Here is a 60,948-nt window from a genome sequence, read left to right on the forward strand (position 1 = left end):
AAACGCTTATAAATCTTATAAAAGTTTTTTTGAAAAAGTAAAAATGCACAAAGTTTCCTGTGAGGGTTAGGGTTAGGTGTAGGGTTGGTGTATGGCCATAGAATATACAGTTTCTACAGTATAAAAACCATTACGCCAATGGGATGTCCCCACTTTTCACAAAAACCAACGTTTGTGTGTGTGTGCTGGTGATGGTGATGGTGATGGTCTCAGTAGTTTGAGTGGAGTTCATTCTACCAGAGAGGAACTGAGAGTTTTTTTGGAGAGTGACTTTTTTCTTGTAGTGAAGGAACAAAAAGGCATCACTCATTCCGTGACCTGAGCTGGCGAGGGAGAGGGTGTGTTTACTTGAAGGATGTGACTTCAGGTAGAGAGGTGCTTTTCCAGAGGCAGTCCTGCAAATCCAGCATCACAGCCCTCAATTTGATTCTGGCCTTAACTGGGAGCCAGTGAAGTGAGATCAGGATGAGTGTGACGTGGTGTTAGGGTTGCTGGGAGAAAAAGGGACCCAAGAGCAGATTCGCAGTTTGCCAAATTTATTGAACAAAAGCAAAGGCAAAAGTCCAAAACAATCAGCAACCAGGTAAGGAATCCAAAACTGAACTGCGTACAGGAACTGGGTATATCAAAGAGGAAATAAACAAACAGGGCATGAAAACTAGGCACGACTAGAGCAAAAGATTTTTAAAGGCAGTAGTGAAACGGATGGTAGCCAAGGCACACTGACAGAGAAGCAGAGAAAGAGAGAAGCATAAGTATTGAAGAAAATCAATGCAAAATTGAGAGACAGGTGTGTGTGTTGAGAGCTGGATCACTAATTAGAATAAGGTGCAGCTATGAAGGCAGAGTGAGTGGATTTAACCACTTAAGACAACACAACAGAAGGGCTGATGGTCAAACCAGCGTCCTGACAGGACCCCCCGCCCCAGGAATGCCACCAGGCTTTCCAGGGTGAAGGGCAGATCGATGGTAATCCTCAATAAGAGAGCCGTCCAGAATGTCCCGAGTCGGGACCCAACATCTCTCCACCAGACCATACCCCTCCCAATCAACCAGATACTGGTCGCCTGGAATCAAGAATCCTCCTAATGGTAAAAGCGGAAGCACCCTCAACCATCATGGGGGGAGGGGGCAGGGGTATAGGGGAGAAGATGAAGAGAGAGAACGAATAAAAGGCTTGACACAAGACACGTGAAACACTGGGTGCACTCGACGAAGAGGATGCGGAAGCCAAAGCCGAACCTCCTCCGGACTGAGCACCTTAACAATAGGGTATGGCCAAATGAACCACGGTGCCGACTTCTTGGAGGGCACCTTAAGAGGCAGGTTCTTGTTGGAGAGCCATAACTTTTGCCCACAGATGTATCTGGGTGCCTCAGCCGTTCCCTAGTTCTCAGAAGTGCTTCCATGGCCCTCCTCCAGGTCCGCCGACATCGATTGATAAATGCCTGAACTGAGGGAACCACAGCTTCGGAACTCTGTGAAGGAAACAGAGGGGGTTGACATCCGAGACAGCAAAAAAAAAAGGAGATTAGACGACACCGGCAATGTATTGTGCGCATACTCAACTCATGTAAGCTTCTGGCACCAGGATGAGGGATTATGCGAAGCCAGACAATGAAGGGTCCTCCCAAGGTCCTGGTTTGCATGCTCGGTCTGGCCGTTGGTCTGTGGGTGGTATCCTGACGACAGGCTAGGGGTAGCACCAATTTGTCGACAGAACTCCCTCCAGAAGTGGGAGATGGTCCCCGGTCAGAAACCACATCCTCCGGAAGACCATGGATCCGAAAAATGTGGTCCATGACCGCCCGAGCAGTCTCCCTGGCAGAGGGAAGTTTAGGGAGAGGGATAAAGTGAAGCGCCTTGGAAAAGCGAAAGTGGGGACAACCGTATAGTGACCCCACTCCAGAACCTCTGACCGAACCGACTCACCGGGCCCCCCTCCGGCACCTCTGCCTCCGACGGAGCCAGCCTGACATGCTCCTTGATACCCCAGGTGATCACCACACCACACAACCAGGTGAAATAATGTCTGCAGGTGGAGTTGTTTCTTCAGTGGCCATGAATTGACAGGAGAGTACGTCAGGCTAAATGTTTTTGGAGCCTGGTCGGTAAGACATGGTAAAATTAAAGCGACCAAAGAAGAGTGCCCAGCGAGCCTGCCTGGAATTCAGTCGTTTGGCTGTTTGGATATATTCCAAGTTCCGGTGGTCGGTCCAGACCAGAAACGACTCTGCCGATTACTTCAACCAGTGATGCCACTCCCCCAAACCCAGCCGAACAGCCAGCAACTCCCGGTTGCCGATGTCATAGTTCCGTTCTGTGGGGGACAATCGGTGTGAAAAATAAGCGCAAGGATGTAATTTATTGTCAAGAGGGGATCATTGAGATTCCTTTTTTAAGATTTTTTTAAGACTCAACAAATTGCTTTTACAGAGTGTGTGTACACACACACACGCACTCTGTAAAAACAATTTGTTATATATTTGAATATATATATTTGAGCTGTCAATCGCTGAAAAAATTTAAGTAATCGCACATGTTTTCTGAAATTAATCACAATGATTCGTCATTAATCCCACCTAATATTCAAGTTTTTAAACATTCTTTTATATTGCAATAATTTCACATTCAGTCTTCAAATTAATGTAGAAACAACATAAAGATAGTTTTAATACTAGTTTAATATCATCTTTTTTTATGGCTGAAGGCCAGTATCACAAAAAGTATGATAGCTGACAGCACAGGATTGTTTTTTTTTTTAACTGACATACGGCCTGACAACATCTCATCTGACCAGAGTTCACTGTTGTTCTACTGAAGCTCCTCATCACCTGTACCTTTTCCATGCTTGTTTGATTAGCGCATGGCACTGAGGTGCAGTTGGAGTCTGTGTCTGAAAAGTGTCATTGAAATTGAAGCAAAGATTAAAATAATTGACCCCCCTGGTAGAACAGTGAGAGAGCGTAAGGTTGGAAAGGGGACTGGAATCTGCAGTTACCAAGGCAACAGAGAGTAATTTCTGTCGCCACAAACTGATGAACAAGTTTGTTGAAGACTCACGTCCACCCATATCAGTAGCATCTCTCTCAACATCGGAAAACTGATAATTGAGCACAGGCGTTATGGCACAATGTACAACCAGCTGTCAACTGAGCATATAACAAAAGCAGACATTTTTAAACAACAACATTCCATTCAAACAAGTCCACACAGTGTGTTTTTTTAAAGACAGTCTTTTAGCATCAAATCCCTCAGGCAACAGCGGCTCAGTACCAACAGTTACACATTGTATCTTTAATAGCGTCAAAACAGCATGACTGATGCAGCAACTGACAAACTCAGAGCACAGAGAGAAAAACACTTGGCACATGTGCGGTGGGTGAGTCTCCAGGGACCACCTGACACATCGCTCCATAACAGCAGGTGAGGTAGGAGGGGTGCGGACTGCGGAGACATCCTCAACTTCACCTCTCTCACCTTTCTCAGCAAAAGATTTATGAACCTCCGTCAGAGCCACACAACTAATGAGGGAGAAGATGGGCGACAGAGGTAGGGAGAGAGGGATGAATGGATTGAGAAAGGCTATAGGGAATATGATAAGAATAGTTAATAAAGGGATATGGCTTTGGAGAGAGGTCGACACTAAAGGCTTAATTTGAGGCCTTTGGTAAGGGCAATTTTAAGAATTGAGGTGCAAGTGAGATGTCTGTTTTTCCAAATATTGCTTTTTTTAGCATCCATTTGAAACCACTTGATAACCTGCGCAGGGCCCTGTTTTAGTTTTTCCCAAATTCCATTTTATATTTGGACACATACACATACATAGTTATGTATACAGCATACAACCTGCACTGAAATGTAGATGTGGAATGCATAAAATATTTGAAGGATAAACATAATAATGAAAACGTAAACCTGAAATACTCCAAAGACTGAATACAAAAGCACTAATGCAACAAAAATAATAACTAGTAAAATATACAGGTAATGTACAGAATGAAAGAATGTTAAAACAGTAATAGTAACAGTATAATCGTTTATAGTTAACAGTAATAGTGCTATGTTTTATTTATTTATTTATTTTTTCCAAGATTCTTTTATCGGTTCAAACTTTTGGCAAACAAAAAAGTGCTGCACAAAAGTTTTGCCTTTTTAACTAAGGCACTGAAAAACAATTGTGGTATTCATTACAAATAGTATTTTAATAAACTGTATTATCATTATTGTTACTATTATTTTGAAAAGTACACTCTTATGTACAGTAGTGACATGGAGAAGCTAACTCACAACGTTTACACAACAGTTACGTAATTTCTGACTTCATTTCTTCAAATTGAATTTCTTCAATTTTAATGATAATTAGTTTTATCAAATGAAATGGTATTATCCTAATGAAATGAGTCTCGGAGCAGCTCTTGACATTAAGTTCATGAAGATTGTCCTTATAGGCTATAGTGATAAGGCAAACACTGAAAACACCAAGATTGTATACATGTGTAGATTGAACCCATGTGTAGACAAAACTGTGCCATTTCACACAATGTAGTGCGAAACATACAGACTTCATATTTCAAGCAGTCTTTTTGCAGTCTAATACCCACAGACACTAGTCCATATTGCGGTTAGATTAAGTGTACAGCCCTATTTTTGATTAACTTATCCAAATCTTGCCCAATTCTGTTAGACAGTGAATTCCATTTTAATTAATAGATTCGGTGAGTCCATCTCTGTATTCCACATTGTGTAAATCGTAGGGCTCTATTTTTGTCACCAAAATTCACAGGGCAATGAAGTGAATGATACATTCTGATATTATAAGAATGGTTTAAATCCACAAATTACTTTCTGAAAAGTTCCCTCAGTCAACTGCAAATCTCCAATATAAAATGTTCCAGGATGTCATTTCAACTTAGTTCCAGTGAGTTCACAGGCAAAGCCCTGAAGAAGTTCTTCTCCAAAAGCTGAGGATAATTTTAGCCTCAGGGGCGTATCAACCTCAGCACTGCAAGAAAAAATCAGAGGCCCCACTCCACCAAAAATAAACAGGTAAATATGAACTAGCCTGCGGCATGGTGGGAAATTATGCAAATTCTATTTCCACTGAGGTGAATCTTGACTTGAGCTATACCGATCGAGGAAATAAAAATACCACAATAGCGACTGGCTTTAAACAGAGGTACATCCAAACAGCTGAGAAGAGTATTACACTGCAACAGAAATGTAAGTATTGACTAAAATTTGATGATGGAAATGGGTTGTAATGGAAAACAAACAGGCATCAAACATTAATTTTATTGACGCAGGTTCACCACTACTTACGAGGAGCTGCGCACCTTTGGTAACCATTTGCTGCTTTGCACAACAAGTTTGTGACAGATCAACAGTTTTTGCAAGGATGCACATATTTTGCATGTTTTAAGAGAGCTTCTAAAGTATTTTCCAAAGAAGCAGTTGTGCAAGGTGAAACATCTCTGATTAAATCATTCTCACAACTGCTGAATGTGTGTGCGTGTTCACAATTGTGCCACTATGTCAAACAGATGACTAGATTTTATATATTTGTCCAAAACATCAACTTTAAAATGGAATAATTTTAGTCTAATAGAGGTGAATGCCAGTAAAAATATATTTAAGACCCTTAAGACAAAATATTAAGACTTATATTCAGTAGGCCTATATCTTGTTTGTTTGAAATATTTATTTGAAGGTGGAATGTGTTAAAAACAAACTTCAGTAAAGATACATTTAAGATTATTTTTATTAAAGAAAAAAAAGTAGGTTTATTGCTTAAAGTATAAATCTTAAAACAAGAACAAATGCTTAAAACAAGAAGAATAAACTGCATTTTAACATAACTACTAATAAAAATTTCTCTTTTTAAAGAATTATTAGATTAATCCCAGGCATGCAAGAAAGAGAGCATCCAAAGTTGTATGAGGCCAACTACTGTGTGACATAATTAAAAAAATATGAAGCAGTGCAGTATCGATTCCCATCCAGTAAAGATAGATGAGCTGTAGAGGTTATGTAAGCTCACAGAAGGGAACATATCAACATGAGTTTGCCTGACCCCATCTTCCAACTTTAACATATTCCCATAAACATATATTCCATAGCCTACAGGGATTATTATAGAACATCTCTAAGATTGCATGAAATTAAAACTTGTTCATATGAAACATATGTACATCACCCTTGGCAAAGAAATATATTGTTTAATTTATTTAAAGCATGACGCATTTGAAACAGGCACCCTGAAGCCAAAATCTTCACTGCCCAAACGATTGTCTGAATAGTGCATTTTAAAGACAACTCAACTGATTTCAAATCATCACTAATAGAACATTTTTAAAGAAGTGGATTTATCAGTCAATTAATATTTGAATCTAATATCAATATATACCTGAGCTAGCACAACACTTCACTGATGGCCCTTGAAATGTAACTGTACCATTTAACACACACACACACACACACACACACACACACACACATATATATATATATATATATATATATATATATATATATATATATATATTGTTATTACATTTGTAATAAATATTTAGGCTTATATTAAAGTATGTAAATAAAAGAATAGTTCTAGATCATCAGTTGGTTTCTGACTAAATATAAGCAAATATGGCATAGACTATTTTGCCCATAAGTAATCTAATCTCATAGTATTTGTAGTGTTATAGTGTTTATATAAATATATATATAGTCTATATATAAACAGGAGAGTGCCTGACACAGATCCTTGCAGCACTCCATATTTTACAGCTGTAAGGTTAGATGCTTCCTCATTTACAGAGACACAATGGTAACCGTCAGATGGGTAGGATCTAAACAACCTAATTCCTGGAGGGCCAAGCCCTGCAAAGTTTAGTTCAAACCCTGCTCCAACACATATACCAAGTAATTTTCAAAAAAGCCTGAAGGACTTGATTAGCTGAAAATAAACTCTGCAGGGCTGTTGCCCTCCAGAAACTGTTTTGCACCCCGACCTAATCAATCTTAATGACTGTTCCTGAATACCAATGACATTCTGTAATCTAGGTAATAGTATTTCATGATCTATTATGTCAAACACTGCTCTAAAATCGATCTAAGCATCTAAATGCAGTCTTAGTCAAATGCTAGAAGCAAGTCATTTGTAACTTTAACTGAGTGCAGTTTTAGACATTTTAGACAATGATAATTATTTTAAGCATAACTCATATATCACATACGGTACTTCCAGGGGGCCCTGCACCAGCTGAACAGCTACAATTGCGTTGAATAGGAATGTTAATGGATGGTTGAAGTATTACAGACCTCAAACTGTGAGCTGCCAAATTCAGAGCACTTTCCTTTTGAAAAAGTTAAATTCTCACTACACGACCAAATCTAACATTAAAAATGCTTCAAGGGACTTACTTTGCAATAGAAGTGCATGTTCTACATTTCAAAAATAGACAGTGGCAGAGTCTGTGAGTAGCATCAATCATCTTCCTCTGAGACACTTCAATATTTTTATTGTTTTCTGCAGCCACTGCACTGGTGGCTCCATGTCAGACTGAGAGAACACCAATAACACACATATTCCCTGTGAGTGCTTGTGCGTTTACTTAAAAGGGAAATGGTGCATTTCTCTTCAGGAGAACAGAAAAGACATCCTGCAGCAACACTCCCTCCCGCCAGAAAAGAGAAGGAGAGGAGGGAGTGATGAAGAACGATGGGGTGGGAATTTCTTTTAATGATACTGTGTGTGTGTATACATATATGGCAAAAGATAGGACCAGTGTGTCCGAGACATTCTTTACCCAAAGAGTCAGATCTCCGAACATTTCAACAGTATAAATACAGTCCCACATAAATACATCCTCCACTTAAGCAATCAAAAAAAATTATAACATTGACGAAAAAACAACAGTAGGCAGTACCACTGACCCGATCTAAACCAATAGAACCAAAAAAATCCAACAATATGTTAGTGGACTGGTTTGATGGGCTCTGCACTCTGGTGAGGTTGATTTGCATGAAATGAAATTGGTACCATGCAGACACACGTGTCCTTTAACAATCTGAAAGCACTGATGAGACAGAAGGAACAGGGAACCACAGAGAGACAGAAACGAGAGCTGACAGGAGCTTGACCAGGACACGGGGTTGTAGAGAACTCTACTGGAGGTCTGAGACTAGACAAGCACAAGTGCTGGGCTTAGATTTAGTTCATGTAAGATGGTGTGAATAGTGATGTGGCTTGTAGGTTTGCTTTGTTAGATGGGCAGCTGGAACTTGACATCAACTTGGGCCTCTTTAGCCAATGATACAATTTCAGAAAGCTTCACAACCTAGAGGAAAAGAGAGAGAAAGGTATGGTTTAACATTATGATCCATTTAATTATAACACAGTGTACTAAATTTGAATAGTAAAAATCAAAAAGTAATGATGGTTACATAACATTGTTACAAAAGTCTTTATTTAAAAAAAGTAATATGTTCTGTTTGGCTGTCGTGATTATCCAGCGGTTCAGCTGTATGATCACTTACACCAATCAAGCACCTCCATTGCTTGTATCTGGAAATCAGGTTTGTATAGTCACTGTATAGTAATAATGAGATTTGCTTTGATTCTGTTCGATGCAAAGATTTATGGCCTGCAACATATTCTTTGATTTCTCCTTTTGTACACTTTCCCCTTTTAAATGACACGGGGGTATTTTGTTACCCTTAGTTATTGTATTAGGTAGCATGAATAAACAAAGAATTTCTTTGTTTCTTTTTTACACAGCATTAATTAATCTAGATGATTTATTCATAATTTGTTTGTATTTTATTCACTCACAAAACATTAAAGCCATTTATAATTTATAGTTGAGAGACGTATTATGCATTTATGTTTTATTTATAACTTGAAATATTAAAATAATACAAGTAGAAATTGATATTATCCAAGATTATTAAAAGCTGTAAAAGTATATTTCATTGTTAGTTCATGAAACTTAAAGAATTGACTACTATTAATGAACTGATTCTTGTTTGAAATGTGTATGCATGATGTGAATTTTGATTCTATATTTCCCCTTCAAATAAAGTGTAAATGTTGCTATTTTAATCATTAATGGCAGGTGATGTTGTGGGAAATTTTCTCCTGTCTCTCAAAAGTAAGTGATATGGGTTTGGAACAACGACTAAATGATGACAGATTTTTTATTTTTGGGTGAACAACTCCTTTAAAATCTCATATTTCTTTGCACTATCAATTGGATTCCCAAACCATGATGGGTAGATTCTTCTTCATGTCATTTTGGATTTGCTAACATGCACGCATAAATAAGAGCAACGCACCATTTTGGCCGCCTCGTCCAGATCATCACAGGCCAGGATCTTCAGAGGGCTGGAGGCGATCAGAGCCTTAGCATCGTCTACTCTTGTTCCTGGAGATCAGACAAGCGCAATGAGAGTGAGATGAAGGGCCTGAAAACATGAGACACTTTTTTCTTTTTGTCACCATTCTGACCAATCGGTGAACTGGTTAACTGTTCTCTGAAAAAAAGAAACTGAAGCAACGTCAACTTCTTAAGTGTTACTTTATACAAAAGCAACATCTAACAAGTGACATAAATGATAAAGTATTGTGTAACTAGAAAAATCTATATTTACTATAGTAATTTGCATTTGCCATTTCCTTTTTCCCAGGCCTTGAAAACTATTTGAAAATATCCCCAAATATTACCAGGTTTTCCCATGACCACAAGAACCTCTGATATGCCTGATAAGTCCTATTCATGTGATTTTCTAAGGAAACCTTAAGTGTTTGTTCTTGCAGGCATAACTGATAATATGATCCAGTTTTTAAGATCAGCAACCTTTTAAATGAAGTATGGGAACTGAAAATACTTTGATGGGTTTCAAATCATCCCTCTGCCTCTCAATTAATCAAAGTCACCCACACCATCAATCATAATCATAGAACTGAGTTTGGTCTCTCTCACCTTGTAACCGCACTACGATGGGGATTTTCAGTTCTAAGTCAGTGACAGCAATAATAATGCCCTGTGCGATGACATCACACCGCATGATGCCACCAAAGATGTTTACCAAAATAGCTTGGACCTGTTAGGGACAAACATTTTTCTGACATGAGCGGTGCAATAAAAATAGCCGCAATAAACACAGAAGCCAATGTAATTCAATTTATCATGACAATACCTTTTTATCAGACGTGATGAGCTTGAAGGCCTCTGTCACCTGCTGTGCAGTGGCTCCGCCTCCAACATCCAGGAAGTTAGCAGGTGTTCCACCATGCAGTTTAATGATGTCCATAGTTGCCATAGCGAGTCCAGCCCCATTGACTAAACACAGATGACATCGCATGTATAGATTCACACATATTCAATATTCAAACTAATTATAATGGTACAAATCATATCTAGCTTACTAAAAGTGCAAAATACAATATATAGAGGTCTTTAATTCTAATATTACACATATTATATATATATATATATATATATATATATATATATATATATATATATATATATATATATATATATATATATATATATATCAAGAATGCTGATATGTGAGTTTGGTTTTTGAATCGTCTACTCAATGCTGTGATATCAATGCTGTGATAATGTTTCACTAATGGATGGTCATGGCTTTTTGTACTGACCCAGACAGCCGATAGTGCCATCTAGGCCGATGTAGTTGAGGTCTGCTTTGGCTGCCTCTCTGTCTCTGGCGTCCTCCTGGGTCCAGTCTCGCATGTCAAACACTTTCTTTTGTCTATAGGCAGCATTTGAGTCAAAGTTGATCTTAGCGTCCATACACATCACTGCAAAGCACATAAGAAGTCATCTATGAATGCAGAATCTATGAACCTGTTATAGAGTATTACAGTGTCGGGTAGAGCTGCACAACACTGGAATAAACTGACATTGAATTTGTTTTTCTGCTATATTTACTGGACCTGAAAAAGCACAGAAATTGTTTTGAAATTGAATCTTGAATAGCTCTATTTGATACTATTATCCAATATAAAAATGATTGGGGGGATTTTGTTGAGGAGCACAGAAAAAAAAGATTACAGCTGAAAAATTACTATTAGTTAGCATGAACTTCAGTGATACGGGAAAACATTTGCTGTTCACACTTCAGTATACCCTTTTCTTAACTCAAATCTATTTCCATGACCATTAGGTGAAAATGTTTTTTTTTTTTTACAAAATTCTTTCAACTTAAGTTTTCATAGGTCACATTCCCACTGTTTTTGACATATTCAATATGACTATAAAACAATCTTTTTTTTTAAGTAATAATTTTTTTGTGATAATTGTTATATACAAAACAAATATTTTGTAATAATACTATTGTACTCTTTAAAAAAAAAAAAGAAAAAAAAAAAAAGTATTTAATTAAATGACTAAGACAGAAATTCTTAAACTTAATTTCTTTATGTAATTTTCTTCAAATCATCACATTTTTATTTTGGTTGTTTTTTGGCAAATTAATACAGCCTGGAGAGTCTTCAGAGTGAAGACTGGCACTGTGCAGGATATATTAGATTATAACAGTGGTTCATCATCTCAGAGTGGCTCGATTCACAGTAAACAAACCAATCTCCTCTGATATGCTCTGATATACATGTAAATGAACACAGTGTCAAGTTTAACTCTAAAACCCACAGTGACAATAATTATTCATCCAAAAAGCCATTTCCCGATACTGATATTATTTTGTGCAGCCCTAGGACTGGGTTCTTAAATGTATACATAACGATCTAAAGTGCAAGGTGTCTGCTTCTGTGTACCAATGCCAGATGAATCCTCCACCATTGGGTTGATCTCTACCATAGATGCATCATACTTCATGAACACATCATAAAGTTTCAACATGTTTTCTGCAGCTTCATTGATCAATGCAGGGGGGAAACCCATCTTCTCTGCCACCTAAAAGAGAGAGAGAGAAAAAAAGAAGAATAAAAGCATTTTTCAAGCAGGGGCCAGTGTGGGAACTGTCTTACAGAGCTATATAACACTCTGCACCTCACCTTAATAGCCTGATCCATCTTTATTCCCTCTATGATATCAATAGGCTCTTTCACAATGGCATCAGGATTCTCTGCAGCCACATCCTCAATATTCACGCCTCCCTGAGAACTGCCAATCAGCACAGGGCCCTGTAGGGGGTGAAGCAGAACCTGTGATCATTTCAAGGCCAGGTGAAACCAGTAAAGTGATAGCATTTCAGGACACAACACAATAAAAGTTGCCCTCTATTGGCCATTCTGCTTACTGCAGCATGTAGATTGGTGATGTCAGTTTTGAATGCTTGCAAAAAGACTTATGTACTTGGATGCACACATATGCAAGGCAGTTTCATAGATAAACCACACAGTACTGTCCTCTCACCTGGAAGGACCTCTCCATGGTGATGGCAAAATAATACTCTCTGCGTGGGTATCTGCGCTCGCAGATAAACACCTGGTTACAGATCCGCCCTGCCTCTCCGGTCTGCTTAGTGAACAGCTTCTTGCCAATCATCTTAGAGGAGATATCTCTCGCTTCCTCTGGCCTGCAGACACAATGAAAGTGAGTAGACAAAAGGGAAATTGGAAAAGTAATAAGGTGATGAACAATAAAGCAGGTCCAAACACTCACGAGTAAACAATTCGAACTCCGCCTTTCAATCCTCCCTCAAAAGAGCCTTTGCCTCGACCACCCGCCAACACTTGGGCTTTAACCACCAGGTCTTTAGAGCCTGAAAAAAAGCGAAAGAATAAACAAGAATGAAAAAAAGCCTTGAATAATGCCAACCAAACAGACAGAGAAGTACACAAAACACATGGCCACGCTCAAAGGCCGTTAGCAAACAAACAAATAGCACTTAAATTGACAGATGAAAAATACACTACAGAGCTGCCGCATCCTCAACCAGTGAGTCACACTGTAATTAGCTACAGTCTCTAAACCTGCACAGACCTGGTGTGCAGACGCACAGAACAGGCTTATGAAAGTCTGGAACTGATTGTTATGATAAATGTAATGCCACATAACAGACCGGGAAGGATTAAATAGTTTTGATTCACTAGGATTTAAACTGCATAACCAGTTGTAAACAACAGACATGTGACGCCAATAAGAATGATTCAGGAAAGCCTCAATTCCGTCTGCTTGGTAAAAACAATAAGGTGGAGTTAATACAATTTTGACTGGGAGTTGGAACTTTACAAGCCAACTTTTCAATAAACAGACATAACTACACTTTTTACTAGTGGTATTGGTTGAGATGGTATTAATAAAAAACATTTTATTTACCTAATTTTGTTCCAACCCCAAAAGATCTATGTAGACAAGGAGATATTGAGCAAAATGATCGTGCTGCCTTTTTCCTGCCTAATGGCTTGAATTTGACTGTTCTTAACTACAATTCAAGTTTAAGGCAGTTTTTTTTTTTTTTGGTAAATTAATATTCAGCATGAATGCATTACATTTATAAAATGATACATTGAAGACATAATGTTACAAAATATTTCTATTTGAAATAAATGCTGTTCTTTTGAACGTTCTATTCAGCAACAAATCCTTAAAACATATATCACAGTTTCCACAAAAATATTAAGTAGCACAACGGTTTTCAACATTGGTAATAATAACTAGAAATGTTTCCTGAGCTCCAAATCATCATAACAGAATCATTTTCAAGAGATCATGTGGCACTGAAGATTGGAGCTATGATTGCAAAGAAATTCAGCTTTGACATCACAGATATAAATTATATAAATTTAAACATTTATTTCACAATATTACTGTTATCTTTTTTTCTGGAATTAAGTCTTTCCATGATTGCTTTCAATGTATGGAAAACAGCAGCATGAATATTCTGATGAACCTCGTTTTGTGCTCCACAATCTGTTATAGGATTTAGACTTTAGGATTTAGAAGAGGGTGAGTATATACTGAAAGAATTTTCAGCTTTGGGTGAACGACCTTTTAAAGTTGTACCATGTTGGAGCTCTGCAAAAGGGAAGTACCCCACATTAAACTGCTGATTTTCCATTTTGAAACCATGCATATTTCCAACTTTGTCCATGTTGCAATTCTGCAAACAAAACACTTCCACTTTTTGCAACCCTTAATGTACATTTTAGGGCATTTACCAGAAATGAAATCCACAGCAAATGATTATTGATTTGGAAACAGCAAGTTAAGGAGTGAATTCCAATATTATGCTGATCTGAGACACACCAAGATTCAAACTAATTGGTCACGTAAACCCAACCTCTATAGTTACATGTTTCTCAGTCTTATACTACTTCCTCCATGTTTGTGACACCCTACCCTCCTGTATTCCAGCGAACAGCACTGCCTGTCCATCATGGGTCTGTGCAGGTGCTGTCTATATTCTGACAGTTAGATTAAAGGTTAGGGTAGCCACATTCTCCAGAGGTGGCACGAATCTATGTTTAGACTGCAGCGTGTTTGAAAACAGCACAACAGCTGAAACACAGCAATTTTAAGACCCTAACATAGGGTGATGTGGCTGTCCTGTTCAAAACTCTGTAATCTGACCCATGTAAAAATATGCTGTGTTGAAATACTACTCAAGATCAGTCACTCCAATGTGTAAAATATGTAAACAGTGGAAAATACAAATGTGCATATGTTATGGAACAATTATGCAGCCTGCATCCCTTTGAGAATAAGTATCGAGAACTTTCCTCAATTAATGCCCAGCATATGTTCATGATTTCTTACCGATCTGCTTGGCAACAGCATAAGCCTCATCAGGCGTGCTGGCCACCAAACCCGCAGGCACAGAGATGCCCGCTTCCTTCAGCAGCCCGATGCTCATGTATTCATGCAGGGAGAGGTTCCTCTGCTGCTGCACTGACAGCGTTGGAGACCACTGGTTCCCATGATTACCAAATAGACCCGATGTCCCACCGAGCACCTGGCAATTTAAAGTAAAGACAGAAAATGGACATGAAATCCAACACAAATAAATTCTGTTCACCCTGCCAAATAAGATTGAAAAAGGGATTCTGTGGCTACAAAGCCATGGTCATATTTACACTGCAAACACTAACTTTTGTAGATTGCTTATGCAAACCACAAACGGAAACAAGAACAAGAAAAGTCTCAGCTTTACAATAATAAGGATTTTCCCTTTCCCTTGCTCAATAGATGAACACTTAACAGAATTTAGTAGAAGCCAAGCAAAGTCAAGAGTCTTACAGTAATATATGGGATTTCAGAATATGTGGAATTACAACACCTATTGAAACAGACTGTCTGTGCCAGCAATACAGAGATGATTAACTGACTAATTAATTACGGTATAATCATTTGCCATGATCCACAGTGACATACTGTACACTCAATACAGGAATAGTGCTTTATGGAGGAACCTGGGTGTTTTACTCAAGGGTACAACCCTCTACTGACCAAACATTTCGACATTTATTATATGAAATGTATATGATTCAGGAAGGATTCTCGTTAAAGACACTATCACTTTGTTTATTACAACAAGCATATATGTAGATCTGAGTGGTTTAAGGGTTAACTTAGACTTTCAACAGAAACACTGAAGTGAAACAAAACAGTCTGGCCCTCTGTCCATGTAGGTCAACGTTAACTCGAAAAGGCAGATGACAGGTACAGTGTGAATGATAACCATATAAACAAGCTACAAACTGTAATTAACCACATACACTTCACACTAAACTACCAGATATTTCAACTTGGATCTGTCTTACTACAAAAGAGCATCCGCTCAGTAGATAATGAATAGGTTTGCTAATCTAAGCATTACTAATAATGATTTCAGTTAGCCTGAAGGCTAATGTCAAAGGAGAATCGCCCATTTAGGGTCAATAAAAGTGAACAAAAAAACCAAGCAGCTTCACAAATGACAGTCGGATAAAGCTATCTAATGTGTGTACGCAAGCTGACCTTAGCTGCCGAGCTTAAAGTCGTCCTGGAGCCGGAATTCCTCAGTCCAGCGGACAACCGGCCACAGATCAGGGACGTCGCCATGTTTCTCTGTGCTCAAGCAGCGCAGCAGAAAAACAAATGACTGGGCGCGCCTGCGTCAGGACGTACGTCAACTGCGCAACTCGGCATCGAGAATCGCAGCTGGCTATTTCCTTCCCCATGAACCAAAGCTAACTATTAAAATCAGTTCACGTGTTTACTGTGATAAAGATTTGCTTTACTTTGGGAATTAAGATGATTTACTACCATTTGTACATCTCACATTGCACAATCTTCAACAAGATCGTGAAACGTATGCTTTCTGTCAGGAGAGTCATCTACCAAGTAAGATATAGATACGTTTAGACAGAAACAGTTGCTTAATTATGTTCATGAGGATTAGTTCCCAGCGTGATTGCACATGTCCCTCCCTCTCACTAACTGAAAAGGGTTTGGTTCATTCCAGTGACTCGAATCTTTTTACTGCGGCCGCTCACCTAAAATATTGATTAAGTGACTGTTTACATCCGTACGACAGTAGATGGCAGCAAGTGAGTGTCTTTTTGTGCGTTGTGACAAGTTATTGAATCATGCACATATCGTTCAAAAAATGGATTCATTCACAAATGAATGTTTTACCCACAAATTATATTTAAGCAGATCTATTAATGTTTCATCCAACTTGTCAAGATCTAGGTATGACTTTTGAGATGCTATAACATAAATACAGCATTAATGGAAATAAGAGTGTCTACAGTGTACATCATTTTAATTGTAATTAAAATGTACAGTAATTTATACACATGAATTATTATTCCTCCCTTTTCTCAAGATATTTCAATTTCTAAATTTAAAACTGTAAAAATGCAGTATTTTACTTTGTAGAATACAATAAATATTGTTTTTTGTTTGTTTGTTTATTACCGTTTGTAATTTTATTTTTGTATTATTGAAAGGTTAGATCTTGGCTTAAGTCTCAGATGGTACTCCAAGTAAATAATTAAGGTCATATAAAGTTTGGATTACCACTATATAACTGTTTGTTTCAACACAGTTTAAATACAATGTCCGAGACTATTCAAAATGGAAAATCCATCCTCAAACGTCCTGGAATGGGAGTTTTGTGGAATTTGGTTTTTGTGAGACTACTCCAATCAAGGATGTGTCTTGTTAGGAAAAAGAAAAAACAAAGTTGGGAAAGGCACCTACCAGAGGTCACATAGAATTTGGGTGAGTTCACTGTCACAAAAGTGCATCCGTGTTGCCTTTTACTGATGTTAACATCACTGTATCAAATTAGAAAGACATTTATGTTCCTAATTCCTGCTTTATTCATGTTAACTTTTCTTATATGCTAGTGCATTTAAACACACAGGTTGCATGTAAATTAATTTGAATTACCAGAGAAACCTGGGAGGAATGTGCCCAGAGAGGTGATGGAGGAAGCTGGCATCCGACTGAAGAACATTTGCTTTGCATTCATCATCAACTACCATTATTATGTCACAGTCATCATGCAGGGAGAACTGGACAGGTCTCTCTCTGCTGAACCAGTTAATTCAGAGCCAGAGAAGAATGAAGTTAAACCATTTCTTTGAATGTGTTGTTGCCTGTGTAGTCTCAGGCCCAGATGGCCCACCCACAGATCATTCGTGATAGTGATAAAAATCTGTCATGTGAGACTATTCCATGTCTCACGCCAACTTGGCAGTCACCATTACAACAGGTTTTAACAGTTTTGAGTAAATATTCAAATGTTTAAGATAACGATGGCATGGGTTTTTATAAAGCTCTAAATGCTTAATTGCCAAGTTTTTGTTGTTGTAAAAATAGGTAATACTGAAACATTAGTGATTTATTTTTAAGTATTTAACTGTATTTGCCCAAACAGCAAGCTGCAGTATTTCACTGAAATATTCAGATTTCTTTCTCAGGTTGGACATGTAGGCAGTGGGAAGATTTCCCCCCTGAAGATGCAGCTATTCTTGCCCTTAGTCAGCTTGAGGCAGCAGGACTTTCAGTCATTCAGAAAGAGTTAAAGTCTTTTCTGTAATTAAGAAATCAATCTTATCACTCCCTGACTCTCCTTAGGCCTTTTCACACTCATTTTGAAGAGAGCTTTGACCTGGTGAAAGGACACACGCCCTGTTGTGAGACTGACGTACTGTACTTTCAGATTGACTGTAATGCATAATTAATTCATTATTTATGAATTGTTATGTTATTCCAGCTTTTTAGTAGCATAATGATTTCATTGAACACACATGTATTAAACTATATCTAAGTCTATTAAACTGACTATTATCAGTCAGATATTTATTTTGTACATGCCATTAAAGTCTGCATTGAACATGTTATAGGTGATGTTATGTTAAAATATTTAGGTAACAGTTTACAATAAGGTCAGATTTGTTAACATTACTGAATGCATTAGGTATACCACGAGCCATACATTTAAAGTATTACATTTTGCCTAAAGCTAATTTCTACATATACATTTTAATATTTCAAGTAATAAAATAACATTTACCTATAATTAATTGGATTATTTTATTGGATTTAATATTATATGAATATTATCCATTATATAAATTTAATTATATTAATAATGAATTGTATTTTTATTGTAAAGTGTTAGCAATATTGCGTCATAAATTCTTACTGTATCCATTCCACACCCTTTGCATTTTGCAATACTACTGCAAGGATTTCGTAACATATGTTTTTTTTCCCACATAAATCTTACCTGCACTCACATAAACCTGGTAGGTTGGACAGTCTTTCTTTTCTTTTTGAAACCACGCCCCTTCATATTATATTATATTATATTATATTATATTATATTATATTATATTATATTATATTATATTATATTATATTATATTATATTATATTATATTGTGCGATCATGTAATATATTTATTAAATTGGAAACGTAACATTAAAACAAAACAAACGTTGTTATTTGTATTTGGTGGAAACAGCGCCCCCTTCTGTTCATTAATAAACAGTATTAATCCGGTCTCGAACTAAATGCGCCACAGCAAGTTGAGAAGCAGCGCAGTGCACACAGAGAGGTCGTCGGCTTTGCCAAGCTTTCGCTATAGTTCGGTGGAAAAAAAAGACAAAGACAAAGAAAAAACTAATTCCAGTTGCACAATATGGTGAAACTCGCTTTCAACTCCGCTCTCGGACAAAAGGATTTAAATAAGGAGGAGAAGGATGAAGCTTTGATCCCTCAGGATGTGGTGAGTTTTGTTAGCACAAACGCTAACGTTAACCGATCATTGAGATTCGAAACAACGTTAAAAACAACGTTACTTTTAACCATTAAATTCTTAACGTGTTTATTTTTTGTAATGGTGGTCAACCATGGTGTATAGATAGACATGGCAACATTCAATTAAAACATAAAGTATTTTTTTACAAAAATAAACAAAGAAAATAAAAACCGTTGATGTTTGACCGGAACATAGACGTTGTTTACATCAGTGTGACTGAAACACGCAGACAGTGTTTGTTTTGGCTTTGATGATTGTAACCGTATTTATTGTCAGATAGTTTTGTTTTTGTGTGTGTAGAGGGAAGCCATCTCCTGCCTTGTGTGTGTGTGTGTGTGTGTGTGTGAGAGAGAGAGAGAGAGAGAGAGAGACTGTCAGACAGCTTTGAGCTTACAGGAAAATGGCCGACAGAAACACAAACACCAGGATAAATACACATATCTTATCGCGTTGCACTTTTAGGATATTTTCCATCAAGATTCCTAATACATGCACATGCAATTTTAAGAAATATATAAAAAAAATGCAATAATCATGCATTGCAACTTTAAATGCTTGTTATAGCAGCCTGATTTATGTCTGTGCAGTCAATGCAATATTTAAAATTAAACACAAGTTCATTTTAAAATGAGATTAGCATTTAAAGGTTTCTGGGTGTGTACAGGTGTCCCTTGCACTTCCTGAAAAGGTTGCAGTTGTAAACATAGTAAAATCAGGAAGAGGAAAGACATGTTTAACCAGTCTATCGTGGGAGACTTTCATAAGGGTGAGACCAGCCCACTCAGATGCATGCACCGTCTGGCTGCTTCTTTTCCTCAAATAAGATCATCAGCTGCCACTGAGGATGAGTCAGCGCCTAGTGTGTGAATTGGGTTGATAATCAAGAAGAGGTCGTGAATCATTCATAAGACACTGTAGTGTCTGCTGAAACACTGCCACTGCTATCAGACCAACGGTGCAGCCTGATCTCACTGGCTCGGTTTCAGCAAGGAGCGTTTCGGAAGGAGAAATTGATTCAGAAGATTTCATGCATGGAGCAATGATCCTTACCTTTAGACATTTCTAGCAATCAGAGACTCTAATTCTTATCTAAACCAGTCAAAAGCTATCAATTCATCATGAGATAAGCTGGAAAGTTTGTGCTGTGTGGTCTAAAATCCTCTGTCACACAGGTGATCAAAGCCTCACTGAACTTGTGGCCCAAAAACAGCTATCTTTGTTCCTTCAAGAAACTCCTGAAGGCTCTGGTTATTTAAACAAAGATGGCCTCTGTTAGCTAAGCCATAATCTGCTGTGTGTGTGTGTGTGTGTGTGTGTGTGTGTGTCCGAGTGTATTTGAAACCGCTGTGTTTGTGTGTAAAGTGTGAGTGAATCTTTGAAGCCTTTTGTTATCAACTCATTTTTCACAGACTCCACAACAGGAAGTGCATTTTGCAACCAGAGCCCCACTTGAACAGGGGATATCAGTGCATTTGGGTAAATGCAGTTAAATAGAAAGAAATACAATCTAAAATGATAGAAAATGCAAACGCATTTAGTTGAACATGGCATTAGGATGATTTTGGAAGTCTTTTTTTGTAGTGCATGCACAGATAATTAAAGGAACACTCCACTTTTTGGGGGGAATAGGCTCATTCTCCTACCCCCCAGAGTTAATAAAATGAGTTTTACCATTTTTGAATCCATTGAGCCGATCTCTATTAGAAAATAGTTCCCAGCAACACTGCTATTGCTGCAACCACAGACATATACAAGTATTTATGTGTCTATGGCTGCAAGTACAAAAACTAGCTGGGAACAATTTTCAGGGACTGCGTAATATCACTACGCCTGCTTTGGCCATGTTACAGCAGAACAGTTCTTTGATTATTACGCCGGAATTGAAGTATAGTTCCTAAATTTTCAGCTGGTTTTAATACTCTATCTATCTATCTATCTATCTATCTATCTATATATTTATATGTGTGTGTGTGTGTGCTTAATTTCATTTTGTACTTTATTTTAAGGTGTCATTATTACAGTGTAATTACACAAATAAATACTTAGTAAAATTGGTTTATGGTTAGCCTAGTTGCTTGTAATTATGCATAATGCACTATATAAATTATTTCACATACTATATAGTTTCATGTCTAGCAAAAAAAAATATAAACAACAGAATATTTTTGTATATTTTTATATATACACAGACCAGACTAATCGATTAATAAAATGTGTTAGTTGACTGTTTTCATTATTGATTAGTGTTTGCAGCCCTAATCATTTCAAACAGACACAATCTGAAATGTGTCTGACTGTGGAAGATCAGGAGGTTGGTGTTTTAATGAACTAGAGGAGAGCTAATGATGACTAGACTAAATTATAATGAAATTAAATTGCAGCATTGTCGTGGGAAATTGAGCCCAGACTGCATCCCTCAGACACCTGTAAACAAAACCTTTCTGTATATTAGACGTTTCCAGCTGAAATGTACTCATTTGTGCTGCTCATAATTTCCCTGGAGTCTGCCATATGAATTATGAAAACACAGGAAAGCTTGGATACTTTAGCTTCTTTTGCTCTCATTATATTGAAAAATGACAAATCAACACATAAAAAAAAAAAAAATATATATATATATATATATATGTTTTCACCTTCGTCCTTGTTCATCAGTCACTGTGTCAGCTGATGTTTTGTTCATTTGTATGAATATGAATTGTGTTTGTTCCTGTTGGTCTCTGGAGAAAAGCTGGACATTTCCCAGTATCTGCTGCACACAATGCAATTATTTTTAACAAAGCCATATCCAGACTAAGTGCACTCACAGATCACATCTATGAAAACTCTCTCCTTTAACAAATAAACACATGCACATAAACACAGTCTTTGGGGATTGCAGAGAGAAAACACGGTTCCCAACAGTAGTTCCTGAACACATGGCGTCATAGACCATATAATACATGAATATAGATGATATGTCTATACCAAAGCTAACATAAGAATAAATGTAGCATGCATTCTTGAAGTCATCAACTGCTTAAAGAAACTTAATTTTTACTAGGAGCATATAGTTAATTTTTTTGTGTGTGTGTGTTTAAAGGATGTGGAGGATGGTCTGCGTATCAGGCAGCAGTCCAGGGCCTGGTGCTGGTGCATGTGTTTGGGTCTGGCCCTCATTCTGTCTGGCGTGGTTGTGGGCGGAGCTTACCTGTACAGGTATTACTTCATAGAGGTGAGAGAGCCATTTCCATCAGCTGCACCACATGAGAACTAAACATGAAGAATAAATATGTGAATCTGTCGGATACTTAACAAGTATTAAATATAAGATTTACTTCAAAATGTAATGCAATAAAAAGTCCAAACATAGATTCAGTATGAAATTAAAATTCCTCCATGAAAAAATTTATTTAAAAAAAATGTCTTACCTTGGTTTTTTTTGTATTTTAGTTTTGTTTTTTTAGTTTTTGCATTAAAAGGATTAGTTCAAGGTGAACTTAAAACTAGAAACAAAACTAAAATTCAATAAAAACCAAGTTAAGGCAGTTTCTAATAAAATGAATAATGGTCTTCAGGAGGAGAGGATGTATTTCTGTGGGGTGAACTACCGTGAGGAAAATTACAAGATGCAGGACAGCCAGGAGGAAACCGACATGGATTTGCCAGCCGCATACAAGAGGGTTGAGGAGAGAGTGAGGGTCCTGGAGGATGAGGGGGTGGAGCTCATTAACATCCCGGTGCCCAAGTTCAGCGACAGTGACCCTGCTGACATCGTTCATGACTTCAACAGGGTGAGAGCAGATATGTATCTCCCTCACAAAGACATACATTTACTCACAATTTCATCAGATTCCCAAAAATAACTGGCTGGTTTTCTGTCTTTGCTTTTAGAGACTGACAGCGTATCTGGATCTGCGTTTGAACAAATGCTACGTCATTCCTCTCAACACTTCTGTTGTGATGCCGCCCAGAGACTTCCTGGAGCTTCTTGTCAACATCAAGGTAACTGCAGCAACACTGCTATCTTATATTTGAGCTTCTTCAAAATAGTCATCCTTTAGTCTGCCATAAATCTCATGAATTGCCTACTTGGACACTATGAATAATGCCCAGAAATGAAGTCTAGGTGAAGTCTTTGCAATGCAGTTTTAGCCTGGAGTTCAGACATGTGACCGTGTGACTTCTGTTGTGTTTGTAGGCAGGAACATACCTGCCACAGTCTTACCTGGTGCGTGAACAGATGATAGTGACCGGGAAGCTGGAGCATGTGGATCAGCTGGGTTACTTCATCTATGGCCTCTGCAGAGGGAGAGACACTTACATGCTGGAGCGCAGAGAGACTGTTTTTGGTAACCACATGCATCCATCTATACTTCTGACGAGCATCCCATTGGTCTTTATTAATTAATAATTATTCATATTTATTGACCAATATTCATTCGCAAGTTCAACAAACATATTTAGCATCACAACTGTTTTCAGCATTGATTATATATATATATATATATATATATATATATATATATATATATATATATATATATATATATATATATATATATATATATATATATATATATATATATATATATTAACTGCTAAAGAAATGTTTCTTTAGCAGTTAATCAACATATTAGAATGATTTCTGAAGGATCATGTGACACTTATGACTGGAGCAATGATGCTGAAAATTCTGCTTTGTCAGGAATATATTATATTAAAATAGAAAACAAATATTTTAAACTGTACGAATATTTAAGAGTATTACTCTTTACTGTATATTTTAATCAAATAAATGTAGCCTTGGTGAGCAAAAGAGACTACATTCATAAATATTACCAGTCTCATATATATGTATGTGTATTTAATAAATAAAATAAAAAATCACTCGAGTACATGTTGACAAAAAAATCAGATACTGAGCTCTGAAACAAGCCACATACATTCACCATACCATTTCTCTCTTTTCACAGGTATCCAGAAGCGAGAGGCTCTCAACTGCCACAAGATTCTCCACTTTGAGAATAAGTTTGTGGTGGAGACTCTTATCTGTGAGCCGTAGCGGGAGTAAAGACAGCTGGGTAATAAGATAAATCCACTTTTGACAAATTCCACTCTGACCCTTCCTCTCCTTCCATTAAGCCTCTTCTGTGTGTGTGCGTGGGAGTGTGTGCTTCTCTCCGATTCGTTTCTCTGTATAGCAACAATCGATATTGCAGAGAGAGAATGAGACCGAATGCCAAGAGCAATATAATTCATAGAAACATTTGTGTGTAGGCAAACATTTGGACCAGTTTCTCTCTCTTAGTTACCATTTTCCTGTCTGGGTTTCTGTTAAGTGTGTGCGGGGTGTAGTGTATGAAAATAACTAGTAGCAAGTTGACCGTGGCAGAGGGAAGGACTCGCAGAGGATAAATGTCCAATGAAATCTATCAAAGATGCACATGTTTAGTGTACATTTAAAACTGTGAATTGTCACAGATACCAGATTATATACTGGAAAATATATTTGGCTAGAGATTTGTGATATATGGCCAGTTATTACATGTCGAAAATACACAGAATTGTTTTTTGTATTAGTTACGCTTTAGTCTATACTTTTATTTTAAAGGAACAATGTTGCTCTGCTGTAAGTGAATACACTGTTAAAACATCCTTTAGTAGAGAAGTAAAATCTTGGATCAGATTTAGAGAATGCAGAACATTTTTTTAAATCTTAAATATCTAAACTTGTTAAACTGCAAACTAATAAAATGTGTATTATGTCATTTAGGGACTGCCGAGGTATTGAGGGGTAGACTGATAGATGAACTATGTAAAGATTGTTTCAATTAACTAAAGTGTCTACCAAGTTCAACATGTGTTGGAAAGATTTAAACTTTGCACATAACCCAAAAGGTTTTAATGTCAAACATGTTAATACTAATAAAAATTTGACCACTCACTTTGCTTGTCTTCCTTTCTGCTTTTTCTTAGGAAAATCTTAAGGTAGTTGTACAACTATTTTTTGTGTCATTTAAATACCATTTTAGTTTCTATAAGTATTTTGAATTTAATAAGTGTTTTCATATTAATTTTTAAAGTTTTAGTAAATTTTGTCTTTTTCTTTTCCTTTTTTTATGTGTTAGTGTAGTTTCATGTTTCAATTTTAGTGAAGTGGCTTCAGGTCAGCTAAATGAAAATGAGAAATGTTGCCTTGGGGACTAGCAGAAATTAATATCATGGTTTATGCATAAATATTAAGCAGCACAACTGTTTTCAACATTGATTATGCATTGATTTGTGAAGGATCATGTGACACTGATCACCGGAGTAATGATGCTGAATATTACACATTTAGCAGACAGATTTCTGTAAATGTGAATAAGATGCAGAAAAGACCTTGGAATGGCATTGTGCATTAGTAAAAAAACACATTCTCATTATATGATTCTTGTATTTGGAGGAAGTGTGAGCAAGTAGACCAGAAATATCCAGTTTATTCTCCATCAGCAGGAAAATCACAGAAATGATCAACATGCAAGACTCAATTCACGCACCCTCACCACAGACCGTTCATTGAAAATAAAGATTTGCACACAGACAAGTCATTCACCAATGATCCAGTCAAATCAATCGCTTTCACACACTCACACACTTACATATAGACATCAAAGTATTTGATAAAAAAAAGTCTCTGTGCATTAGTACAGTTTGTTCCACATTATCTGCATGTGGGTATGAGGATACTTTAAAACTTGGGCTGGTTTCTGTTTTTTAACATCTCTTCATTCAAAAATCAGTACTTCACATTTTATAAGGTCTCCCTAAGATCAGGTTTATCTCTTGTGCTTTAAAAATCTATAGCTCGTTGACTGAGGACTTTCTAACTGTGCCTTTGTTATTGCAGATAAATGGGGTTCTCGTCTCTACACCAGTCATACATCAACACAATAGTATTTCTATCATATAAATCAATATATAACATACATATAGAATAGTCTTGTATCTTTAAAGTCCACAGTTGGTCAAAGGGATGAATCGGAGGTTAAAGATCACAATACACATCCTGAAGAACACCACATCCGGTGCTGAGATTCAAGAAACAACCTCTAATGTCCAAAAATATGACCATCAACGGACATTTCTTTATGGCACAAACTTCCTGAACATATTTAATAGTGTTTTTTTTTTAACTTTTTATCATACATACAAAGAATACACGTACTTGCAAATATTTCAAGCAATAAAATCTTATAAAGGAATGGTGAAAAAGAAGTATGTTAAGGTTGTAGTCGGTCCCAAACGCCACTGAAATCCTTTGGTATATCCTCCTGCTAAAGATATCAAACTGAACTGCACTCGAAATGTAACGGTTTAAAAGAAATTCAACTAAAGAAATCCATGCTTCTCTCTTATTACCTGGCACAACAATATGCATAAATTCCCCGTTCTGGCATTCTTGGCAAAAGCTTTTCTGTCAGTTGCTGGTCAGTGGACAGCACACGGTTAAGAGGTGATGTAAAAGGAACATGCACATCCAAGATGGCCGTCTTCCACGAGAAAGTGCACCTGTCCTGCTAGTCAGACCCATTCCTCCAGAGTAGAGACGGATAGGAGCGAAAGCAAAGCGATCACTATCAACACAAGTCAAGCAAACCAACACTTTTCTGATACATGTTTCTAAGAGATTGAAATTAAGAGATGAATAAATGTTCCTAATGTATTTATCTTAAACAATAGTTTTTTTTTCCGTTAAAATCTTCACCGCTGCAGTTTTTCCTGCAGCTCTCAGTCGGTTTGTCTGCAACAAGCGTGTGGATGATGTAGTGTAGCTGAATTCATTTGTGTTTGTGTGTGTATGTGCGCACTCAAAAGAATGAGGAAGATGATGGACAGAGGAGCAGTGGCGCCACCTGGTGGCTCAGTCTGCGTAATGCATGATGGACTCAACGTAGTTTCCGGGGAAGAGGCCCGTGGTCCCGCTCATCACGCCCTCGAACCAGCCATCATCGTTCTTCTTGATGACGTAAATGATCGCCCCCTCCTGGAAGGATAGCTCATCTTCTTTGTCGCGCGTGTAGTCGTAAATAGCCACCACTGATGGGAATGGTGTGATAAAGATAAGAAAAACAATGTCTGGTTATGTTTTTATTGTAATTAAGTATTACAACATGACAGACCTTGCTACACTCAAAATATTGTTTATTGTGATGATGTTGTTATAAACAACTGATCATCTGTGATCGAGCTAGCTTGGTGTTTGTTTGTTGTTTTAGCCTTAGCTCACCCCTGAAGTTGTGCTTTCATTTGTGGTTCTGTAAATAAATGTATAAAGGATCGTTGATTGTTGATTTCAGTTTATGTTGCGGCTTTACTCTGGACAGGGTCGTAACAATTGGGGGCTCGTCCAGGATCTGAACTTGAGACCTCTCGCACCTCAAATGAGAATCATACCCCCAAACCCCAAGTTTATTTTAAATAATGTACTTTTTTTTATGGTGTTCAGTTTTAGTTTAGTAATAATGTAATAACACTGTGTCCATACCTAACTTTACTTTTTATATTTAAATTTATTTTTTGGGTTTGGGATTATTTTTATGTAGATTTTATTTCAATTATGTATATATTTATTATTTACTTGTAATTTAAGTGATCTGAATTTTTTGTGTTTTTTAATTTATGTCATTTATATTATATTATTTCATTTATATATTAATATATTTATTTATTATTTATGGGTCATTGGCCATAATATTAAAATAATTAGCAATTTCCAGATTTTTTATACCCTACAAATTAAATTAAAATGTAAAACCCTACAATTTTTTATAGAAGCCCATATCCACTACAAAAAATAAATAAATAAATAAATCATACTTTGGTAAATAAAGACATAATTGTGACATAAAAAGTAATTGGCTAATATTCACAATGACACAAGAAATTTTGACATATGTCATTTGTATTTTTATCTCAATGTCACTAATTATAACTTGTCAATTCCAACTTTTTAGGTCATAATTATGATTTACCAAAGATTGATTTTCTTTTTATGTAGTAAAAATGGGCTACCATAGATTTTCAATAAAAAGTATAAACTGTATAAAAAACATGCGCTAAACAAGTAAAATTTATGGTAACATTGTCAGATTTCATTGCTGATCTGATATACATTACTACAATGCAATTATGACCAACAGTGTTGGAGATTTTGATCCATTCAAATCGACAGGAGCATTCCTACATAGCCAAACCAGTGTCTACTGCACACTGTGAGAAACAGCTAGATACGTACCTTTCTCCAGGTAACTGCGAGGGGCCCATGGCGGGTCTTCTTCAGCGTAGGGGTCACTGTACTCCACCACCGCTGACTCTTCCTCATCATCACCCTCCTCATCCTCATAGTCCTCTGGAGGAGGTGGAGGCGGGGTTGCTTCCTCAAACTCCACCTCTTCTGCAGGAGGTGGCGGTGGAGGAGCGTCTGAGACTAAAAGGATGAACAAATCTCAGACACAAGCTATTTCTGGGAGAATTGGCTAACTTCTTTTAGTTGATGTGAGACAAATGACTCATGTTGGATGGGGAAGGAGGAAAATGTTTTAGTACAGAAGTTAGAAAGTATTAAATTTAGAGAAGGCAGAATTTCCACTGACCTCAAAACAGCAGTAATAAGCTATTATTTTGAAAAGGGAACTTCACTAAGGCCATGTACACACTATAGATAAACAAGGTCCAAGTTAATGTTTTCTTCACCACAACATCTAATAAATTATACTTTTAACTATTTCAGTCTGAATTAAATCTTATGAGATGAAACAAACAAATGATTAGTCTGACTCTTATTCACCCGTTCTACAGAATTACTCAAAGAGCTATCAATAACTGAAACTTAAATTCTTTACTTTGAGTCATGTCTGACTTCAAATGAAACAAGAAGTGTATTTACAGAACATAGGCTTTAAAACAGCAACAGCTGAACAATTCCAGTGTACTTTTCTCCAAAAAATATTTCATTGTTCTTGGCCAGAAACCTTTAGGAAAACATAATCCTCTATTTCTGCAACGCTGCAGCTGGGAACAAGAACATACAAAGTATATGTCCAATGACAATCACAGGAACTGACTATGTGCTTTGTATGATCTTACAAGAGTTTACTTTTATTTTTACTTTATTTTGTATCAATTTATTAATCATGCACTTATTTCATTACAAGTACGAGCCTGCCCAGGCACTCTTCTGATTGGTTAGGATTGATTTTGTTGCATCTTGTGACAAATTCCTTGTTTCTGAAATCTTATCTTATTGGGTCTGGCAGGACACACTGTTGGAAATTCCCTGCATGTCTAAAAGAGCTCATCAGACAAAAAATTTCTACAAGTTGGCATAATTTATTATTAGGATCTTCATGAAACGTCTGTAACACATTTTGCTTAAAAACACTCAATGGCTGTGTAAACAACACCCTATTGGCTTGTCAAAAACAGCTCTGCTCACACCAACCCGTTTTGGTCCATGCTTCTTTAAATGATAATGAGTTACTGCGCAACCCACCCCCCTTCTGGGATTTCCACTAAAAATAAAATAAATCCACTCCTCGTCTGTGCTGCCAACAACATAACATTTAGCATGTTTTATGCAAACGCTTGCCATGGTGTCAGAACAAGTACACCGATGTTGCTTGCAAAAACAACAATGGCGGCCGAGCGCCGTGGGTGGAAATGTGCAGATTAATGGAAGGTGACATTATAATAAGAACCCCTTCCTATGTCAGAGGGGAGAGCAATCTGATCTGCAGAGAAAGGCTTACAAAACCAAAATTGTTGGGTTCTTCTTTTACACGTTTTCTGAGTTGGTAGATGCACCGACTTAAACAAGTGAAAAGTCAGATTTTCATCCGATGAGCCCTTTAACACTATGTTCTAGCAGGTTAATGATGGATCGAATCAGATGTGAAGTAACATGCAACAGATATGCGAAATAGAGACATTTTAATATATAACACAAACATGCACGTTTAGAGCTGTTAGACAATAAAAAACATTCACTAATCTACCACAGACACATTTGCATGGATGCCCGTTTATGTCATGAAAAAAAAGATTTAACTTGTAATTCTAAGTGTACATCTCACTATTATGACCTTTTTCACTCTGATTTATGATTTTACATCTCACAATTCTTCAATCATGAAATTTGAAAACTTTTCAAATAACTATATTCACAACTTTTTTTGCAATTGTAAATTTATATCTCACCTTTTTTAACTCCGAGATAGTTTGATAAATAGATCAAATGTGAGATAAAAACAAATCACAATTACTTTATTTTTTTATCCTATGGCTGAAACAAGCTGTATACTCAGAATTCAGGGGGAAAAGGTCCAAATTGTACGACACAAACTCAGAATTGTGAGGGGAAAAAAGTCAGATTTATATATATATATTTTTTTTCTGCAGCAGAAACGGGCTTCCATATATTTGAGAGTATATTCTCAAACGGATAACTTACTGGTCTCCTGAACCCGAGCCACAAACCCCATGAGCGGTAGCTGGGGGGTGATCTGGAGAATAGAGGGGGGCGGAGGGGCCATAGGGGCTACCCACCCCAACAACAGAGGTAATTCAGTTCAGAAATTAGTGTGGGTGAAACAAAAGGGAAGAAAAGAAGGGAAGTTGACAAGAAAACAGTATAGGAGATGGCAAGTTAAAGAAGAGCAAGCGCAATCAGATCAAGACAGTAAGACTGAGCACACTGATTTCAATGACATACAAACAAGCTACTCTTCTAGTTATTGTATACATTTCAACCATTATATGGACACTTGAGCATGTCTAGTGTGTCTACCTTGGTTTTGGTTGTAGTGTGGCCCTCCATTAAGCTGGTTTTGGATCATGTTTGGATTTGTGTTTTGAGGCATGTTGTTGGGTTGTCCAGTAACTGATGACGGCCGGCGGTAGGGCAGGGACCCTCCCACTGAGGGCGTGGGGTGCCGTGTCATTGGCCGGTTCATACTGTAAAAGTGAGGACCATTGCCTGGGAGAAAGAGAAAAAATGTATTAATAAAACAAATTCGGTTGCTTCTACTTTGAATAGCAGTACGTGATACACAATAGGCAGACTACGATACATTCAATGATATATGGAATGAACTGAAAACACAAGCTCTGACGAAAACCTAGTGAGCCGCCACACTCTCTGCTGACGCAGCTACCTTCACAGGCAGCATCCTACCTGAAATGAACACTGATGTGGATCACACCACATAGACAGCGGGTCTGCAAAAGTAGCACTTATGATAAATAAACAAGAGACACAACTAGTGTCAACAACTAAAATATTCCTGACTGCTGTCCACATCTGTACTGTGTATTTGAACACTCATCAGCTTGTGTCATTATCAATAGTACAGCGTGGCAAAAAGAATCACTCACACATAAGCCACTTTCAAATCGAGCAGCTTTCTGTTGATCAATGCAGCAAAGTTGTGTCACTAACTTAAAACCTGTGCAAGATCTGCCACTGACTTCAACAGTATATTGGTTACCAATATTCTTTATAATATCTGTTTTCAAAAGAAGAAAGAACAACATGAGGGTGAGTATATGACAAATTTTATTTTTGGCTGAACTATTCCTTTAAAGATTTTAAGTTACTATTAAATGACAACAAGCGCAATCTACATTTAAAATGTAAAAAATAAGGGAAATGAGAATCCACAAATTAATCTAAAAAACACTAAAACCATTAAATACACTATAAACAACATTTATCTCGCTTGGCAATAGTACTGGATACATTTTGTCTGAGCTTGTTGGAGTGGATTATGGAACTACCTTCACCATAAAGGGTACATGTAATGCTGCCATCCTAGAAGGGAACATATACCTTGTCTTAAAAATCATGTCTTAAAATACTGTCTAGATAGGCAGATCACTAGTTTTGGAACAGAGCTATAAACAAAAATATGATACTTAAACCAATCTGTCCATGTAAATGCGTTGGACGGTGGTAAATTCCTAGCTTTTATTTGTTATGAAACATCTTATCTTAAAAAGAAATACCCCAGAATAGTATCTAAGAAAAACCAACACGAAGTAGAGATGGACTAAATTATGTGATGGAGACAAATGCCACTGGGAATGTAATCCAACCAAGAGCTGGAGCACGGATGCACAGCGAGCCAAGAAAAACCAAGCCCATGCAGGTGAAGTCTGGGTGAGGTGCAGGAGGGATGAATCCTGGGTGATGTCGGGGAAATCACGTATGATCACGTGCAGGTTGTCACTCAAAGATGGAAGAGTGTGGAGATGGATTTGAGGAGGGGCTGAGGGGACTCACCTTGAGCGGGGGTGATAGTTGCAGCAGCAGGGTTTGTGTTGGTGTTAATGGGAAGGTTGGGGGGAAGCTGTGGGGGTGGTGGTAATTCAGGAGGGCCCTCTGCTGGCAGAGCAGGGGTCGGGGCAGGGGCAGGGGGCACTGGCTCTGGAGTGGGAGGTGGCGGAGGTACAGGAGGGGCGGGGATAGTAACACTCGGAGGGGGTTTGGGAGGATTGGGAAGGGCAGGTGTTGTACCTGCAGCCCACGTGCCATAAAGAGACAGGAAGCCCAGGGGAGAAGAGTACAAGAGTGATAGAACAGAGGGAAGAAATGTCAAAGAAAATACAGGGCCATCGGGAGGAGGGGTAGAAGCAGCGATTAAAAAGAGAAGAAATAAAGAGGCAGTGAACAGAAAGAGAAGTTATCATCACTAATAGTGGGACAGGAAATAGCCTTCAATACAGTAACAATGATATGTTCTTCAGAACCCTGGACAGTTCTCAGATTAATTTACTAATACTTGATTACACAAAGAGCAGGAATCTCACCGGGAAAGGCTGTGGGCGGGGCAGGGGTTGGCACAGCGATGGGCACGCCCACGCTTCCACTCCCACTGTTCTCTCTACTGCTACTGCGACTGCTGGGATGACTGCCACCGCTGCTGCCACTGCTGACACACACAAAACACATCATGCAAGTTAAGGTCAATTAACAATGGTCAAGAGACGTGCCTATGACAGGACAGTGCGGCATGAACATTTTACTCCATAACTTCCATCACATATTTCCGAGTCATGATAAGGAACTAGGGGCAAAAAATTTAGGGAGGGACTTCATTTTTGTCCTTCGAGAATTGATTAGATCCCCAACAGCGGTTTTACCAGAATGGAGTCAGACTGAATATAAGGGCTAAATAACTGTTTGGTTTCCATTACTCAACAGTAATGTCAACAGAAAAGAAAAGTCATTTTAAAGGAAGAACATGTAATTAGCTGTAAAACATTACATTCAGCATTGCACAATTCATGCCGTCCCTTACAAAAAATAAATAAAAATAATAATAATTTCAGCAAATTTCAGCAAAATTTTATTGACCAGGCCAATTAATTAATAATAAAATAATAAAATAATAATAATTAATAATAATAATAAAATAATAAAATAAAATAATATTTTCAGATTATCTTCTGATAACTAGAGATAAAATAATTAAATTGGCCTGAACGATATATAGCTTGTATTTAGCCATATCTAGATTACCAATAGATGACTCAAGGTAATAAAGACATTACTTGGGTTATTTTCAGACTAACTAGTGGTGGAATGATTAAATGACTATGAAGAATACTTGACCATTTTCAGATAAGTTGATAATAATAGTGGAAGACTGATTCAAAAATAATTCTGACAATATTTGGCCATTGTTAGACTATCAGCTAATGTCAAGCAGAAGTATTTCCAGACACAATCAGCCAACATTCATATCCACTTGGCCAAATTACATAAAAAAAAACCTTGAAGAGTACTGTATTAATGTACAAAGATAGTTCTCTTCATACACATCTCGCATGGTCATGAATTGAGGAATTGTGGGTGAGAATCTGAGAAGAGAAAGAGGAGGAAGCGTTCTGTAAGAATGTTATTATGTGCTCTCTGTTTGTCCCCTTAGACTCTCAAAATCAGAACGCTGAGAATGCACACAGCAAAAAGATGAATAGTTACGGGTAAGAAAGACTGAAATAGAAAAAGACGGTGAGTGTAGAAAGAGCAGGAAAGAGCTCTTCTTTAAGTAGGCTATGGTTGTCTGAACCCAAAAAAAGATCCAAGCAAGAGAGACAGAAAGCAAAGGAGAAGAAAAGAGAAAGTTAGTGAGTGACTGTTACTTTGGCCAAAAGTCACACTGCAACAGACACCAAACAAAGACAGCTTAAAAACAGAACAGTGACAGGAAGGTCAGACGGGAAAGGAAAGAGGATGCGGAAAAAGAGGGTGAGAAGTTTGAGGGACCTTTATTTTCCTTTTCAAAGTTTATTTTTTTAAGCCTGCCCAGGGGATAATGCTGTGTGTGTGTGTGTGTGAGTGTGAGTACCTGTATGTGCGGGTCCTCTGATTAAGGGATGCAGTTCTAGCCGGGCTCTGCAGGGGTGGTGCAGTGTTTCGTGTTGGACTCTGCACATAGTCGTTAGGGATGACAGGTGGACGCACAGGTTCGAGCGTCCGGTAAGGGGAGTGGCGCCTGCCGAGGGGTGGGGGGTGTGGTTAAATATTTTAATATCCACTAAGGGGTGGAGTCAAATATCATTGAAGACAGACTCCAATAATTACATACTGGGAGATCTTGTGTCACATCTTGTAGTCTGAAAATCCATTTAGACCATCACAACAGTAAAGCAAACCCTCATGAGTCATGTCTAATTTATAGATTATGGTGGGCAGTATGACCAAAATAGATCAAAGTATGAGTAATTTTATGTCTGGATCTACAAATAATATCAATATTTAAACAATGTATGAAAATACAGTTATTTTTGCTTTAAAAAAAATATTAATAGGTTTAAATAATAAATAGTGACCTGACAATACCATAAGATAATATAGTGAATTAAATACTTGACAAATAAAAATAGACTTTATTAGAAGTAGGTTTGACCAATACTTTTTACACTTTTCAGTTAGTGGTTCTCTAATAGAGTTTACCAATAAATGTGACACCACTGTGCATTCAACAGGAAATAACAGTGTTAGTTCCTTCTCAAGTGAGATATATGTAGCATTTTATCTTAACAGTTAGACACAGTGAAAGAATGAAATCATTTAATGTAACATCATCATTTATTATTAATGACATTTTCTAAAGGCAATGTTCTATTGTTTAGTTAATAAACAAATGTATTATTATTATTATGAAGTTGTCTATTATATAAATGTGCCGTATACATTACATATGAAATAGAAATGAGTAAGATAATTAATATACTAAAACTAAATATTGTATTGGTTATATAAAAAGCAATACTGGTTAATCCTTATTTTCTTTTAATATGAATTTCTTTCTTTTCTTTTTTTTTTTTTGCAAACCAAAAGATATGTTATTCATAAATATCAATTTTATCAAAAGTCAGCTTTTCATACACAAAATAATAAATAGTAAATAAAATATCATAAAACAAATAGATTCAAAATTCTGGTGAGGGGAGACAAATTCACTTGTGTTAAGCACACAGCAGTCTATCATAATGGAGTAATGTAGCTCAGCAAATGTAAACGACTATCAACTGTACTTTTCCTCATCTTAACTTCCCTGGGACACATCGCACTCTGCATTTTTACTTTACTCTATGTTTCTTCATTGCTCTTATGGGTAAATAATGGAACTTAATGCAGAACACCCTACCAGCACTAGATTCTTACTCCTGCATAGCATATATTGTCATACCGCCCTTGCCTAGAGTACCAGAAGCCAAACACACCAAAAGTCACATTAAATGGCAGCTCAAAAATTATTTATGGTTTCATTCATCAAGGCATATTTTAGATTTAAGATTTTAGATTTTAGATTTACATAATAGCAGTTGAACCATTTATTGTAGCCTAAATCTCAACTTATAACATTAATGTAATTAAATATAAAACAAGCTATGTCTCTGCCAGGACATTAACATTTTTATAGAAAATATTTCATAGTTTGTTTCAGAAAAACAAGTTATGCTCAGAGGCCAGAGCCTCGATCATAACATTATAACAGGCATCTTCCTAATAGAGACCTGCACGATCGCGGGACCCATCGCAGCAGAGTGCGGCGCGGGACAACACTTGATGTGCGGGTAGAAACTTTTGTGTGCGGGATGTGGGAAAATAATTAGGGTGTTCCCACACTAGGCAATCTTAACTGTGCTGGAGAGCATTTGACTAATGTGATCACTCCGTTTAGAAGTCCCTGGCTCAGTTGGAAGAGGTGGGCAAGAGCAAGGATCAGTTAGATATAGATCAGTGAGTGTGAGCACTAACCACACCGGAGCGCAGATCTTCTGAAATTTGCAGCATGATTGCATTAATATTTCTGAGCGGCAAAAGCGATAGATCTGTAAAGCAATATATGTGAGAGGGACGTGTGTTACTGTGTCCCATACGACTCAAAATAATAAACCACAAAAATAACAAAATGATTCACTCGACTGTGTTGAGCAAGAGCGCTTTTCTGCTGTCTTCAAGTGCTATTGGAAACTCTCTATTTCCAACTTATAAAGTCATGATTACAAGCCCGTTGCATTCTTTTTTGTTAAAAATAACAGTGGACAGTGGTTAGTGAATGTTGACGAGAAGCCTAAATTATTTGATCGGGAGCATCCCCTCCTGTGACCCATGATTTGTCTGTATGTGTATTTAGAGCCACTGAGCAATGGACTTTCGTAATAATAAAAAACTGCATTAATGACCAATATAATAATGCTTTAACTTGCCCAGCCCTAATAAAAAGCAAAAGAAGTGTAATAACTTAATATTGATCTTCATTATGTTGTATGTATGAATAGAATAATGTTCGAGTTGCGCTATTTTAATTGATCTGTGTCATTAAAAACTGTCCCTTTGGTTGGAGCTCAAAACACATGTAAAGTCAGTCGCGCCACTCAGTGCATTGAGTCGTGCCTATGACAGGAAGGTGCGGCATGAACTCTTTAATACCGTGCTGTTTCATCCCACTTTCGGGCTGTTTTTTCTTCCCATACTAGCAGGAATCTGTCATGTGTCTTTATATATTTAAAGGAGCCTGTTGTGTTGCATTAAGGCCAGAAGGTTGTCTGCATTGCTTGTGGTTGGCCGTTGTGTTGCCATGGTGACAGTGAGGGGTTTGGGCCGTGGACATGTGTATGAGCGGGAAGAACACAACTGAGATTTAACAGTAACAAACATCAGCTGTAAAAACTCAATTACATAAAATAATAATAATAACACAGCACAAACACAACATGAGTCTTTTCTCCACAGTGACCTGCAGTGGCAGAAAAAGGCACAAAGACTGAAACACACAGATCCAGAACGCTTCAGTCCCTGAACAGAGAACAAGCCAAAACTGTTAACTACAATACAAACATTCGTAGATGTGTGCGAGCCTGGCTGCCAGGAATAGAGATTAGATAAGAGATGGGAGAGAAGAGACAAAGAGAATGTCCTTTTCAACCACCAGATCAACATGAGCACAATCAAACAATTCAAAGGGGACATTTCATACATTTTTATGTCCATTTATAATGCAAGTTAAGCTTTTTGCACTGAAATATGCCAAAACAATTCACATCAGCCAGAAATGTTCTGAGACCTGAAGGCTGTAATGCACTCACTCATTTTTTTATGCTTGTTTCAATGTAGTTGTTTCAGTATGGACTTTTTAAAACGTTTTCAGTTATGTTTGATATTTACAGGTAGTCATGAGTAGTTTAGATAAATATTTCAAAAATATATAATTGCCATTTCCTGACAAATTATTGCTTTCATTTTATAAATATAATCAAGATAAAAGTAAAAAAATAAAATATATATATAAAAGCCTTTGCAAATGTACTTACCTCAGGGTTCCTTTGCCCGGGCCGGGAGGGCTGGGTGGTTTCTGGGTCGGGGCAGCTGTGCGTGGAGTTGTACCTGCTTTCATATTCTGGGCATTGACCTGTGGGGCAAGTGTCAAATATCATTATCAGTATTAAAAAGTAAAGACACGGACATTCCACCACATACACTAAACACACATCAACCAAAGACCAACTGAATCCTTACCTTAAACCTTAGTAACCACTACACTCAGAAATGAAGGCAATAAGAGAGGTGAGGAGAGAAAAGATGCAAAGTTAGTCTGAAGAGTAAAGAGGAACTCACAAACATGCAAACACACACAGAGCAGCTAGTTAGGCAGAGCAGTCCATATCATCCGAAGCAAAATACATTCATATTAACTAGTGTTGCATGGCAATATTATTAATATTAAAAGGTGCATACTATTTTTTTTTTATTTGCAGGCTGATAAAGCAGCTGACTAGCGGTGTGAAAGCAGAATTGCGCAAAAGCTATTCACAGACAACCATAATTTATTTAACCAGGCAAAAAGTCTTATAACAGATGCTTGAGTTGGGTTGAGTCATTTCAATAGACATTTGGGAATTTTTTGTGAGGGTGAATGACTTTCCCATGCAGGTTTAGCATCAAGTTAAAGTTGGTCGCATATAAACTGGCATCATCCCTACCTTTACCCCATGGCCTAAGTCATCCAGCTGACTGTAGTCAATGGGCTTGCGGATGTAGCGTACAGGCCTCTCAGGATTGGCTGGTGCAATGATCTTGTGCGTGCGGGAAGTGTTCTTATTGGTGGTGAGGATGCCAATCTCTCGCCTGGCCACCTTCTCTTTATGGATGTCCACCGTCTGTGGAGGAATGTCATCATATGATTTGATGCATGCAAAAATGTACATGGAAATACATCAAATTACAGGTTTGAGCATGAAATCAAAACCATGTTAAAATCAAGAAGAGCCTTAAAGTAAAACATGAATGACACAAGTAGTCTGTAAACGAGTTTTCAGAAGTCAGTTGACAATAAAATATTTTCACCTGTAAATTAATTAATAAATCTATTTTGATTAATATAAAGGTACTGCTATTGACCAAAGTTGAATACTTAGGGTTATTGATTTGAATAAATAATTGACTAAGTAGTAATATTTTACTAGTGATGCTTGCTTTAGAAAATTAACTGAATGTAGAAGCAACATAACTACTGCTCATCAAGTAGAAGATACCCACACTAGCAGTTATTTGTATAGCAGTAAAAAGCACCTGTGAGATGTGGTTGATGGACGACTCCATGCGGCGTAGCTGAGACGCCTGTATATCCAGCATCTGGAGCACATTGTTGGCGAGAGTGTTGATCAGATACGCTACGCTGGCCAAAGACTGAGTAGTGTAGCTTTTGGTTTCTTCTAGAGCTCTGTGCTTATCTGGAGACTAGGTGGAAAGAAAAGGAAGAGTAGAGAGAGAGAGAGAAAGAGTGAGTGTGTGTTAATCTCAGCACAGAAGGATGAAGGAGGTGAAAGAGAACATGACATTGACTCGTGGCCTAATTTCTGTTCCCTTGTTAACACTCTCCTTTAGGTGAGTGCAATTTGGTTTCATATAATATATACTATAATGTAATAATTGTTTGTACGGTGTGCGTGCTGACATTATTGAGTGTGTCTTGAGAGTGTATGCTTTCATTTTGTTATGCAGCCTATTAAAACGCCCCCAAAATTCAAGATATCGAAGGAAAAATTCCCTGTATGAGATTTTTTTAAATGTATATCATGTGATATAGTTAAGCAATTTCACACGCAAGAGTGCTTTCCACGATATCAGCATCATTGCAATTTATGTGACTGATTTTATCCAACAGCTGAATAAACAAGTTAATATTAGGTGATATACATTTTAGACACAATATTGTCTTAAACATTTTCAAACAAAGCCACAGAAGAACTGTTCCATGTCTCTGAATGAATCAGTGTTTTTGAATGAAACGAGTGAGTCGATGATTCAATGACCAATTCATAAATTCAGTCACTTGATTTTGCTCCTGAATGAATGAATCAGTCATTCAATCACTTGGGGAAGTCGTGGCCTAGTGTTTGACTCCTAACCCTAGGGTTGTGGGTTCAAGTCTCGGGCCAGCAATACCACGACTTAGGTGTCCTTGAGCAAGGCACTGAACCCCCAACTGCTCCCCGGGCGCCACAGCAAAAATGGCTGCCCACTGCTCCGGGTTAAATTCTGAGTATGGGTCACCATGCTTGGCTGAATGTCACTTCACTTCACTTCATTTAAACAAATCTGTTAATAAATGACTCAACGACTTGCTTAAGACAGTGACTTAGTTGCCATCACTCACATTTAGATTTAGTTAGTTTCATATTAAAAGTAATAAACAAATAAAATCAATATTCACAGAAAAAACAGCCAACGCACCAACACAAAAATACATTCAAACTTTGTTTAATTCCAGTTTAAGTATAATTTTTTTGTCAATATCACACAACTATTCTCCCGTTCATTCTTAATTTCCTTTATATGAATGCGCAAAACAGACACTGCGGCAACCAATCAGAGCAAAGCACTGGAACAGAAAAAACAAAACAAAAACTCAAGTCACTGAATCATTGGCCGCCTACAATCATCATTCATTCCCTTCTGGTGTATCCATGTTGATGCTGTCAAATATATGGGCAGGTCCAGTGATGAACGGTATGCTGATTGAGGATAGCGGGGGAGGAGGGTAGTGTGTGGAACTCAAAGTCTGAGAGAAACACACCTGATAGCCTTCAAAACATATCAGCCAAAGCTAATTCATATCAAATCCAACTAAAATAGTAGTATAAATATCAGCTGACTGAGTCTTACTCCTGTGCCTGAGCTAACCATTAGTCATTAGTTCCCCCAAAGGCCACCCATTGTCACTCCAATGCACATTATTTTGTTTCTTCCATGAAATACAAAAGGAAACGTTAAGCAGAATTGCTATTTTCCATTTAACAACAATGGATGGTGATTTATTATGCCAGTGTCAAGCTTAAAAAAAAAGCATCTACTTGGTTTGTGCTAATTTTGGGCGATATGCTCCATAAACATATAATCCTACTGTCAACCTGTGAGGTCGCCAATACATGATATTATCATGCTAATTTATTTACTTACCTAGTTTCATAGCCAAAGAGTGAAAAAACTCCAGGGTAAGGCTAAAAGTAGCCTAATGTTAGTATCATCTATTAACTACACATTATATCTTTGAAGTAAAATAGCATATAGATGTAATGTCACAAAATATATTTCTATGACTGCATTTGTTTTGACAATTTGATAAAAACATTATAAATTACTAATAAGAATGCTTACATTTGCTCAGATATTCAAACAGCAGAAAACGGAAAAAAGAATATTTACATTATCAAAAGAACATCATCACTGACTTCAGTCTAGCGCGAGTTTATGAACTTAAAAAAAAAAACACTCGTTATAATCAATGAAGCCATCTAAACTGTATGATGAATAAATCTCTTATACTTACATCGCATGTACATCTGCACTTCGTTGTTTATGATGAGACAATTGACCATATGCACGGAGTGTTCTTTAAAACTTCCGCATTAAGATAAGCCAGCTTGTAAACTTCCAGTAAAGCGTCATTTGATGTTTTGGTGTATATCTAGGTAGAGACTCTTGAGACCCTCACAGGGACCTCTCCTGCCTCATTCTTGTCAGAAACTGAGGAACAAAATAATTGCAACACTGTAAATAATGATAGCGGCATTAACATGTTATTTAACATTTAACAACATATATTTTTATATGCCGAGCCTGGTAATCCCAGGAGAGTACCTACATATAATTGTACATCTAAAGGCTGACAACTAAACACTATTGGAAGTGTTTAGGCTAATGTTAGCTAGCTAGCGATGTTATCCCGTAAACAACATCATAATTGTGTTCTTGATCATCAAAAACTGACATTCACAGTCATGAACACATTATCAAAACACTTTTAATATGTTGTAGCCTTTATCATTTCTCATCTCTAGAGCTGTGCAGTAAAATTCACTGTAACGTATTCGTGTGTGACTGGTTATAAAGCGCAACACCATGTAAAACCGCGGAAATTTAAATATGATGGAACAAATTAGCCCTAATATTATATTACCATTATTATCATCTTTATTTAGTCAATGGCAACAGGCAATATCTCAATAACTATTGTCGATACACAATACTATCGTCACAATCCTAGTTTGTGCACTATATTTCAGGTCTTCAACAGCCATACGAAAGCTTTATGTAAGGAATGGCCTCAAAATTGGCTGTTGCTTACATACTGATATTGAATAATGACACACACTGATAATGAATATTTGAATAATTAAATCTAATTTACAGTCATGATATTAGATGCCATGTGACAGATTACAATGTAACACTTGCAAGAACCAAGGGTGATTTGGAGTCAAAAATAATGTTATATCTGTCATGAAAGATAAATTAACTTTAATTCAACACAAGTAAAAGAGATTTGTGAGCTCCAATTCAGATTTTCAGGGAATTACAATCAAATGGCTTTTGAAGACTTGGAATCGGAAAAGTCCTAGTACTACTTTTATTGTAGTTTCATCTTCTTTATTTTTAATATAAGGACATTTAGCCATTTGGTGTTCCACAACAGGGTTTACAGGGTTTGAATGTTATGATGAGGAGATAAACTATTGGAGAACAGTTAATGCAGCCCAAGAGATAAATACCTTTAGTCATTAACGCTTTGAGGAAAACATCAGAGCCCATTTCATTCAGTAAAACACTAGAGGTCAAAAATGCATTAATGTTTCTATCAAATGCATATGAAGATGACGTGCAGAATAATACAACAATTATCTATTAATATGAACTTCTCAGAACAAAAAACAAATGTGATCGGACTTATTTGTGCAAATAAACTTCCTTACAAGAATGAGAACCCGTCTGAATTCACTAACATATCTGTATGCAATATGCATGAATTCAGGAAGTGGAAAATATTGGGTTCCATACTAAACTAAAACCAGACCACAGACATATGCAAGCAAGACTCATATCAACCCCAGCTAAATGCTGCCATGGACAGAAATCCAAGCTTGGTCACAAGAAGCTATTTGTGGCATTTCTGAACCCACTGTGACAAAGCTAAGAGAAAAAAAATACAATATTCACAATTTACTCACAACTAACAGACTTTCTTTTCAGATGACATAACAAAATGCATTCATAGAGCATGACTGTGTGCTCTGCATGATTCCTGAGCCTGAATCAGGTACAATATGATCTGAAACCCCCCTGAGTCAAACCACAAAGCAAAACCTGTTTAACACATTACAAATGTGAGCTCTCACTCTTAATCTAACCCTTCAGCTTTAACAGGGCAGCAAACGCTAGACAAGTATGCAATATTTCAGGAACACATCATGACTCAAAAGTACTGGATTCAGCATCCACAGTGTACAAACTAATTTTCCAGTGACATCCAGTCACTGATCTGCCTGGGTCCATGTGACACGCTCTGTTTTTCTTTTTTTTTTGAGCAATAAATGTCAAAAGTTTTATTTCTGATTCTCTATTTCTGAAGGACTACAAACACTAAACAGAGAACCGCTTCTGTGGATCTCCCAGCAATGCTGAAAATAACACAAATTTAGTCATTCATTTTATTGTTCCAGAAGCACTTCACAGATTCCAGAGTGAATCATCAAACTCATGCTAGCTGGAAAAACTTAATTCACTATAGTTCTAGCATAGTAGCTCTAATTTAACTCTGGTAATTGTGTGATATCATAGTAAGCAAGCACTGCATTGCTATGATTGGACAAACATAACTAACAAACAAACGGTAGTTGTTGGCAAAAGGCAGATATGAACCTAACCCTAACTATAACCACCATATCTGTCATGAAAAGATACCACAGTTAATCATGTATACCATAGTAAAATTTTGCGATTTCGAACATGCAAATCAATAGTAAACGAGATAGTAACGTTACCAAAATACTAAAACAGAAAACTGTACACATTCGCTCTCGACAATAAACTAACACAAACAACACCCTAATAATAGCAAACTAGTAAAAACACTAACATGAATAGATATTTACACTAAAAAGCGCATTAACCAAATAAAAGTCCATAAGCCAGCAGAATTTAGCAGCAGAGCTAACTTCAAAAACACTGCGCTGCTTTGATTAAAATATCTTCACAAACGCTATTACACATTAATACACCACTTTAAATCATATCAATTTGTTTTAATTATGCATATACAACTAATACGTTCATACTATATTTAAACAGAGGCAAAGTAAATGGTCTTTTGATGTGATACAATTGAGGTTTACCCATTGGTTTCGCTTCAGCTAGCACGTTAGCCTAACGTACTAGCTCAGCGTTTGAGGCCCCATATCTGTACAAAACCACTGAAAATAGACAACAAAACGCATATAAAGTGTGTTAAGTGTCGAACTAGTGTAATATAATCCAGTATGAATTACAAGCAATAATAATACGCGGTGAATTCAGTCCGCTCGACTGCATTGCCACTCGACAGCATAAACAGTCGGATCATTAATCTCTCGTGTCATTTCTCATCCTGTACCTGGCCGTGTCTCGGATGTTTTCAAGGTTTTGTAATGTCACCTGTATGTAGTTGCTTTCGCAGTACTCGGCGACTCTCTCTAGGTTGGCGTAGCTGTCCAGCAGAGCCCCTCGACCAGCAGGAATCTCCTCTTCCAGCAGCATCTGCAGCTCCGCCATCTTCACATCTTACTAATGCATGCAGGAGGAAAACACCACCATCACACTCCCCTCTCCCTCACTGATGCACGCAGGAGGAAAACACCATCACATCACCACCCCTCACATTCACAATTCTCTTTCCTCCTCCCCATGTTCCTTTTTCTGTCCCCTTTTTTCTGTCTTTTTGCTGTATCCCAAAAATGCTCTATACAAAAGAATGGTTTCATTATTTGGCCAAGATGGATGGATGGATAGATGGATACTTTTTATATCACAATTTATTAGTATAGAAAGATTGCAGTTAAAAGATTGCATTCACTGTTGATCATTGATTATGGAATGTCTGTGACATTCAGAGGGAATGACAGTCTAAAAAAACAGTGGCTTATAGTTTTAATAACCTGGACCGTTTCTAAAATGGCATTGCTTTGATCTTATCAATCGCTGCTGCACACAATAAAGAGCACATGACATTGGCCATGGATGATTCACATTTCCCATGAGGCTATTTCAGGGACGTGAGCTATGAGTCCTTCAGTTCCTCTTGCTGACTGTGATCCAGGTGTCATCTTTGGGTGTGGTCACCAGCTCGTACCTGGCCTCAACCACCTGCCCTTCCACTCTGTGCAGTCTCAACCTGCGCACCAGCGTGCTGAGCAGCACTGCGGCCACAGTGTATGCAAATCTAAAGAGAGGAAGAGAAGGATGGGGCAAGAAGATTTGTGAACTAGGTGACATCTGAATGTTTCTTAAAGGAACAGTTTACCCAATAATGAAAAATCTGGTCATCATATACTCAGGCTCTTGAGGATTAAGACGGATATATTATTTTGTTTGACAAAATAATAATAAAAACAATTATATATTCCTATATGTTTACCTTAAAATGATTTAGAATGATTTAAATTAAGGCAAACACAAGCTTTAAAATGAGCAAAAACGGAGATAAGAAATGAAGCTAATATTTCTTATTTTAATTCATTCCCTTCACTACCTTGTTTTGAATGAACCAGGGTTTCAAATAATCTTAGAAGACCTGGATATATGAGGGAATTCTAAAAGTGTGCTTTTTAGACCTGTAAAAGATTATACTTTTTTTTTCTAGTTACATCAAGATTTATATATTAAAAAAAAATTGAATTTGTTAGTATAAAAACTTATCTCAATTACAAATGACTGAAAAAGTAATGTACATTAATTGCACATTAAGAGTGTGATCCTTGACTAACATTCAGTTCTTAAAAGTTCTAGAATTATGGAATTAAATACATTTTAATTGTAATTATTTCAAATTTTTGCTTCGTTTCAAAGGGGTCACAAACTATTCAAACGGAGCGTTTTGATGAGGGGGTCAAGATAATTAAAAAGGCAGTTCATGACACCTTTAATATATAGCTAATCCTAGTTTCTGCAAACACAGAGTTTGGAATCAAGCAGCTTTGTCATTACAGCAGTACCAGAAATATGATCACCTTTACAGCGGCCTATATATATGCTCAAAGTCCATTACAATGGTAAAAGGAAGGTCACTTAGCAGATATCTCTGCAGTTATTTTGGGCATACAAGACCAACTCCTGTCTACTTGAATGGGGAAAAATCTGACATGAACTGTCAATTAAATATTTCTTTCTAAGGCTAGTTGTTTTTAGCTTTATTTACAAAGCAAGCCTTATGTTGCCATAATGCACATTTCACTTTCTCTCATTCATTGTAATATGAGTGAACCACCTTAATATACACTGTCTTTAATATTGTCGTGGAAAATGAGCGTCTTGGAATGAAACAGGTTGATGGTCACTACTAGTCAATAGGACTCATGTATAGACTACTTTTATGGGGCTTTTTGTCATTTTTGTAGTCTGACCGACCACATTCCCATTAAATTTTGCTGTATGAAGTAGGGCAGCCTGAACATTCTGCTAAACATCTCCTTTGTGTTCAACAGAAAATATAAATTCATACAAGTTTTGAAGGGCATGTGGGTAAATAAATGCTAAACATTACATTTGCTGGTGATCTTTGTTATGGTTATTTATTAAAGAAAATATCTGTATTTCTCTCCTTGTACCTTAGTTCAGGGCAGGCCTGGTTCCCTGAAAATCCAAGCAGCGAGAAGCTCTTCATTACGGACTCATCAGCAAATCTGTCAGGATTAAACCTGTCAAAGAAGACAAACCAGTGAAAATACCAGCAAACCATGAACCTTGCACAACCTTGTATGAAATGAACACACACAAACACACCTGTATGGAAGTGACCAAGTATCTGCATCTTGAAGGACGACGCCCAGGGCATATATAACCAATGTCTACAAACATACAACCAGAATTATTTTTAACATTATAGGTCACATCACTTTCTATATTGACTAGACTAGATATAAATAAGATATAAGTTTGTGTGTGGGCCTAGTAATGACAAAAGGCTGGTTCTTACTTCTTTGGGAATGACGTGTTGGTCCACCTTCCCCTCCACCTCCTGCAGTCTGGCAGCCATGGGCGTCAGTTTGGCTGTGCGGACCGTTTCATTTAGAACCTGCTGGCAGTATCTGGGGGAAAACGTGATCAAGAATGATAATTTCCAGAAAGTGATGGCCATGTGGAATAAGGTATAACTCACAAGATATTTTATTGAAATCACAGAATTAACATATGTGCCACCTGGTGGCCAGAATGTAGAATGAAAAGAAAAAGCACTATAGTAAATATTGAAAACCCTTAAGCATGTACATACTGTAAACCCATCTCTCTCGCCAAAACAGCTCTTGAAAAAAAAAATACTATTGATTTCGTCATGTGTAAACCTTTTTCACATTTGGGTCAATAAATGTAAATACCATATGGATAATTCTTACAGGATAATATCACAAGCTATGACTGGGGCTCACCTGAGTTGTGGAATCTTCTCCAAAGTAATAGGTTCCTCTCCGAGCACTTCAACCAGCTCATGATAGAGACGTTCCTGCACTGCTTCTGATACTGAGAGGAAGTGAACTGCCCAGATGCACACTGGGAAATAACACAGATGACAGCAGACATAACTTATATATAAGAATAACAAAAATAAAGACATGAAGGTAAAAAAAAAAAAAGCTACGCAGTGTAATTATCATTTACTAAAACTAAAACTATTAAAAACATTTTTGTTAAAAAATTAGCTGAAAAAAAGTCAACAAAGCAAAATTTAGAAAAGTTTGAGCTGAAGCAGTAACATTACTTACTAGAATTATTTTTAAATAAAAATGGGATAAAAATAAATTAAAGATAAATAGTAATAAACAAAAAGTAAAAAAAAAAAAGTAAAGCCACACCATAAAAATTCAAAATAATAATCTTAAATTAAATTGAAAACTTAAAATATAAAAACAAAAGTTAATGTTAATAAAAACTATAATACTATAAAATACTAAAACACATTGAAGCTGTGGCAATCAACTAGAAAGAAGAAATTGAAACTCACAGTTAGCAGTGATCACACAGCCAGCTAGAGTAAAAACCATACCATCTTCCATCACCTGAGGAACGGCAAAACAGAGTAAATAATTGTTTGTTTATAACTGATGCATGTTTATGTAAATATTAGTATCTCAATTTGAAAACGAATCGTTCTGTGTTGAGATGATGCTACCTGACGCTCTGTCAGCTTGGCCTGTAGTAAATAGTTAACAAAAGATGACTGACTGGATCCTTGTCCACACTTCTGCTTTGCCACAGACTTCAGCACCGACTCCATCTCAGCCAGAGCTGAAAATAACAAAACCCCATGATCAACTGACACGGAACAATCCACAATAAGGTCAGAGCTTTCAAATGTGGCTCAGCTGCCTTCTTACCACTCTCATAATGGGCCTTTCTGCTGGAACTCTTCTCTAGGGATCCATCCAGATAACCCTTACCGATCTCTGACCAGATCTATATGCGTTTACATGTAAAATATCACATTTTATAACAACGTTCATTTTCATAAGCATGACACTAAATATAACTAGTGAGGAATGCTCACCGCTTCATGGTTCTTACGGAACTGAATGATCTCAGCATCATCCCGAAAGCGACTCCCCATGGCAAGCTGAGTGACAGCCTTCATAGCCAATCCAAGCAGGTGAGCACAAAGAGGCGTGTGCTGCGATTTAGGATAAAATGCCCACTTATCAACCAGCTCCTCCACCAGCTAAAATAAGGCAGAGTTTTAAGAGAGAGAGATAAAATGTTTGAAAAAATATGCACTGTTCATTATATTCAGTATTAATTATTATACGAACTAAAACAAAAAGAATTCAAGAACTTTCCTTTAAGGCAGATATCACTGGGTCAGATAGATTTATGCAATGAAGAAAAGAACTTTGTTGTTGGCCCTAATTGTGAAATCCTGAACTAGTGATATATAAACACTCCTGAACAGACCTGAAGCAATAGAGGGAAGTTGTTGTCCAGGGTTTTATTAATAGCTCCCTCATACACTTTTTTTCTTATCATCGACTCTGTCACTCCCACTCCCGAACCTGACCGGTAACCCAGCAACGACTTGAGCATTGTCTCAAAGGAATCCGCTGAGGAAAGGGTACAAACATATGCGTTAAAAAAAGCACGGATAATTATATGCATAAGAGGGAATTTGTATTTATTTATTTTTTATTATTGGTATGGTAATAAATGCTACTTCACACACTACAATCCAAATGTTTAGGTCAGAAAGTTTTTTTTTTTTTATGATTAAAATTAGAAGTAATTACATGTATAATGTTACGAAAAGGTTTCTGTTTTTCATAAAAAATATTAAATATATTAAGAAATGTTCTTTAGCACCAAATCAACATTAGAATGATTTCTAAAGGATTGTGTAATGCTGAAAATTACTTTTTTAAATATACTGAAACAGTTATTTTAAAGTGAAATAATAGTTCATAGTATTGTTCTTTTATTGTGTTATTGATCAAATAAATGCAGCCTGGGTGAGAAAAAAAACTTCTTTCAGAGACATTAAAAAAATCTTACTGACCCTTTGAGAGGAAGCTTATGAGGAATAAAATGCATAACATATAAAACACATGTAAATTTATGATCAAATATTAATCTTTATTAAATATAAGTTTTTCCAAGCGTATTCTCTCCCTCGCTGCAGGATACTCACTGGTCCAGTTGGGGTTGATGTGTTGTCGTAGTTGGTCCACAGCTCCCAGACTGACCACTGGTCTCCCACCAAACCAGAAAGATGCCACAGACCCAAACTCATCGTGTAGACCCACCAGGAACTCATGCAGGCTTCCTTTGTTCACTATATCTGGCAGATTCCCATCTCTGGAAAAGTATTAAAGAAAGACGTTTGTTGGAGAGATTGACTAAAGATCAAAAGGAAATCGCAAACCCTTACTTCTCTTCTGTGGGGTTTAGTCCAGGCACACCAGAGGCACTTCTAGATGACTGACATTAAAATGAGAAAACAATGCGTTAATATACACATATCGGAAATATGAAAGTCCCATGATGAAGATTTAATGGCTGACTTTCTTATACACATATAAGTAACGTTAACTGTAAATTCAAGAGTAGTTAAGTTATGATCTTCTAAATGCAGCAGGGGAGAATTTAAACAGAACATTTAGTATTTATATTTCATAAAAAACATAACCACAACAACTACAAAACGAGTTTGCAAAACAGGTCAGATAATAATTATATTTTCACCGGATACAAATACAGGACGGCACCGATCAGGATAATGACAAATGTCACTGCAAATATAGCAAAATCCAGCATGGTTGCTTTTCAGAAAGTTCTATGACCGTCATAAATGTAATCAAACTGTTCACTGGTCTAGTAGCTAACAATCCACGTCTACAGAGACCATCAGAAACCTGCGCCTCTGTGGCTCGGTAGTCAACTACACATCCTAGTGTCAACACGCCTAAACCAATCAATCGCAGAGCGTTGTTGTTTAGGGATATTTACTTGAAGTCTGTTAAGTACAGCATGGATATTTTATTTTAACATTATTGTAAATTATTATTATTTTATTATTATCTTGTACCCACGTGTGCCAAAACAGGTTAATATAAATCATAAATCATAAATCATTGCTTTATTATTTATTTTGCAATATGAGTTATTCTAATTATAGGTCATCATATTAACGTTAGTCGTGTGACTAAAAGCTGTAGTATTAACTCGTTTTTTTACCATCTTATGAGTTTATTTATAATTAAGGGGGCGGAGCTAATGATAATTAGGCTCGTTATATGAACTCTTTAAATGTGACACACAGGAAAATGTACGTTCTTAGCGAAAGTAAGCCGCAAAAAAAAAAAAAAAAAAAAAATAATAATATGCTGGTAATCGCAGCGTTAATTGTGTTTACGCTTAGTGTAAATTTGAGCAATGCTCAGGATCAGCAGTTTCCCCGGCAGCTGATCCAATATCAGGTCGGTGGTTCATCATTCTCCCCGGTTTTGAAGGAATTTTCCCGTCAAGAGATGTTTGATCTCCAGCAGGGCTTTTCCCCGGAGCTGAGTCCGAGGAGCTCGTCGTTCTCCGGCTCTCAGCGCTGTGTGGTGGAACAGTATGAGCGCATTGAGTGTGGAGAGCCTGACATCACTCCAGCTGAATGCGAGGATATCAGCTGCTGTTATGATGCTCAGGGCTGTTATTATGCTAGGGCAGGTGAGCGTGAAAATGAATGATTCTATCTGAATACTGTGATGCACTACCATTCAAATGTTTGGAGTAAGTGCATTTAAATAAAAAAAATGTATTGCATTTTCATAATATTGCTGTTTTATGTTCTTTTTCATCAAATAAGTGCAGTCCTTGTGAGCATAAGCTATTTCTTTCAAATACAGTAAAGAAACTTAATTCCAAACTAGTGTATTTTCATACTAGTAGTGGGTATGGAAAATCATTTGACATCTATGAGGGTGTTTTAGGCAATTTTTTTCATAAATATTACTACTACAAATACCACACCATATGGTTAATAGGTGATATAAATATTATACACACACACACACAAACACACATTTAAGCACTGTATAATACCTCCGATTGCAATTGTGTGCAAAACATCACATTGTATCTTATTAATTTTTTTTTCCCTGTTTCCAGTTACTCTGCAGTGCACGAGAGATGGGCAGTTTGTATTGGTGGTTGCCCGAGATGCTACCATGCCACATATCAGTTTAGATTCCATCCACATGCTGGATAATGACACCAATGACCACTGTGCTCCTGTCGGCAGCACTGGCAGCTTTGCCATGTATCAGTTTACCGTTAGCTCCTGTGGCACAAGAATGAAGGTGGGTATGAACGGTGGGAGAGCCTTTGAGCATGTTGTTAATCATGGGGGAGAAAGAGAACGACATTGTTGCATCACTGTTTTAGTTTACCCTATGGTCACTGTTGTGTCCTCCATTATATCCTTCAGGAAGAAAACGGTTTTGTTATTTATGAGAACATGATGTCATCTGTGTATGAAGTGGCTGTTGGACCTCGTGGATCAATTTTGAGGGACAGTTCGTATGAGTGAGGAGGCTCATCTGTTTTTATGTTGAAGTTTTTGGCACCATCAGTGGAATGGGGCCCAGTTTTTTTCCATCTGTGTCTTGAAGGCTGAAGTTCCAGTGCAGGTATTCGGGATCAACAGTTGAGGCTCTGGTGACGGAGGTGAATACGGTTCCTCCTCCTCCCCCTGTCTCTCAGAACGGCTCACTCCGAGTGGAGCTCAGGCTCTCCAATGGACAGTGCACTACTAAAGGATGCTCCGATGGTGAGCAGAATCTATTAAATTGTAAATTTCCTGTGATGGCATCGTTACTCCAGTCTTCAGTGTCACATGATCCTTCAGAAATCATTCTAATATAATTTGTTGAATTATTATCATTGAAATCTGGGTACTGTAAAATTACTTTGAATGCCACTAATATGGAATGAATTAATTACCAGGTCGATGACTGTCACTGTTCAATGTGATGCAATTTGATTAATTCAGTATTATCTTTGTGTATTTATACCAGAGGATATGTACACCTCGTACTACTCTGAGGCAGACTACCCTGTTACTAGAGCATTGAGAGAACCTGTTTATGTGGAGGTGCGGATTCTGGAGAGGACCGATCCAAACCTTATCCTGGTCTTAGACCACTGCTGGGCCACTTCTAATCCTGAGCCCACAAGTCAACCTCAGTGGGACCTTTTGCTAAATGGGTAAACAAATTCTTTCATAGCAACTCCTCTTCCCCAATTTATCTAAATAAGTTTAAGGGAATGTGGGCATTTTGTTCAACTCAAAAACAACAGTCTCAAATTATGCAAATCACTGGTTCACTTATTTGTCTTCATAGCTGTCCATTTAAGGATGACCATTACCAGACCACAATGCTTGCTGTTGGACACTCAGAACTGCAGTACCCATCTCATTATAAACGCTTTGTTGTGAAGATGTTCACTTTTGTAGATCAGTCCTCACTTGTGCCTCTGGAGGAAAGGGTATGTACTGTCTTCCCCAACACATTACTCCTTCAATCTCACTTATTTATCTATGCCATGTCTTTACCAGATTTTTATTCACTGCACTACGTCTGTTTGCCCTCCCTCCATCACTGAGTCATGTGAGCCCAGCTGTGGCAGCACGACAAGTGAGTACACCTATAGATTCAAGATATCATGGTGACTAAAATAATAGTTATTAATATTGCTAATTATATAAACCATTATTATTTTTAACCATCATGCATTATTTATAAATATGAAGAGATTGTGATATTCAATAATTACAATAATTTTAATATTATTATTATTATTATTCATCCATATTGGTTGTAGTCAACTAACAAAAATTACATGTATTTATTACAAAAATGTAACATTTAATAATTATCAAGAAAATGTAAGTTAAATTATTAATAGAATTTTTTTTTTTTAATGGTATTATAATCGTAGTAATTTTTTTTTTTTCTTTTTTTTTTTTTCTTTAACCTTTCTCTGTCCTTTTTAGGAAAGTCCATTTCAAAAGATTCTGAGGAAATGATTGTAGTTTCGAGTGGGGAGGTTATACTTGTAACCCATTCGCCAGTTTGTGAGGCAAATCTAGCTAAGGAAGGTATGAACTCACGGTGTTATCTGTTAACATTCATATAATGAATGACCCATGCAACTAACTTCGACCTGGAAATGTTTGCCTCTTCTAGTCCCACAGATATTGGATTATGGATTATGGGCGGCAGGAGCTCTGACTGTGTTTGGGGTCTGTGGGATTGTGGTGGCTGTTTTAATACAGGGGCCCAAACCACGCCCTCAGCCCGCTCCAGTGTGACGTTAATAAAATGACAAAAAAGGTGGCCTCACTGGTTTATTTAATTTTATTGCTGAGATATCTCTCTCATATATATATATATATATACACACACACACACTGACAAATGTACAACGATGGATCAAAATATAGTTGAGAAAAAAAATTGCCTTAGTGTTTACCTTCTGTGTGGTCGATATCTGGACTTGTTGACATCAGAACCCAGGCCAGCCCAACCAGCAAAATGACCACCGGGTTTAATATGATCCAGGGGTGAATGATGCTGCGCTCTGAGCCTGGCTGCCTGAGAGGAGATCTTAATATTACTGTACAGTATTTACCCATCATGCTCTAATGAGAGGGCTCATTATAGCTGGAGTACTGATTATAGAGATTGATGCGATCACTTGTCATCTGCTGGTTTAATGATAAAACAAGGGCAGAAAAATACACTGAAAAAGAAAAGGTGTACAAGCACCACAGGACTGTGACACACTAAACTCCTTATGGCTGTAGCAGCTTTGGCAAGATTCAACCTTTTAGGAGAGAGAACAAACAATAGTTTAATCTCAAGGGTTCAGGCATCTACAAATACTTGAGGCTACTGTGTTTACTCCTCTTTTGTTTCTATTAGACCAAAAGAATGGGCATTATGATTTGGTGATTCACCTGTCGAAGGCAGAAACCGTGCTGAGGGTGATACTGCTGAAGTTTCTCTTCCCCAGCCAAAACCTAGACCACAATGATATTCCACACAGCATAACCAGCCAGGAAGCCATGAGAAAACCGGCCAATCACCCTGTGCAGTAACACCAATCAGGATTCAGGAAAAAAAGTATTGTACTTTTAGTGTACTGTATAAAATAAATGCAGCATTGATGAGCACAAGAATCTTGTTTCAAACGCATTTTAAAAATCTCCAAACGTTTGAACGGTGGGGTATTTACACCAACACAAAATCTTTTGCGTTAACTGGTACATAATATATACATAAATACTAACTGCTGACTATAAAACATCAACTTCTCCAACTACAACATCATTATTATCTATTTAGGAAACAATTAGTAACAAGCTAAACACTCCTCTTGATTTATGATAATTTAAATATTTTTTTTAAATAACCTGCTTGTCTGACACAATCTAGCCTGTATGGGAAAATACATGTAAAAACTAAAATATGTGACATGGGTCTTGAATAGAAAGATCACAAATGTAAAAGTACAATTTAAACAATGTGTGATCTGCTAGGTGATCTTACCTTGGCGTAGATGGCAGTGTTCATGATGCCCGCTAAAATGTTAAAAGATAATATTAGGTTAGCAATAAACCGTTCCAATGAAACTTTAGCATCAGATGCTGCACCTGTTGAGGGCTCAACTTTTGTATATAATGTCTAATGAAGCTTACTGTTGGCTTTTTCACCATTCCACTCAAGAGTACAGGGAGAACACAACGAAAGAGATGTGGACATTTGCACATGTACAGTATTGTTCAAAATAATAGCAGTACAATGTGACTAACCAGAATAATCAAGGTTTTTCGTATATTTTTTATTGCTACGTGGCAAACAAGTTACCAGTAGGTTCAGTAGATTCTCAGAAAACAAACAAGACCCAGCATTCATGATATGCACGCTCTTAAGGCTGTGCAATTGGGCAATTAGTTGAAAGGGGTGTGTTCAAAAAAATAGCAGTGTCTACCTTTGACTGTACAAACTCAAAACTATTTTGTACAAACATTTTTTTTTCTGGGATTTAGCAATCCTGTGAATCACTAAACTAATATTTAGTTGTATGACCACAGTTTTTTAAAACTGCTTGACATCTGTGTGGCATGGAGTCAACCAACTTGTGGCACCTCTCAGCTGTTATTCCACTCCATGATTCTTTAACAACATTCCACAATTCATTCACATTTCTTGGTTTTGCTTCAGAAACAGCATTTTTGATATCACCCCACAAGTTCTCAATTGGATTAAGGTCTGGAGATTGGGCTGGCCACTCCATAACATTAATTTTGTTGGTTTGAAACCAAGACTTTGCCCGTTTACTAGTGTGTTTTGGGTCATTGTCTTGTTGAAACAACCATTTCAAGGGCATGTCCTCTTCAGCATAGGGCAACATGACCTCTTCAAGTATTTTAACATATGCAAACTGATCCATGATCCCTGGTATGCGATAAATAGGCCCAACACCATAGTAGGAGAAACATGCCCATATCATGATGCTTGCACCTCCATGCTTCACTGTCTTCACTGTGTACTGTGGCTTGAATTCAGAGTTTGGGGGTCGTCTCACAAACTGCCTGTGGCCCTTGGACCCAAAAAGAACAATTTTACTCTCATCAGTCCACAAAATGTTCCTCCATTTCTCTTTAGGCCAGTTGATGTGTTCTTTGGCAAATTGTAACCTCTTCTGCACATGCCTTTTTTTTAACAGAGGGACTTTGCAGGGTATTCTTGAAAATAGATTAGCTTCACACAGACGTCTTCTAACTGTCACAGTACTTACAGGTAACTCCAGACTGTCTTTGATCATCCTGGAGGTGATCATTGGCTGAGCCTTTGCCATTCTGGTTATTCTTCTATCCATTTTGATGGTTGTCTTCCATTTTATTCCACGTCTCTCTGGTTTTGCTCTCCATTTTAAGGCATTGGAGATCATTTTATCTGAACAGCCTATCATTTTTTGCACCTCTTTATAGGTTTTCCCCTCTCTAATCAACTTTTTAATCAAAGTACGCTGTTCTTCTGAACAATGTCTTGAACGACCCATTTCCCTCAGCTTTCAAATGCATGTTCAACAAGTGTTGGCTTCATCCTTAAATAGGGGCCACCTGATTCACACCTGTTTCTTCACAAAATTGATGACCTCAGTGATTGAATGCCACACTGCTATTTTTTTGAACACATCCCTTTCAACTAATTCAACTAATTGCCCAATTGCACAGCCTTAAGAGCGTGCATATCATGAATGCTGGGTCTCATTTGTTTTCTGAGAATCTACTGAACCTACTGGTAACTTGTTTGCCACGTAGCAATAAAAAAATGTACGAAAAACCTTGATTATTCTGGTTAGTCACATTGTACTGCTATTATTTTGAACAATACTGTACAAACAAACGTCTCCGAGCACTTAAAGCATGGATTAATGTGAGTCTAAATCTGAGAGGGGCATCTGCCAAGCAGCAGGATTATGTAAGGGAGGAGCTACTCGCCATCAAATACAGTTACTTATGACAGACAAAAGCAAACATCATTTGTATTTTTACTGTATATTTGATCAAATAAATGCAGATTTGTATTAGGGAATTTCTCCCCAGAAGGTTTATATCTGCATTTATTACAAAATCTGCATTTATTTTATGAAAAATACAGTATGCTTAATATTTTTGTGAAAACCATGACGCGTCTTTTTTTTTATATTATTATTATTATTCTTTCATTTTATAATGGCATTACTCACTTTTGATCAACTTAAAGCATCACATTAATGAAAATTTAAGTGAGAATTATGATTAAATGTCATGAAAATAATGTCAGAATACAACAAAACCTTAATAGCCCCAAAACTTAATGTCCTTATGATGTAGAAATAACAACACATCTTAAGCACACAGAATAATGTAAGTTAACTATTTTTATTTTGTAATTGTGCCTTTAAATGATTACTTAATTGTGTCATCAGTATGGATGTGAATGGGTAGGCCTATGTGGCTTTCATCTATAATACAACCGTATGCTTTTATTAGTTATATTTTTCTCTTGTTAACAGTTTAGCTCTTAAGAGGTATTTCTCATCTAAGCTTCTATTTCTCCCTTTCATTGTTTTTTGTGTTATGTATTATGAAGTTATAATAAAATATGTATAAGGAAACACTGTCTTAGTTTTGTCTGTTGATCAGGGGTATGAATACAGAACAGAGTGTGAAATCCATAGTATTTACAAAAGTATTTTTACAATGTTTATACAAACCTTAGCACATCATCAACAATGAGAGTTTTTAGACTCAGTGGCTCCGTGCCTTGACAAGTGGTCCACAATGGTAGTTCACAAGCAAACATGCCACTGTGAACAGTTGGTTTATGCTACATGAAATGGACAAGGGGATGACTGTGTCAAACAACTCATGCTCTTAAATGCGACGGATCGCTCAACATGTACCCTGAGCCTAGCCACAGACTGAATGTGTGTCACTTCATCAGCTGACATTTGTTTTCCATTGGTCAGGAAAGCAGGCCGGTGGATTTTACATGGCACTAGGCTATCAATTAAAGGGTTAGTTCATCCAAAAATGAAAATTATGTCATTAATAACTCACCCTTATGCTGTTCCAAACATGTAAGACCTCCTTTTATCTTCGGAACACAGTTTAAGATATTTTCGATTTAGTCCGAGAGCTCTCAGTCCCTCCACTGAAACTGTATGTACGGTATACTGTCCATGTCCAGAAAGGTAAGAAAAACATCATCAAAGTAGTCCATGTGACATCAGAGGGTCCGTTGGAATTTTTTGAAGCATTGAAAATACATTTTGGTCCAAAAATGGCAAAAACAATGACTTTATTCAGCATTGTCTTCTCTTGATTGCCCTTGATTCAAGCCTTCAGTTTACCCGCGCTCATAACACTAGCACAGAATCAGTTCAGAATCAATCATCAAAAGAATCAGTTCAGTTCAGATGCTCTGTGTGTCGGTCTGCTTCACGCTGAATCACACATGCACAGTATCATCAGCTCCTCGCTTCACGAATCGGACGCATCTGACAGAAACGGTTCTTCACTAGTAAAAAAGTGGTGTATGATCTTTGTTTTCTCCAACTGCTTCTGTACATCTTCTATCTCCCTTTTTAACTCCTCGGTCCCTTGTCTGACCCGTGACCCGTGTCTGAAGCATACATTGGAAAAACACCAACTTGTTCACGTCACTACCGGTGTGACTATAAACAGGCACTGGGAGAACACGTCATCCTCTTCTTCGTCTTCACTGACTGTTCTGTTTGAAGCATGCATCTGAGAGAACTGGTGAGAGCGATCTTTCTCTGTGTATCATGGCGACTACTGGCAAGCGTTTAGACAATGTGTGCATCCGTGTCTGCGTTATTTGTCACCCGATGACACACGCGATCTTTGCGTCATTTTGTTTGGGTGAATCTGCGTGCATTGTGAGCGTTTTTTCAAGAAAAAATATCTCCGCTCTCGCTCGTCTCTCTTCAGCCATCTGCTTCCCGCGGTTCAAGACCCGCGCTGCTGAGGCACGGAGGAGAATGAGCTTGTGAGAATACAGGTGGATCTGTTTGAATGTTTTAAAGAGGGATTTTTCCCTTTCGCGCTCGTAATGGCAGCAGACGAGAGAGAGCCTCGGGAAGATGATGTTATATCTTTAACACTTTCTGATACTGAGGTTAGTGCTCTGCTGGATCTTTACCCAGGAAAAGTGGGAGATAAAAAAAAGTGGATGGTGAAGAAGCTGAGGCTGAGCCTTCTCAATTCTCCTGCCCTGCATATGTAGAGCTGTAAGAGGTTATGGTCTGTGCCATAGCAAAGTTGGACTTGCCATGAAAATGCGCCAACAAGGTAAAAAAACCTATCTTTCCGACCATAGCCCTCCAGCTCAGGTGAGCCTTCCATTTCTGCATGATCTCCATACAGATATCAAAAAGAAATGAAAGAGGCCATTTTTTCTCGCATCCATTTGTTTCGGCATAAGAGTAAATCTGCCGACATTGAGGTGATGCGCGAAGGCAGCTACGATAGGATGCTCCCTGTAGAAAGAGCTAAAAAATGAAATTTCTATCTGAAGGGGAGGCATCCTCTCTTAAGCTCCCTCCTTGCCATCTAAGCCCCTTCAGAAATTCACCTGGCTTAAATGGCAAGGCATACGCAGCAGCAGGTCAGGCTATGGTTTTGTTACACACGATGGTGTTGCTTCAAGCATATCAGGCTGATCTGCTAAGGGACCTGGATGGAGGCAAGGGCCTTTCTCCTGATCAGGTAGCACTGCACTTCTCTCCATGCTACCAAGCAGGCCACCTCCGCCATGGGCGGGACCATGGTGGCAGCGGAGAGACGTCCGTGGATGAACCTGGCAGACATTGGGAAGAAAGAAAAGGCTTTCTTCTCGATACTCAGGTTTCGCCTTCTGAACTTTTCGGTATTTCCGTTGAGATGGTGATCGAGAAGTTTAGGGATACGAAAGCACGCTCTGCTGCTTTCAGATCCTTCGTTCCACGAAGGTCCAGGTCTGAGCCCGAACTGAGGATCTGAGGATCAAAGATGAGCACAGAAAGCTAGTGTCGTGACTCGTGCTCCTCTCTTGAGGGCAAGGGTAAGAGGAATCATGGATCAAAAGGAAATAAGCAGAACCTAAGGGATGCGAAGGTGGCAGTTACAGAAGTCTTCTTGTATATGCTGTTGCTCCCTTTTATAGGTGTTGCTCCCTGAGCTTGCCTCTCCCTTGCGATTCAGCGCCTCTGCGATGCTTAGGAACCTTTAGGTACACACGCTAAGCTTTGTGTACTTTCTCAAGACCACATGGTGGTCAGTGTGCACGGACGTAGACCAAGAAGATATAGACTTTGATGTGGAGAGGACTGGACATGATTATTGTTCAGTTCCCGAAGCTGCAGCTGTGGACATGGTTCTACATGAAAACGTCTAAGGTTACGAATGTAACCATGTTTCCCTGAGTAGGGAACGAGACACTACGTCCTCTAGGGGGAACTATTTGGAACACCTCGTCGTGACCCGTGTCTGAAGCATACATTGAAAAACACCAACTTGTTGGCCGGCTACACCCTCTGACGT

At 37.5% G+C, this 60,948-nt stretch overlaps 5 protein-coding genes and 1 pseudogene across 22 annotated transcripts; 3 read left to right on the forward strand and 3 right to left on the reverse strand.

Moving 5' to 3' along the window:
- Window positions 1–7,502: 7,502 nt before the first annotated feature.
- On the reverse strand, window positions 7,503–16,103 carry LOC113050853 (succinate--CoA ligase [ADP-forming] subunit beta, mitochondrial). The gene is made up of 11 exons (XM_026214240.1): window positions 15,954–16,103; window positions 14,754–14,949; window positions 12,657–12,756; window positions 12,408–12,570; window positions 12,047–12,175; window positions 11,807–11,945; window positions 10,670–10,831; window positions 10,201–10,343; window positions 9,984–10,104; window positions 9,337–9,425; window positions 7,503–8,339 (listed from the first exon to the last, which is right to left on the reverse strand). Exons 1-11 carry the CDS (start codon window positions 16,035–16,037, stop codon window positions 8,265–8,267), a joined length of 1,401 nt encoding a protein of 466 aa, XP_026070025.1. The 5' UTR covers window positions 16,038–16,103; the 3' UTR covers window positions 7,503–8,264.
- Window positions 16,104–16,184: 81 nt separating this feature from the next.
- On the forward strand, window positions 16,185–18,013 carry LOC113050854 (nucleotide triphosphate diphosphatase NUDT15-like; annotated as a pseudogene).
- Window positions 18,014–18,985: 972 nt separating this feature from the next.
- LOC113050859 (integral membrane protein 2B-like) lies at window positions 18,986–25,181 on the forward strand. The gene is made up of 6 exons (XM_026214264.1): window positions 18,986–19,222; window positions 22,338–22,469; window positions 22,813–23,028; window positions 23,129–23,239; window positions 23,436–23,586; window positions 24,211–25,181. Exons 1-6 carry the CDS (start codon window positions 19,136–19,138, stop codon window positions 24,297–24,299), a joined length of 786 nt encoding a protein of 261 aa, XP_026070049.1. The 5' UTR covers window positions 18,986–19,135; the 3' UTR covers window positions 24,300–25,181.
- A 515-nt stretch (window positions 25,182–25,696) lies between these two features.
- Window positions 25,697–45,015, reverse strand: LOC113050855 (abl interactor 2-like). Of its 16 annotated transcripts, XM_026214249.1 has the most exons (13): window positions 44,760–44,908; window positions 41,620–41,816; window positions 39,360–39,527; window positions 38,771–38,947; window positions 38,307–38,324; window positions 38,102–38,199; window positions 34,627–34,773; window positions 33,086–33,207; window positions 32,559–32,792; window positions 31,065–31,253; window positions 30,729–30,815; window positions 28,515–28,706; window positions 25,697–27,316 (listed from the first exon to the last, which is right to left on the reverse strand). In XM_026214249.1, the coding sequence occupies exons 3-13, from the start codon at window positions 39,420–39,422 to the stop codon at window positions 27,141–27,143; spliced, it is 1,503 nt and encodes a 500-aa protein (XP_026070034.1). In that variant the 5' UTR covers window positions 39,423–39,527; window positions 41,620–41,816; window positions 44,760–44,908; the 3' UTR covers window positions 25,697–27,140. The 16 variants fall into 16 exon arrangements, with proteins under 16 accessions (XP_026070034.1, XP_026070028.1, XP_026070027.1 ...); XM_026214243.1 differs by lacking the exon at window positions 41,620–41,816 and having other exon boundaries at window positions 33,086–33,204; window positions 44,760–45,015; XM_026214242.1 differs by lacking the exon at window positions 41,620–41,816 and having other exon boundaries at window positions 44,760–45,015.
- Window positions 45,016–45,118: 103 nt separating this feature from the next.
- On the reverse strand, window positions 45,119–50,732 carry LOC113050858 (cytochrome P450 20A1-like). The gene is made up of 13 exons (XM_026214263.1): window positions 50,544–50,732; window positions 50,230–50,279; window positions 49,990–50,156; window positions 49,263–49,408; window positions 48,862–49,029; window positions 48,692–48,770; window positions 48,487–48,602; window positions 48,319–48,373; window positions 47,747–47,867; window positions 47,296–47,407; window positions 47,103–47,167; window positions 46,928–47,017; window positions 45,119–45,543 (listed from the first exon to the last, which is right to left on the reverse strand). The coding sequence occupies exons 1-13, from the start codon at window positions 50,613–50,615 to the stop codon at window positions 45,393–45,395; spliced, it is 1,392 nt and encodes a 463-aa protein (XP_026070048.1). The 5' UTR covers window positions 50,616–50,732; the 3' UTR covers window positions 45,119–45,392.
- A 388-nt stretch (window positions 50,733–51,120) lies between these two features.
- zp2l2 (zona pellucida glycoprotein 2, like 2) lies at window positions 51,121–54,193 on the forward strand. Of its 3 annotated transcripts, none has more exons than XM_026214260.1 (10): window positions 51,121–51,277; window positions 51,344–51,515; window positions 51,957–52,147; window positions 52,276–52,373; window positions 52,460–52,617; window positions 52,865–53,054; window positions 53,192–53,336; window positions 53,407–53,485; window positions 53,845–53,949; window positions 54,038–54,193. In XM_026214260.1, the coding sequence occupies exons 1-10, from the start codon at window positions 51,125–51,127 to the stop codon at window positions 54,160–54,162; spliced, it is 1,416 nt and encodes a 471-aa protein (XP_026070045.1). In that variant the 5' UTR covers window positions 51,121–51,124; the 3' UTR covers window positions 54,163–54,193. The 3 variants fall into 3 exon arrangements, with proteins under 3 accessions (XP_026070045.1, XP_026070047.1, XP_026070044.1); XM_026214262.1 differs by having other exon boundaries at window positions 51,134–51,277; window positions 51,347–51,515; XM_026214259.1 differs by having other exon boundaries at window positions 51,134–51,515.
- Window positions 54,194–60,948: the final 6,755 nt, after the last annotated feature.

This window comes from Carassius auratus, chromosome 31 (genome assembly GCF_003368295.1).
Source record: "Carassius auratus strain Wakin chromosome 31, ASM336829v1, whole genome shotgun sequence".
Classification (NCBI taxonomy): domain Eukaryota; kingdom Metazoa; phylum Chordata; class Actinopteri; order Cypriniformes; family Cyprinidae; genus Carassius; species Carassius auratus.

What these genes read in the sequence shown, in the direction of transcription:
- LOC113050853 (XM_026214240.1), bottom strand. Translation starts at nt 16,037, where the DNA reads ATGGCGACGTCCCTGATCTGTGGCCGGTTGTCCGCTGGACTGAGGAAT. An exon ending in CTTTAAGCTCGGCAGCTAAG is followed by an intron (nt 14,950 to 15,953) that starts GTCAGCTTGCGT and finishes TTAAATTGCCAG; the next exon opens with GTGCTCGGTGGGACATCGGG. An exon ending in CATCGTAGTGCGGTTACAAG is followed by an intron (nt 9,426 to 9,983) that starts GTGAGAGAGACC and finishes TCTGATCTCCAG; the next exon opens with GAACAAGAGTAGACGATGCT.
- LOC113050859 (XM_026214264.1), top strand. Translation starts at nt 19,136, where the DNA reads ATGGTGAAACTCGCTTTCAACTCCGCTCTCGGACAAAAGGATTTAAAT. An exon ending in CTTTGATCCCTCAGGATGTG is followed by an intron (nt 19,223 to 22,337) that starts GTGAGTTTTGTT and finishes GTGTGTTTAAAG; the next exon opens with GATGTGGAGGATGGTCTGCG. An exon ending in ACAGGTATTACTTCATAGAG is followed by an intron (nt 22,470 to 22,812) that starts GTGAGAGAGCCA and finishes AATGGTCTTCAG; the next exon opens with GAGGAGAGGATGTATTTCTG.
- LOC113050855 (XM_026214242.1), bottom strand. Translation starts at nt 44,876, where the DNA reads ATGGCGGAGCTGCAGATGCTGCTGGAAGAGGAGATTCCTGCTGGTCGA. An exon ending in CCGGGCAAAGGAACCCTGAG is followed by an intron (nt 34,774 to 38,101) that starts GTAAGTACATTT and finishes ACCCCTCGGCAG; the next exon opens with GCGCCACTCCCCTTACCGGA. An exon ending in TCGCAGTTACCTGGAGAAAG is followed by an intron (nt 27,317 to 28,514) that starts GTACGTATCTAG and finishes CATTCCCATCAG; the next exon opens with TGGTGGCTATTTACGACTAC.
- LOC113050858 (XM_026214263.1), bottom strand. Translation starts at nt 50,615, where the DNA reads ATGCTGGATTTTGCTATATTTGCAGTGACATTTGTCATTATCCTGATC. An exon ending in ACTTGGTCACTTCCATACAG is followed by an intron (nt 47,018 to 47,102) that starts GTGTGTTTGTGT and finishes CTTCTTTGACAG; the next exon opens with GTTTAATCCTGACAGATTTG. An exon ending in CAGGCCTGCCCTGAACTAAG is followed by an intron (nt 45,544 to 46,927) that starts GTACAAGGAGAG and finishes TCCTCTCTTTAG; the next exon opens with ATTTGCATACACTGTGGCCG.
- zp2l2 (XM_026214259.1), top strand. Translation starts at nt 51,182, where the DNA reads ATGCTGGTAATCGCAGCGTTAATTGTGTTTACGCTTAGTGTAAATTTG. An exon ending in TACTAAAGGATGCTCCGATG is followed by an intron (nt 52,618 to 52,864) that starts GTGAGCAGAATC and finishes TATTTATACCAG; the next exon opens with AGGATATGTACACCTCGTAC. An exon ending in TTGTGCCTCTGGAGGAAAGG is followed by an intron (nt 53,337 to 53,406) that starts GTATGTACTGTC and finishes TGTCTTTACCAG; the next exon opens with ATTTTTATTCACTGCACTAC.